At 31.0% G+C, this 72,089-nt stretch overlaps 6 protein-coding genes across 7 annotated transcripts; 5 read left to right on the top strand and 1 right to left on the bottom strand.

Annotated features, from left to right (window-relative positions):
- The first annotated feature begins 9,074 nt into the window (after positions 1 to 9,074).
- LOC109796637 (NAD(P)-binding Rossmann-fold superfamily protein) lies at positions 9,075 to 17,595 on the top strand. Its single transcript, XM_020356357.3, has 10 exons — positions 9,075 to 9,287; positions 9,592 to 9,709; positions 9,817 to 9,905; positions 10,135 to 10,190; positions 10,284 to 10,339; positions 10,920 to 11,013; positions 12,813 to 12,892; positions 13,741 to 13,783; positions 14,103 to 14,194; positions 17,210 to 17,595. The coding sequence occupies exons 1-10, from the start codon at positions 9,232 to 9,234 to the stop codon at positions 17,384 to 17,386; spliced, it is 861 nt and encodes a 286-aa protein (XP_020211946.1). The 5' UTR covers positions 9,075 to 9,231; the 3' UTR covers positions 17,387 to 17,595.
- A 1,453-nt stretch (positions 17,596 to 19,048) lies between these two features.
- On the top strand, positions 19,049 to 21,774 carry LOC109795922 (ankyrin repeat-containing protein BDA1). The gene is made up of 2 exons (XM_029270734.2): positions 19,049 to 19,866; positions 20,293 to 21,774. The coding sequence occupies exons 1-2, from the start codon at positions 19,270 to 19,272 to the stop codon at positions 21,067 to 21,069; spliced, it is 1,374 nt and encodes a 457-aa protein (XP_029126567.1). The 5' UTR covers positions 19,049 to 19,269; the 3' UTR covers positions 21,070 to 21,774.
- Positions 21,775 to 22,926: 1,152 nt separating this feature from the next.
- LOC109795765 (histidine kinase 5) lies at positions 22,927 to 29,324 on the bottom strand. Of its 2 annotated transcripts, none has more exons than XM_083077479.1 (13): positions 29,153 to 29,324; positions 28,069 to 28,868; positions 27,655 to 27,711; positions 27,216 to 27,443; positions 27,029 to 27,122; positions 26,724 to 26,930; positions 26,409 to 26,539; positions 25,955 to 26,004; positions 25,388 to 25,752; positions 25,106 to 25,206; positions 24,063 to 24,860; positions 23,756 to 23,923; positions 22,927 to 23,250 (listed from the first exon to the last, which is right to left on the bottom strand). In XM_083077479.1, the coding sequence occupies exons 2-13, from the start codon at positions 28,777 to 28,779 to the stop codon at positions 23,131 to 23,133; spliced, it is 3,030 nt and encodes a 1,009-aa protein (XP_082933605.1). In that variant the 5' UTR covers positions 28,780 to 28,868; positions 29,153 to 29,324; the 3' UTR covers positions 22,927 to 23,130. The 2 variants fall into 2 exon arrangements, with proteins under 2 accessions (XP_082933605.1, XP_029126754.1); XM_029270921.2 differs by having other exon boundaries at positions 25,106 to 25,209; positions 29,153 to 29,323.
- An 11,887-nt stretch (positions 29,325 to 41,211) lies between these two features.
- On the top strand, positions 41,212 to 47,805 carry LOC109796822 (ubiquitin carboxyl-terminal hydrolase 18). The gene is made up of 11 exons (XM_020356636.3): positions 41,212 to 41,642; positions 41,839 to 42,049; positions 42,489 to 42,577; positions 42,665 to 42,750; positions 42,832 to 42,994; positions 43,141 to 43,264; positions 44,555 to 44,712; positions 45,329 to 45,413; positions 45,682 to 45,894; positions 46,001 to 46,062; positions 46,845 to 47,805. The coding sequence occupies exons 1-11, from the start codon at positions 41,404 to 41,406 to the stop codon at positions 47,581 to 47,583; spliced, it is 2,169 nt and encodes a 722-aa protein (XP_020212225.1). The 5' UTR covers positions 41,212 to 41,403; the 3' UTR covers positions 47,584 to 47,805.
- A 2,339-nt stretch (positions 47,806 to 50,144) lies between these two features.
- On the top strand, positions 50,145 to 52,474 carry LOC109796891 (F-box only protein 13). Its single transcript, XM_020356737.3, has 2 exons — positions 50,145 to 50,430; positions 50,987 to 52,474. Exon 2 carries the CDS (start codon positions 50,998 to 51,000, stop codon positions 52,252 to 52,254), a length of 1,257 nt encoding a protein of 418 aa, XP_020212326.1. The 5' UTR covers positions 50,145 to 50,430; positions 50,987 to 50,997; the 3' UTR covers positions 52,255 to 52,474.
- Positions 52,475 to 66,204: 13,730 nt separating this feature from the next.
- Positions 66,205 to 69,718, top strand: LOC109795665 (hydroxyproline-rich glycoprotein family protein). Its single transcript, XM_020355154.3, has 2 exons — positions 66,205 to 68,164; positions 69,357 to 69,718. The coding sequence occupies exons 1-2, from the start codon at positions 67,053 to 67,055 to the stop codon at positions 69,403 to 69,405; spliced, it is 1,161 nt and encodes a 386-aa protein (XP_020210743.1). The 5' UTR covers positions 66,205 to 67,052; the 3' UTR covers positions 69,406 to 69,718.
- The last annotated feature ends 2,371 nt before the right edge of the window (positions 69,719 to 72,089 follow it).

Raw genomic sequence — 72,089 nt, 5'->3', positions numbered from 1 at the left:
TCCTTGCATGGTAAGTTTGATTCTTTGCCAACATGATTGCACTTTGACTATCACAATGCACCTTCACATGCTTTTGTAGAATTCCTAATTCACCAAGCAACCCTTGAAGCCAAATTGCTTCCTTCACAGCCTCTGTCAAAGCCATATACTCTGCCTCTGTTGTAGACAAAGCTACAGTTGACTGTAAAGTAGACCTCCAACATACCGGTGCTTTTGCCAAAGTAAAAACATAGCCAGTAGTTGATCGACGATTATCCAGATCTCCAGCATAGTTGGAATCACAATATCCAACCACATTTTGACCATCTTGTTCCTGCTGAAATACCAAACCAACATCTACAGTGTTCAGAATGTACCGTAGAATCCATTTCACAGCTTGCCAATGCTCTTTTCCTGGATTATGCATGTACCTGCTCACAACCCCTACTGCATAAGAAATGTCAGGCCTTGTACACACCATAGCATACATTAAGCTTCCAACAGCGCTAGCATATGGAACTTTAGACATGTAGGCTTTCTCTGCTGCATCTCTTGGAGATAAATTTGCACTGAGTTTAAAATGAGAAGCAAGTGGTGTACTAACAGGTTTGGATTCATCAGATATGCCAAAACGTTTTAGTACCCTTTTCAAATACTCTTTCTGAGTTAAACAAAGTCTTCCCAATTTTCTGTCTCTACTTATCTCCATGCCAAGAATCTTCTTTGCTTCACCAAGATCCTTCATTTCAAATTCACCATTTAATTGAGTTTTTAACTTCTCAATTTCCTCTTTGTTCTTGGAAGCAATCAACATATCATCAACATAAAGAAGAAGATATATAAAAGATCCATCATGCAGCTTGCGCAAATACACACAGTGATCGTACTTGCTCCTTGTGTACTTTTGCCTCAACATAAACTTGTCAAATCGTTTGTACCATTGTCTTGGTGATTGCTTCAATCCGTACAACGATTTTTCAAGTTTACAAAACATATTTTCTTTTCCAGCAACCTTGAACCCTTCAGGCTGAGTCATATAGATTTCCTCCTCCAAGTCTCCATGTAAAAATGCCGTCTTTACATCCATTTGAACCAGTTCCATATCCAATTGTGCCACCAAAGCCAACAGAACACGGATGGAAGAGTGTTTTACAACTGGAGAAAACACCTCATTGTAGTCAATTCCTTCCTTCTGAGCATAACCTTTGGCTACTAACCTTGCTTTGTAGCGCACTTCTGACTTGTCAGGAAATCCATCTTTCTTTGCATATACCCATTTGCACCCAATTGCTTTCTTTCCCTTTGGAAGATTTGCTAACTTCCAAGTCTGGTTCCTTCTAAGGGACTCCATTTCTTCGAACATGGCACTTCTCCACTTATCTTCTTCTGAACCTTTGACTGCTTCAATATAAGTGGTAGGAATATCATCACTTGCAACTGGAGATGCATAGGACACCATATCAACATAACGAGCAGGCATTATGGTTGTCCTCTTTGGCTTTCTTAATGCAATTGATTCAAGTTGCTGTGGAGGTTCTTGGATATGAACCTCTTCTTCATCTGACTCCTCATCTACCATAGGAGTTTTTTCTTCATCATTTGCTGGAAAAACAATCTTCCTTTCAAACTCCACCTGTTTTGGAGTACCATTCTTCTTTTGTTCTGTTGTCACCTTTCCCAACATGGTAGATTCATCAAAGGTGACATCCCTGCTAATGATTGTCTTCTTGGTCTCTAGGCACCAAAGACGATATCCTTTTACACCAGATGCAATCCCCATGAAAATTGCTTTCTTTGCACGAGGATCCAATTTTGACTCCTTAACATGATAATAAGCAGTGCAGCCAAATACATGTAAGGAATCATAATCTGTAGCAGGTTTTCCGAACCATTTCTCTAGTGGTGTTTTGCCACCAATTGCACTTGATGGTAGGCGATTGATAAGATGACTCGCATATACAACAGCTTCAGCCCAAAACTGTTTGCCCAATCCAGCATTGGACAACATACACCGAACTTTCTCCAGCAATGTTCGATTCATGCGTTCTGCCACTCCATTTTGTTGTGGTGTGTGCTTGACTGTGAAGTGTCTGACAATGCCGCTTTCTTCGCAAGCCTTCTTAAATGGATCACTCGTGTACTCCCCACCATTGTCTGTTCGAAAATGCTTGATCTTTCGCCCAGTTTGGGTTTCCATCCTCTTTTTCCATTTAAGGAAAATTCCAAGCACCTCATCCTTAGTCTTTATTGCATACACCCAAATTCTCCGGGAAAAATCATCAACAAAGGTGACATAGTAGTGGTTTCCTGCCAATGATGCTGTTTTTGAAGGTCCCCACACATCAGAATGAACATAATCCAAAATACCTTTAGTATCATGGATAGCTGTTCCAAATTTCACCCTTGTCTTCTTCCCTTTGACACAATGCTCACAAAAGTCCAATTTGCAAGCCTGAATATTTTTCAACAATCCTTGTTTCATGAGTAAATTCAAGGATCTTTCACCAGCGTGTCCCAGCCGCATATGCCATAACTTGGCCGACTCCAACTCCTTCTCGTCACTGGATGCCACTGCTGCAGTTCCAATAATAGTAGTACCTTGGTAATAGTACAACCTATTATTTTTCCGAACTCCTTTCATTACCACCAGAGCTCCAGAGATTATCTTCATTACTCCACCTTCTGCGTGCACCATGAAACCCTTCTCTTCTAAGGCTCCCACAGAAATGAGATTTCTTGATAAACTCGGGACAAAACGAACATCCTTCAAAGTTCTGATTGCTCCATCACGATTCTTCAATCGAATAGAACCAATCCCATGTGTGGTAAGAGGAACATCATTTGCTGTATAAACAACTCCTTCTTCTAGTTCTCTGAAATCATAGAACCATTCTCGATTAGGACACATATGATTGCTGCATCCCGAATCAAGAATCCAAGCACTAGAAGAGCTGGTTGAACCAGAAACAACAAGTGAATAATCTGAGTCATCAACATACTCAGCTACATTTGAATCTGCAACAGTCTTAGATTGACCTTTGTTTTTTAGTTTAGGACAATCTTTCTTCCAATGCCCCTTTTCTCGACAAAAGGCACACTCATCTTTCCCAACTTTAGCCTTCGACTTCGATCGCTTCTTCTTTCCTTTCGCCTGGATCACCGGACGTCCTCTTGCAACCAAAGCTTCATTAGCCTTCTCTGAGCTATCTTTTTTGTCTTTTCTCCTCAGTTCATAGCTGTATAGGGCTCCACAAACTTCATTTAGAGACACAGCAACCTTCCCATGGAGTAGAGTTGTTTCCAGAAACTCAAACTCTTCAGGAAGTGATCCCAACAACATTAGGGCAAGATCCTCATCTTCAAAAGTCACGTCCAGGTTTAACAAATCAGCAACAAGCTGATTAAAACTAGTGATGTGATCATTCATTGTGGCACCAGGAATGTAAGTGAACCGAAACAGCCTTTTCTTCATGTGAAGTTTATTCTGACTGCTTTTCTTCAAGAACTTTTCCTCCAACTCCGTCATCAACTTACTAGCAGAGGTCTCTTTGCAGAATGCATACTTCTGCTCTTTTGATAAGCATGACCTTATTGTACCACATGCCAATCGATTGAGGGTCTTCGAATCTTCCTCTCCCATACTTTCTGGTTTCTTTCCTTCAATTGTAATGTCTAGACCTTGCTGAAAAAGAGCATCTAGAACCTCACTTTGCCACATGCCGAAATGACCGCTGCCATCGAAAATCTCTACCATCAACCTTGGATTCCCACCAACAGCTCTTTGCAAAATGCTTGAAGAAGCATTCAAAGTTGATGATGTAATTCTAAGTGGATTTTCTTCGTTTGCCATCTCAGCTCAATTTGAACAGAGGTTTAAAATTTGCTAAATGTCAAATAATAAAAAATCCAGGATTAAGGAAAAATTTTCTGATGTGCCGACTATAGAATACCTACAGCGCACAGAGCATAGTGTTTTTTCCTTAAAATAACCTGGCTCTTGATACCAATTGTTGCGGAAACGTCTAGCAAATTTTAAACCAAAAGCAAAACAAGAAAGAAAGAACACCAAGAATTTAACGAGGTTCAGCCAATTATGCCTACTTCCTCGGACACTACCAAATATATTTCACTAAGAAATATTACAATAGAGAGAGAAGAGAAAACTACAAGCCTTAGAAGTTACAAATGAACTTGTAGTTGGGATAATTTCAAAGTGAAGGGAAGGGTTTCTATATATAGAACCTAAGGCACTACACATTCCCAAACCTATCCAATGTGGGACTAATTTGGCCACATCAAAAAAAACTTATTCGATGTGGGACTAAATTTGCCACACATAAATTTGCCACACCATATTCAACAATGCCCACCTTGATGCTTCATTTTTTCCTGATTTATTACATCAAAATATATTCTTACTCATTTCATAAAAGCCCCACCCCAAGAGTTAATGCTCTCTAACTTTGATTCTTTAATTTCTTAGGGTCACTTTTATAATTATTCGTACTCATTCATCGGTCACACTGATAAGTGATAAACCATCAGTTTATATATGTACCCAACCATATTCTTATGGGCTAATCCATTTCAAATCTTTGTTTTTCTTTTTAGCTATTTTATTGGATTATGCTCTTAATCAACCATTAACCATAAGTCCACGTAATTAGAAAGAGACATTATCACCTTTGCCACTAGAAAAGAAAACCCCCGAATTATATAGCCAAAAGGAAAAAGGGGAAATCCACTAAGCAAGCTGAAAACTAGTGGTAGAACCACTAGTACTACATCAATAGCTAGCCAAATTGAACGTGATCAGATGAAAAAAGGTTCTAGATATTTCCAAATACTCTGTGAAGATATTTGAATTCGTACAATACATGGTAATAGGAGAATATATAAATTAAGCATTAATTTCTCACGATACTGAGTGTGTGTTTGAATTTATGGTGAGTTAAACGGACAATGATTTCTAAAAACAATAAGTAATTGTTTTTTGCAGTGATCTCGTCATAATTTTGTACTCATTATAGTTTTTTACCACTAAATCAAACACATTATAAATGTATTTAAGCAAATGACATTTCCTATATAATTCATCTGTTTTTTTTTTTTTTGTAATTTTAGTTTATAGAAACATAATTTTTATTGTGACCATTAAAATATGGTTATCAGTCCCCTATTATTAACAAATAATATGACGACCATTTAAAGAGATTCATAGACTCTAGCCCTATAAATAGTCGACAACCAACAATAATTTTGAAAATGGTCCTTTTGTTGCAGTTGAAGCAAAAACTGTTGTTTTATCTATAGTGGCACAAACGTCACTATGTTCAATTCGTTTCTATTCACAACCTCAATCATTAACAGATCGTGCTTAGTAGTAATCTAATATTTGGAGCATAAAACAATAGCTCGTGACCTCATTTAATAATGTGTATACTGTTCTTATCATAACTAAATAACTAATTATGCTTAGATATTTAGAACTTTGTATTTTTAGTACCGGATCAAAAGTGGATATGATGAGACTTGTTATGTTTTAATCCGGAGTTAGCGTCAAAAGCAATCTAAATATAATTACTCATATATGGTATTGGAATTTTTTGTTAATTGCAACGCTGGAAAAGTAAGTACGACTACGAGTCCGATCCCCAACTTAATTGGGTGGATTTGTGACGTAAATGTTCACTAATATATCCCATATCCATTAATTTGTTATACATGCGTTTTGCTATAGTAAAACATATACTAGCTTTTATTTGGATAAGGAAACTGCCACTTCAAGTTCAGATTCTTCCATGTATATATATTATGAACAACTATTAATTAATGCCGTCTGAACCAAATCTTTAGTAACTGAGATATGGAGAACTCTATTCATAGACTATTAATTACTCACCCTACCCAATCCATCAATTCTAATATCATTTGTTAACAAATTTTATAAATAAGTTTACATTGTATTGCGTGAGAATATTTGTAGACTTTTCAATGGAAGATTTGAAGATTTTTTTTTAATTCTTATCTGATTTATTTATTTATTTATTATAATTATTTATAAATTAAATATTAATATTTTAAAATAAATTGCCAATATATAAAAAAACTTTTACTACAATATAAATTATTTATTATAAATTTAAAATATAATTTATATATTTAAAAATATTTATTAGATCATATTTTTTTTATTTAAATACATTTTTTTTCATTCATAATATTCAAACTCAAAACCATATTTATTGGACCATGTGTAATAATAACTAATTATTGAGAAAAACCCAAGTCTGACTAGAGATTAGACAATTAAATTATATATAAGTAGAAAGTAATCATCACCTTACAAACCGGTTTTATAGGATTGAGTTAAGCTTAAATTTACTACTTTAAGATGGTATCAGAGCTATCAAGATCTACTTTAAATTGGTCACCTACCATTGATACATGTACCATACATGAGAGGGTGTATTGAGAAAAAAAACTCTAGTCCTGCCAATCGTAGATTAGGGTCATCCTACCGTTCATCCACATACTAGAAAAAAAAACTCAAGTCCCACCAATCATAGATTATTAAAAAGGGTCACCCACCATTCATCCACGTACCAAGTCCAATAGTACTGGATGTGAGGAGGTGGATTAGGAAAAATCCAGGTATCACATCGACTAGAAATTAGACAATATTAAATAGTATATAAGTAGAAAATAATTTTTACCTTACAAATTGATTTTGTAGAGTTGAATTAAGTTTAAATTGACTACTCTAAAACTAGTTATCATTATGTTTTTTCAAAAACTTGATTAAACATCATCTGTATATCTGGTGAATGTTTATAAATCCCCATTAGTGTATGCAGATGCAAATGTTAAAAGATACACTCCATGGTAGTTGTTTTCAGTTTTCACGTACATATATTTGTCCACCATCGGGCACACCTGAAGGATCCAATATATTCTGCTTGTCTCCCTCTTTGACACAATGCACGCTGAGCTATTGCAATCATGAGTCAGCACTAAGCTTTCTCAAAATCTGTGCAGCATCTATTTTTTAGCTACGTACGTACACAGTCCTGTTCTTCAATCATGTGCGTTTTCCAGCTTGTAAGAGCTTCAATGTGTCATCTCATATGGTCGATTCCAGCGCAATATTATTATGTCACTTGTATTAATCTCTAAATTCCACCTCGTATCGAATATAATGTATATATCAATAGGAATTTCTTCAGGCGTATGCACTTACTGTAAGCAACAATGTCAAGTAAGAATACCTAGTTGTGAAAATCTGCAAGTCATAAGAGTGATTTTTTCTCCTGACATCGTCTGGCCATAAACAATGCTGCGTGTAATAAGGATCTATGTATGAATCTCTTGGAACCTTCTTGTAAATTTTAAACCATAAACTAGACTTATGAACACGATAGATTGGTACGTAGCGTTTTGATGAGCAGGGACAGCATAATTCTTTTAAGCTTTATCTGTGGCCTCGTGAATATTCTAATTCTACATATGTAATCTATTTATCATCAATAGAGAAATTAGAAACCATTCTTCACAGCTTTGTGTGTGAATGGACATATATATAACAAATTTATTTATAAATAAGGGTCGAGTCATTCATAATTATTTGAAAATTAGTATTTTTTATAATAACAAGAAAATTAATTATTTTCAACAGAGACAAATTTACTGTGGTTATTGTTGTAGTTCTGAAAATTTCATTAAGTATTAGATATATGGTACAATGAACATTGAATTGTGACATGTAATTATTTAGGAAAAAACTATATCAAGTTGCTTATACCTTTACCATTATTGAAGGATTTGGAACAACATTTTAAGAGTCTTGATTTGTTTATATAAATTGGAGTACACTTATCCAAGTAGTGATTTACAATTTTAAAGAAATAAAGAGACTATTGGACATAAAATTGACATGGCAATTTTTATAGATTGGTCACAAATTTATTAATCCAAACTGTTCTTATACTGGCACTACTTCAAATGAGCATGTAACACATATAATACCTTATATATTAGGTTAAATTGTCATTCCATCTCTACAAATTTACCAATAAAAGAATATCATTTAATCTTTAATTATTATTTTAAATTATTTAATTTTAGTTTATTAATTTTATAAAATTTATAATTTTAGTCTCACTACTAAATATTTATTTATTGACTGTTAAAATTGCAAAATTAATTATTAACTTTACATCAAGTAGATGATAGGATAATTAATATTTATATTAAAATACACTTTTAGTCTTTGTTTTCCAATTTCTTACAATTTTTATGAAATAAAAATGAAAAATAAAACTTAAATATTATTATATTAATTTTTATAATATCTATTTAATATCAAGTCATAATCATTGGTGTAATTTTATCGATCAAAAAATGAAAATCTAATGGTGAGATCAAAATTTCACATTTTATTAAGCTATGAGACTAAAATTGTGAAATTGAAAATTAAAAAACTTAAATTGTGGTTTAGATATTATAGGAAAATAAAAAAAAATAATTTAATTTTTAAATTATGATTTCACTTATTTGGCTTTATAGCAGCATATGCATTAATAACACTTCTTAATAAAAGTAATTTTATTAAAGGAAATTGATGGATAGTATGAAGCAATTTTTTGATTTTGAATACCAGAATAGAATAGTTTCCTGTTGATGGGCTTGTGAAATGCTAAATGCTTATCCAACCCCAAGCATAGGCTTTTTTAACGGCCCATAGCCCACAAGTAGACGTAGAATAGATCAAGTTGCCAATAAACAAAAACACCAATCTAAGATGGATCGGTATAAGTTTCGGACAACAAAAAAGGCCTTAAGATGGTTAACAAAAAAACAAAATCGTGTTTAGGAAATACAAATTAACCGCAAAACTGAGAGTAAAAATGTATATATATATATAAATAAATAAAAAGGTAAAATAAAAAAGTATTTTTTATAGATTAAAATTAAATTGAGTAAAAATAAATAAATAAATTTATAATCTTATGATTTAAAATAGTTTGAAAAAAGTTATTATTAGCGGTGAGAAAGGTTGAGGTTGAAATAGAGCCACATAGGGTGAAGAGGTGTCAGCAAGCAGCGGTGCCACGTGTATGCTTTTGCTTCTGCTTCTCGCCCTCTGCAGTCTGCACTTTCCAGTTTGAGACTTGACTCTCTCTCATACCTGCTTTCGCCGTTCCTAACACTACAATCTTGTTTTCGGAAACCAAAACTCAATTCAGTTATCAAATGAGGACAGTGCTTTCGCGCTTGATCCATTCCACGCCTTCCATTTCAAGGCTCAAGTCAGTTTTCACTTTTCTTCCTTTTTTTTATATTCTCTTTTGCCGTTATCCTGTCGTTTTTCCTTGTGTTCTACTCAATTCGATGTGTGGTTGTTGCTAATGTTTTTAATTTTTGTTAACTATCTGGTTCAAATGAAACTGTGCTCTGTAAGTTTGAAATGCAATTGTGTTGAATCCTTGATTATTTATTTGTGTAATTCAGAGCGTCAAGTTCAGTACTAATGTGGTTTCAATTTTATGTCGGTTCTGTTCATGATTTGTGAATCACCCATTGCGTCGTGTTTTCCCTTTTCTTACGTTGCAGTGCCACGGCAATTTCAATCAGCGGGAGAAATCTCTGCACGGATTCTAACAAAGTTGATGAGCCCTTCAAAGTTGAAGAAGCAGAGACTGTTAATGTGCCCCCACCCCCAGCAGAAAAGGTATTCGATTCTACTACGATAATATCGTTTGTGAAACATTTATTTTTCTACTTCTATTTGTGTGTATGCCTTTTCTAACCTAAAACTTGTGTTGAATGTTATTGAAGTTGCTTGTGTTGGGAGGCAATGGATTTGTTGGATCACACGTTTGTAGAGAAGCCTTAGATCGCGGCTTGTCTGTTGCGAGTCTTAGCAGGTTTGATATTTTTTTCTTCTTCAGTATTTGTATAATTATTTGTCTGTCATGCTTTCTGTATTGGAACTCTTAATCGTTTTCTTGTGGGATATTTGTGGGTAATGAGATAGTTATGAGAAATTTAATCATTAGCCTATCGTATTAAATTACGTTTTGTATTTTATTATTCAACATTTTTCTTCTTGTAATGTATCTGCATTGCCATTCACTGTTTTTTTTATATTCCCAGGTCTGGTAGGTCGTCACTGCACGATTCCTGGGCTACCAATGTTTCTTGGTATAAAGGTCTGCTGTATATATTTGCCATTTCATTGTAAACAAAATCTTTGTAGGATGCTATAATATTCTAATATATCTAAATTGTCTTCTAATAATTAGGGAATCTCCTTTCAAATGATTCATTGAAAGAAGCTTTGAATGGCGTCACTGCTGTTGTAAGTTCCCCTTATCTTGTTATAATTCCTGGACAATTTACTTGCAATTGCAAGTTTCCCTTTAGTTTGTAATAATGCCCAGTGAATATTTAACATCTAAGAGGAAACCTGAAGCAAGTTGGATGGTCCTCCATCAGTTGGCTTTACTTTATTTTCTGTTTTCTTTGCGATTACAAGATGTTGCTTTAGATTTTCACCAATTTGTTGTTGAAGGCCCATGCCTTGATTAGTTGTCTGACAATATCTCTCATTTTTGTCTCATCTTCGGGTCAGCTTGGTAAAGGTGATTAAAGCCTAGCCTCTTTCACTGGTGAATCTAGATAATGTTGATGAGAATGATTGTGCAGTTTGGTTGATAATTGTGATGCTAATGGATTGAAAGGGTAAAAAAGAAGCGAGTGTTTTTGATTGACGACTGCAAGATAATTTGGGTCTAAAGAATTATCATAAGCATGCTTCATGCATGGCACCGACTGACCTAATGTGTCTGAATTTTGTTGCTTAGGATACAGAATTATACTTAAATATTTGTCCCCTTGTGATGATAGGTCTGTTTGCTAACTTGAGTTTCTTTTCTAAGATTTCTTGCGTCGGTGGTTTTGGCTCCAACTCATACATGTACAAAATTAATGGAACTGCTAACATCAATGCAATTAGAGCAGCTTCAGATCAAGGTAATTGAGGAATTCACACATTTATTATTTATTATCTGCCTTCTCAATTCTTACCTTATTTTTTGGTTCTACTTAGAGTAGCAGGGACAATTTAAGCTTACAACAACAAATGAGCCTTATTGTCCTAGGTGGGATTTGTTGAATAGATCAAATGACATGACTGGGCTTAAAAAGAATTGGAAAAATATGTTATACAATTAATGACAAGAATTTTTACTTAAAATTGGATTCCTTTTTAAAGATTAAAAAAATAGAAATTTGCATGGTAATGTTAAGCTTGTGGAGATCAGAATATTTCCATACTCGTGGTGCTGCAATTCACATGTTCTTCCCTATACAAGTTAGGAGACCATTACATGCAGCATTAATATAATTACTTAGTCTTCCACATAAATATAGGATTTAATTGTTTAATCCACTTAATTGCGATCAAAGTTGCAGATTTGTACAGGTGTTTATGATAAAACATTTTCTTACAAAAACATTCTATACTCCCAAAATTTTGCAAAAACACAACATGGTTTTGCCTTATTACAAATGAACGTGCCTAAATTGTAAATCATACTGAAACTTGTTAAATTTTTGGGATTACTATTTACCAGAGTCAATATATCAGCTCAATATCTCCTTTCCTATGTCAAAATTGCAGTGTAAGAGCTAGCAGCAGCCGCAACAAGTCTATCTTACCCCTGATATATTTCTAACTACCCCTCTCCAGATACAGTCATGAGGTAGTTACAGCCATAGAAGTACAAATGTGGAACATATCTTCTATTTGGATAATTTTGAGAAACCCGAAAAAATCTACTGAAAGAACTCTATGCTTTATGTCCCTGAACTAAAACGTATCTCCTGCCATGTAATAATTGACACAGGACAATTAATCTATTAAAAGTTACAAATTATAAGAAATAAACTAACAGTGGCTAAGAGGAGAATGGGAAAAGGATGGATGGTACTGTTAATTAGGGGAAAGAAAATTTCTTAGGTGGCTGTCACACTTGTCTGCCTCATTAAAAGAAAGTTATTGTAGCAATGCAGACCACAACTTCAGTTTTTTTAGTTATTATATATAGTACGGCCATAATACTCAATACAGGAATTGCTATACTTGATTTAACTGGTCAAATGAGGAGGGCACACATTTGTCAAACCATACAAGGCATAGAAATAGGATAATGCATGTTAGACTCTGTTGTACCATTAGGATAAAATATGTTAGTTACGGAACAATTATAAGCCTTCTGTTCTTTGAAGTCTCTAGCACAATCATGTGTGTGAGTTTTCAGATATAAATCTGTCTCTCTGAAAAAGAAATAGTAAAATAGTTGGATAATATTTTATGCTTTTTTACGTAGTTTTCCAACTTGGGCCATGATGGGTGTATAGAATGTTGCTTCATTTCATGTAATTGTTGACCAAATTGAGCAGTTGTCTCTGTTAAGCTTTTCCTTTGCCAATATGTCTATATAGTTCTTTGTTATGTGTAGTATGGAACGAGTTTAATGTCAGACTGGTGTTTACTTAAATGAATTCAAACATGAATTTGTTTTGTCTCCTCATCTAAATTATTGGGTGATATTTAGCCAAGGAGTTTATTTTTTGGGCTTAAATTTTTGGAAACTCTTTGCTGCTTGTCAGTTTAACTCATAAAAAAATAAAATAAAAATAAAAATAAAAAAGAAGCTGGAACTGATTTGGTTGTCCAAATTCCAAAAATGTATTAGTTATTGTTTCTTCCCGTAGAGTTCTTTGGCACTTTGTACTTACTGTTGGATGATTTGCCCTTGGTCTTACAGGTGTTAAAAGATTTGTCTATATCTCCGCTGCTGACTTTGGTGTAGTAAATTACTTACTACAGGGGTATTATGATGGAAAGGTAATATGTTCAACTCTTTATTGTGAGGATATTTTGAGGAATGAATCATTAGTTAACGAACTTTACCGGGAAATATGTGATGGAGAAGAGTCAACAATTTTTAACATTTTGTGGGTACATTAAAAAAATGCAATTAGCTATCTTACTGATACTGTAAAGGAATTCCCTCTTCAACAGACTGGTGCTGTAAAGGAAATAAATAAGATACCTTGGAGAGCATCCTGTGCTGTATAATACTTTCCTCCAGCTAATTTGCTAGAAACTGGAAGAAACAGTTATAACACCCCAAATCCATAAACTTTCCTATTTAATGACTACCTTCCTAACCACCCTTTGTACACGAGTCCCCCCTTTCTTGTTCCCTCTAGCAGAATTCTTATGCCCATTGAGCCTCCCTGATTCCAGAAGATTCACCTCTTGATGGTTCTTCCATTGTTTCCTCTAGCAGAATTCTTATGCCAATGAGCCTCCCAATTCCAGAAGATTCACCTCTTGATGGTTCTTTTAAAGTTTTACTGATTAATCTCCTGCAATACTGTATCTTCTCTTTCTTTCTTTGAGTGAACCAGCCACTGACATAGTCTTATTAATTAAGTAGAGTTGGGTCCAAGTCATTGTATCTAACAGATCATTTAAAGAGATACATACTTATTTAAATGGTTGGCCAGTTTTCTTTTTGTCAGTGCTAATAATTTTACTTCTTCAGTCATCAGTTTGTGATATTCTTATTCTCTTTCTTTCGGCTGCAATCCTTATCATGTGTACATGATTCTATTTTTATAAATTTGATGCCAAGATTTACTATTTTAGTCTTGTTAAATTTTCATATAGTGTCTTAATTGATGCAGAAAGCTGCTGAAACAGAGATCCAGGCCAAATTTCCGTATGGAGGTAAGTATTCAGTCTCTTAACATTGCTCCTGAGGAGGTCTGAATTAAACCCGGGCTAGACTTTAGAAGTCAGTAAATTTTATCTTTTCGCTTGTAATGTGTTTGCTATCCTAGTTGATAATAGGAGACAATATGTTCATTTTCACCCATTTTTTTCTCTTTTACAAACTATTGCAAAGATGTTTCCCTAGTACAAGAGATGAAGAAAGTAAAATTTTCCATTTAACATTTAACAATGACAAAAATGTGAAGCTACTCGTGTTTCTTGGTATGGAGTATTATGCTCGTACATGATTGGACTATTACATGCCTTTTTGCAGGAGTAATTCTGAGGCCAGGATTTATTTATGGGACTCGAAGTGTTGGGAGTTTGAAGATACCCCTTGGTGTAATTGGATCTCCACTGGAAATGGTAATAATTTCATGTGCTTCTCTAACATGAAGCAGACATTACTTTTTCCGTTCAGATATGCAAATAACTTTGCTCCTTTGATGATTTGACATTAGTTTTTGGGTCTGTTTCCCATAAGCACTTATAAGAAAATAGGAAAGAAAATGAAATAAATTTTTCCGTAAATTAAAATTAGCTTGTTAACAAGTTTCTTGAGAAACTAATGTAAAAGAGCCTTTACTAATTAGTTTAAAGTTTACGTATAAGTTAATATTTGTTTATGGAAAAATTTATTTCATTTTTCCTTTCTATTTTTTTTCTTATAAGTGTTTAATGGAGAAATTTATCAGACAGGTCCTCTGTATACAACTTGACTAAGCCAATATCTTTAAGGTTTTTTCCATCTTTGCATTCTTGATATTAATTACTATTATTAGTTTATAGAGGGATTTGGGCTTTGGGGTTTGCCTGTTCAATTATAGTTTGTTGGAAATATTTTGTGAAAAATATAGAAAAATTGGATCTTGCAGACAAAATAAAATTAAAATTGAAGATAAAAAATTATTATTAAAATTACCATTGAAATTCATAGAAGAGGATGCCTATGTATAGGCTTACAATCAATTTAAAATTCCTAACAAATCTCATCTACTAACAACTCTACTTGTTGAGATTATATTGAATAACTGAAAATAAAATATAAAACTAAAATTGTAACAATAACAAATATCTTATCTAAAATTTATTCAAAATTCAAAATTTAAATAAAGAAAAATCTCATAAATCTAACACTCTTCCTTGGGATTTGACATGAACATCACAAATTTTAGTTTCATGAACTCCAAAAATTGAGTTTTGAAATGCCATGTCATCGAGTTGTTGCTCATCAATTTCTTGACCCAAATCATTGTCTTCATAGTCATTCAATCTAACTCCTCCTCCTGTCTTTGAATACCATTTGCTGAAATTTGTCGTATCAAATACATTTTGCATAAAAGTGTGACCAAATCTTCCATGCCAAACATTACTTTCATCAATTTTAGCAATAAAATCATGATCTTCAACCAAATCAAATTTCAAATAAAAACAGTTTTTGGTCATCTCAATCTTTGCAATCTCTAAACCATGTTTATCTATGATAAAACAATAATTCTCTTTAAAAGAGACTCCATAACCATTCCTTAGCATTTGTGGAACACTAAGAAGATTTTGATCTAATTTTGGAATGTAGAGAACATCTTTAACAATTTATCATACCTTTTTTGGTTGCAATAGAAATTGTTCATTTTCCATTTGCTTGTACAATTTCACCATTTCCCATCTTGACTTTTGACTTAATCAATGGAGGTAAAAAATAATAAATATTTAGTCATGTGACTAGTGCAACCACTATCAATGAGCCAAGTATTCAATTCATGTGAATTGAATTCTTGAGATGTCATAAATAAATACTCATCTTCATCATCACTTTTTCTTCAATCACATTTGCCTGTTTTTCTAGTTGTTGTTCAGCCTGATTCTACTTTAATTTGCAATACTTTTCACTATGACCATTTTTATTGCAAAAATTATAGTGAAAAAGTGGTTTATCTTTAAACCAACAATCTTCTTTAGAATGGTTGGTTCTTTGGCAATGTAAACAAGGCAAAAAATTTCCTTTTTTCGAAAAACCTTCATCTTTTCCTTTGTTCTTATTGAAAGTTCGTGACTTTCCAAAATTTCTTCCATTGTGCTTTGCTCGAAAGGCACCTTCAACAGTTTCATCACTTTTAATGGAGACTCTTTGCTCTTGTGTGTGAAGTTTGCTGGTCAATTCAGTAATTGTGAGAGTTTGCAAATCACAAGACTCTTCAATTACAGAAATCTTGGCTTCAAATCTTTCAGGCACCGTAATTTTCTCGACAACCTTTTGATATGTAAATGATGTTTCACCAAGAAGTCGTATTTGATTCACAACATCCATTAATCTGGTAGAATAATCTTTGACAGATTCATTATCCTTCATCTTTATCAATTCAAATTCTCTCTTCAATGTGAGAAGCCTAACAGATTTGACTCTGTTACAGCCTTCAAATTCATCTTGAATCTTGTCTTACACCTGGTTAGGTGTTTCCAAGCCCATGATTTTAGTAAAAATATGATTTGCAAGTCCTGCATGTAGGCAAGTGATGACTTTATCTTTCTTCAGCTTCTTCTCCTCATAAGCTTTGATTTGTGCAATAGTTGGATTTTCTCTCAATGGTGGTGGATCAGCTTCAGAAATTACAACATTCCATAAACCTTGAGATCTTAAAACAAATTTCATCTTGACGGCCCAAATATGATAATTTTTACCATTAAACATTGGAATTGCATGTGAATTGGTAGAAGTAGACATCCTTGCACCAAAAATTGTTTGAACAATAAATCACTCAATTTAGTGTTTGCACTCAACCTCAATGTGTTTAGCGCTCAATAAATTTTTTCCTCACAGCCAGTAAGAAGCAAGCTTTGATACCACTGTTGGAAATATTTTGTGAAAAATATAGAAAAATTGGATCTTGCAGACAAAATAAAATTAAAATTGAAGATGGAAAATTATTATTAAAATTACCATTGAAATTCATAGGAGAGGATGCTTATGTATAGGCTTACAATCAATTTAAAAATCCTAACAAATTTCATCTACTAACAACTCTACTTGTTGAGATTATATTGAATAACTGAAAATAAAATATAAAACTAAAATTGTAACAATAACAAATATCTTATCTAAAATTTATTCAAAATTTAAAATTTAAATAAAGGAAAATCTCATAAATTGTCTAAACTGTTTACTGGTTGATTAATTGAAGTTTAAATTCCTCTTTCCCGCAGTAAAAGTTCTGACTTTTCTTGAAGTATGCATGCACACTTGCAGTATACATTCATGGCATAACATTTTACTTTTTTTGGTTTTGATTGAATGTCTAATTCTTAAAATTGCTTTAGTTTTATCCTCAATATCAACTTAAACTTTCTTCATTTTTTTAACCGTACTTCACTTGAGTGCTGTAGGCTCTCGAAATTGCTAAGCCGTTGAAGCAGATCCCACTTGTTGGGCCTCTATTGACACCTCCTGTCAATGTTACTGCGGTGGCAAAAGTTGCTGTTAGAGCTGCTACTGATGCTGTTTTCCCCCCGGGGATCGTAGATGTTCATGGAATACAACGTTACAGTCAGCAACATAAATGAAACTAGAATTACCTTTATTTTGTTTTCTGTATAAATATAATATGGGGCGATTTGCTTCTGAACAGAATATCCCTGTTTACTATTGTTTAACTGAGAATATTTCTCCATACCATTTCCTTTACAGAATAATATCTGAAAGTGCGTGCATGTGACCATAGAACTTTCTTTCCAATTTTTTAATTCAATACGTCAGAAACTTTTTTGTTGAATTCTTTCATCTAATGTAATTTACCAATTACCACTTAGGTGATTTGAATGTTCGGGATTTCTTTTGGTAGACGGTCGTGAACAAAGGTTTTGAATTGGGTGATTTTCAAAGGAAATAAAAATATTCCCGTTGTGTAAGTTGTCGTAATTTTATGCCTAGCTTGATCCATTAATTCAACGAGTTCATCGAGTCAAGTATACTAGTTCATTGATCGGTAATGAAATAATTGATTGGTAAATTGATCCCACGTTTCCTAATTCATAAAACTTGACTGGAAGAGAATGGACATAGATGCTGAGTCCCCAAAACAAATAATAAACTAAAAAAGTGGGCCAATTCCAAATAGAACACTCCTGTTTAACGATTCAACAAATCTTAAGCCTAACTCAACGTTCTACTAATATACTATTCAATTGTCTAATTTTTAATTGACGTGAGACTTGAGTTTTTCTTAATATACCTCCTCACGGCCCTTTGACTTTGAGTTTTATTTTTATTTTTTCAATACACCCTCTCATGTCTATGAGGCATGTATCAATGGTGGGTGGCTTTTTTTTAAGAATTTATGATAGCTTTAATACTATCTTAGAATAGTGGATTAAGCTTAATTCAACCTTACAAAATCGGCTTATAAAGTGAGAGTTGCTTAGCAACCACTTATATATTATTCAATTGCTTAATCTCTAATCGGACCTGAATTTTTTTGGATATCAATAATCAGTAAGACTAGAATTGGGTAGGTACAAACAGGAACATAAACCATAAGAGAAAGATGGGGGAGGATCAGGCCTTATTCTGCTCCCAACTTTACAAGGGCATAGTTAATTGGATCCGAATGTCTTAAAGTGTGATTATTTTAAAAGAGAATAAGTATTTTGATTTTTATTTAATTTAGAAAATATTATAATTTTAATCAACTGAAATTCAATGATTCCTAGATAATACCATGATGAAACTCAAATGTTTAAAAAATATTGCATGTCTAGCAGTTTTTTCACAGTTAATAATGACTTTTTTTTCCTCTCCAAAAAAATAATGACTTATTTATTTATTATTATTACATATATTTTTTACGAAATTCTGTTTAAATAGAATAGAATAGAATAGAATAGGAGTAGTACACACCGGGAAAAAATAATTTTTCTTTTTTGAGTATAGCCTTTGGAAGACCAGTATTATGACAGTGCACATTACTGGACCAAAAGTAAACTGTAGAAAATAATAAATACAGTAATTGACTAGTTGATATTGACTTTGATTAATAAGAAAATTGAACAATACAACATTCTTTGGTTCATATTGACTTCCACACTAAGCAAAAAGGTCATTTAGACAGCCCATTAATTTCCTTGTAGATCATCGGAAGCGAGGAAGAAGAAGGGTTCCACGGCTGACCAAGGGAAGATGATAAGAAATTTAAGTGAAAGTGAAACAGCGAAGAATGTAACCTTGAATGTAGAAAAAAACTTGAGAAACACGCTCATAGAACAAGTACTTTATATATATATATATATATATATATATAAAGCAAGACACAGCTATCATGTTGTTGAGACATTGACCTAACAGTGGCCTCAAATTGCTATAACACGATCATTATTGAAACACTAAGTTTACGGTTTTTGGTAGTACCAACCAACCCCTCTTCCTTCTTTTACTTCAATTCCCCAGCATCATGAATGACCCTTTGGTTGCAGCTGCGCAAGCTGGGGACATAGACTTGCTCTATAAACTGATTCAGATGAAACCATATCTCTTGGAGGGCACTGATTTGGTTCCATTTGTTGACACACCTCTGCATTTTGCTGCTGCTGCTGGACATGCCAGTTTCGCCACTGAGATCATCAGACTCAAACCCTCATTTGCTTGGAAGCTCAATCAGCGTGGACTCAGCCCCATGCACCTTGCTTTGCAAAACAAGCACTACAGAATGGTGTGTCGCTTCGTGGACATCAACAAAGACCTTGTCAGAGTGAAAGGGAGAGAGGGTTTCACTCCTTTGCATATTGCAACTCAAACTGGGAAAACTGATCTTGTGGCTAAATTCTTGTCGGCTTGTCCTGGTTCTATTGAAGATGTGACTATTCGAAGTGAGACAGCGTTGCATGTTGCTGTGAAATATAATCAGTTGCAGGCTTTGGAGGTTTTGGTTGGATGGCTTCAGAGAAACTGCCAAAGGCATGCTCACGACCGGGAAAAAGAGATTCTGAACTGGGAGGATGAGGCAGGCAACACCATTCTGCACCTTTCAGTTCTCAATGGCTCTTCACAGGCATGAACCATATCCTTCAACTCTTTTTGCTTTAAAGCAAAGACGTGTTTAAAGATGAAAAAAACTTAGTGTTATTCTCCTATCAGGGTTGAAGTTTTATCTCAATAATAATATGCATTAGCGGAAAAATCTTTAACATATCATGCATGTTGTTATTGAGAGGAAACTACAATTCGAAGAATAATATTAACACTTGATGGGAGAATAACACCAACGCCCATTATATTACATGTAAAAGAGCTTATTTGAGAGCTTTTTGGGCCTATAAAACTAGTTTTTAACCCTTTAATTTCATTGGAAGTAAGACTAATTTCACTCGCGGTGCGATAATAAAAGCTGTCTCAAAGCGGATTGAGTTAATTAATTAAAAGAAGCTCTTTTTGTCTTAATCATCAGTTAATTTCAATGTTGTGTTCTTTTGTACAGGCAGTAAGATTGTTGATAGGCAGCAAGATAAACATAAACGCGAAGAATTTAGAGAACTCAACAGCATTGGACATAGTGGAGATTAATCCGACTCAGGCTCACAGTGCAGAGATGAGAGACATGCTACTTAGAGGAGGAGCTTTACGTGGCTTTTCACTTTCTACCGCTCCACTCCTGGAAGAAGAGCTAAGAGCCAAAATCACATTCAACGAGAGAATAGCAATCTTCGTGACACGCCTCAGAAAGAGAATATCACACGACACACGCAACGCTTTGTTGGTAGTTGCTATTCTCTTCGCAACAAGCACGTACGAAGCAGCACTTAGCCCTCCTGGTGGAGTTTACCAAGGCGAGGGTAGTATTAAACCAGCACCACCCTTTAGGAAAAATAGCGTATCCGGGGAACACATTGGTGATGCAACAGAAGAATATGTTGGGAAAGTGGTGATGAAATCGAAGACCTTCTTTTGGTTCTGGTCCTTCAACACATTTTCCTTTTACCTATCAATTTTGATGATATGTTTGCTAATGCCTCGAGGGCGCATCAGCGTTATAGTGACTTTTCCACTTTCTATCTTTTCTGGTTGCTACGTGTTTTCCATGTTGGTTATATCTCCCAGCCTCAAGTTAAACGCTGCCACTGTGATTCTGCCATGTTTGTTTACAGTGTTGTACTGTTGGGGAAGTTCGATATACATTAGATTAGCTACAAAACTTAAAATGTATGGTCATAAACAGAAAGACACGTTCAAGTTTGCAGGAGGAAACAGATGGTAATGATATAATATAATGTTGGTGCACTTCTAACACGTTCATGTTCAGGGATGCTATCGGCTATTGAATATTGATGATGTTCAGAATAATATATATGCGCAGACTAGATTAATTATTAGGTTAGGCTCACGTTCATTTTGTCTTTCGTATAGAATTGTTGATCTCATATTGACTTTTAGTACTTGGTTAATCATAATGTCATGTGTCGGTGGCTGTCCTACTTATCCTTAAATAACAAATAAAAGAAGACATTTTTTTATTATTAATTGAAATTTAATAAAACTAAAATATTGTGTAGACCTAGTTCTTAACTTAATGAGGAATATGGTGTAAAAAAAAACTTAATGAGGAGTAAATTATACTAACAACACTTAAAATTTCGTAAAATGGAATGTATACTTTATTTGTTCTTTAATTTCTATCTCTATACAGTTACAATAACTCTCTTAATCAATGGTTTAAAAAATATTACATTAACAATCTTTTATACTTTGTAGAAATCTCTTTTAATTGTTTAAAAAAACATACACATGCCTTGCTCCTATCCAAAAAGGTTATTGTAAACATTAAAAAAAATATATAAAAAGAGAGAGAGAGAGTTGTGTGCAATGTCACAGAAGGATGGAGTGTCATTGCAATTCATAAGTTATAACTTAAACGATATTGTAACTTCAATGCAAAAAAAAAAATCTTATACTTTATTTGTTATGATTAAAATTTAGGGCTAGATTGTCTTAAATCTACAATATATATATATATATATATATATATATATATATTAAATGTGATGAAAACGTATAAATATTTTTTAATATATCAAAATATAGTTGCAATGGAGTCAAAAAAATACTATATTGAAAATATGAAGAGTAACATTTATAAGGATTTTTTGTGATAAAAATATTTTTCATAATATATTAAATAATCATAATGATTTTTATGTATTTAAAACAAAAGAGTATCTAAATATGATTATCATTAAATGAGGTAAATTTAATTTATTAACTATAAAAATTTAAACGAGTCTTTTTTATGATTTATAAATTATAACACGTTTATATTAGTTTATCTAATATTATTTTTAATCAAATATTTAAAAAATAATAATTATTGATTGAAATGTGTATTAAATATTAGCTAACTAATTTTAAAAAAAATTATAAATATTAAATTAAAATTTTCGTACAATGATGAATGGGCAACTAAACTAGTGGTATGTTTGACGTGCTCTATATATCAACAACGACAAGGGACTTGCTGGGAAAGCACGTGCTCATCACTCATCACTTCTTGTATTTGGATCCATGTTAGAAAATTTAGGGGCCTATTACATATGAGATTTTTTTAATTTCTTATTTTCATTTTTAATTACGAAAATATCACAATTTTTATTTTTAAATATTTGTATATATGAAATAATAAAAGGGTTTAATGGTTATCTAATTAAAAATCACAATTTGTATAGTTAAAGTTGATCTTATTTTTTGTACAAAAATCTAAAGTGGTAAACAAAATAAAATAAATAAATAAATAATTTCTTAAGTGACACTAACCCTAAATTTTGACTCTTTAACCTTTTTGCATATGAAATATTTTAAAGACTACTAAAATGTTATGGATTGGCCTAACTGGGACCTATTCGGGCGTTCGGTGTTGACCTATTTTCTTCATGGGACGCCGCCATGGCCCTCACACATATTCTCATCATCAACACCTAACTATGTCTCTTTAAGAAAAAAACAAAACCATAAAATATTTAAGGGATAATCTAAAAGTAGATAAATTTCTACATTTATAACTTAATTAACATATATAGTGGTTGTATGATGTATCACTAATTTCAGTCAAAGAGAATCTCACTTTTCTGAATTTCCTCAATAGTAGTGATTCCTGCACTCCATTCAGAACTACCAAAATAATTTGGGAAAATGAAAAAGAACATTGTAGATCTATACAGCTTGAGGTAGACACTAAGGTTGAGAAAATGATGCATTCATTACAAAAATTTCCTAGACTTTTTATACATTCTTTTTTACACTAGCTGGAATTTACAAGGATATCACATTACAGGTATTGTTCAATACACTCTTTCAGTTTTTGGAAAGTCACAGGTTTTGACACAAACGAGTCCATACCATTTGCAAAACATTCTTCAGCACTCTCTGACAAAGCATTTGCTGTCATCTGCATTAATATGAGATATCAAGACAGTTAATGATCATTTACTTCTCAAAATTTGCTTTGGTGTAAGAGAAAAACTATTCCAATATCGAATTGAAATCAATCAAAAGATTGTTTAGCATTAGTTTTGAGCAGAAACAGCTGTTTTTTATTACTGGCAGAATTTGAATTAGCCAAAAGGAACTCATTTGCATGAATGCACAAGCAGGAAAATCATGGCTTCTGCCGGAACTATTAAGGATGGAAATATTTTTGTAATAGGCTAATAGTTGTTTAATTAATTGAATATACAACTTACGGATACTAGTTATTTAGTGACATATTTATAGAAGTTAACATGTTCAACGTTCTAGTCCAGATAAAGAGACTAGAAATTTGTCTGGATATAAGTTTAGAAAAGCTTTTGAGTGCTTTTCTATTAAAAAATAAAAGTTTTTTTTTAATAGAGAGATTCTCAAAAACTCTTTTAAGTTTGTATCAAATAGACTCTAAGAGACTAATTACTCACGGCAACAATGGGGATCCGCTTTGTAGATAGTACAGAACATTCATAATCTGAATCTGGTAGACATTGCTCGATTCCAGCATTTCTTGCAGCATCCCAAGTGCCTGTTTCCTCAAAAGACCGAATCAGTTTTGTTGCTTGAAGACCATTCATAATTGGCATGCAAACATCCTGTGAAGTGCAAATACCAAATGATTAGTAGAAATCATATCAAGTTACGATAATTTAGTTTTAGTTTTAGAACATGAACAAGCAAATGTTTATATGGCGAAATTGCCACAAGATACCATTCTAAGATCCCAGAAATTACCATCAGAACCAGGTCATAAGTGCATCGTTGAACTGCACGTACAGCTTCCACTCCATTATTCACAACATCTATGCTATGACCTAATTGCTTCATCATGGATTGTGTCACCATGACATTAATCTTGTTATCTTCAACTAGTAGGATCTTAGGCTTCAATGTGGATTTGGTTACTTCTGATGTGCTGCTGCTTGTAACACATTTGGTAGTTGTGTTTGCCTTTCCTTGACCCTGACATGTTTGTTGGTGTTCACTAGACTTCGTTGCTACAACCATTTCTCTATTGGCCACAGTAGCTTCAGAGGAATCTGCATAACCATTCAGGGACCAAACATGAGCCTTATCTTGATGCTGTTTATCTCTTCTAACTAAATTTTTGTTCTTTGCTTCTGGACTGTGACCACAAGAACTAGCTGATTCAGACATCTCCAGAGTATCAACCACTGAAGATGCATCATCAAGGGAACATATCCCTTTTGACATGATATCATTGGAGGGGAATAAGCTCTCAGAAAATCCGAGTTTATGTGAGCTGGTGTAGCCAATTTTCTGTGGTAGCAACTTCTGTGTCCTGCTAGATCCATTAGAAGAGAATAGAGAGCCCAAAGTGCGTGGTTGGAATTGGAAGAAACTCTCTATTGTATCATCAGATGCAGCATCATTATTCTCCACATCAGAAAGCTCATCCGGATCATCAGATTGATCACAAGCAATTGAAACCTTGTATGGGAGTATGAAAGTGAAGGTAGAACCATGGTGTTCTTTGCTAGACACTGTTAGTTGACCCCCCATCAACTCAACCTATTCCAAGGGCAAAGAAACTTCAGCAATTTAACAAGTTAAGAAAACAAATGAAGGGTAAAATCCTCAAAATATCTCAAATTTTGGTTTTATTGCCTATAACAGAAACACAAAAGTATGCGTTTTTCTATTAAATGTAGGGGCTAAAAATATATTAAATTTTTATAGAGACTAAAATTGAATTTCAAGATATATAGATAGATAAAAACATTTTACCCACAAATGAAATATAATTTTCAACTTACCAGTTGTTTGCATATTGCTAGTCCTAGCCCTGTGCCACCATATTTTCGAGCGTGGTCTGCACTGACTTGCATGTACCTTTTAAACAAAGTTGGTATAGCATCTTCTGTCGCATTACACAACATGGAAAAAATAGTCATCTGATGAGTAATTTTTTCTGTAATAAAAATCAAACTTCTAAGTACAAAATAGAATTCTAAATATAAAAAATAATAATAATAATAATAAAAAGAGATCAGGGTTGTGTAATGAATAAAAGGCAAGGTTCACAAATATATGCACACCTGGTATTCCTATGCCTGTGTCATATACATCACAACGTATCCACACTGTTGTTTCAGCTGAATGAGGTTGCTCCTCTGTGTCTCCGTTCATTGAGCATTCGCTTTTAACTGGAGATCTACATTCTTCATTGAATGCATGATTTTGGCTGAGGCGATCGCCATGTTTCTGACAACCATCAAGAAGATTTCGATCACAGCCACTTTGTGGTGTTGAGAGATACTTATCTTCTTTCACACCATTCATTGAAATAGTTGACTGGTTTGGAGTCATCTTTTGGATGCATTCTGCTTTTGCAAATGTAGGCTCTGGCACAACGTAAAGGTTTATCCCAACTTTGCCTTCATGAGTAAACTTGATGGCGTTGCTGCAAAATATTAGTAAAAATGAATGTAGAACAACAGAACTACTTTCATTATAATTTTTTTCTTTTACTATTATATATTATGTGCAGCCAAGTACAGAAGAGGGCACTACTCCACCAAAAGAATAAATGGAAATGAAAAATTGGATCATTCACGTAACAAACTAATTGGAAATAAGACTACCAATCACATGAAGCTCAGTACCTAATTAAATTTGTGAGAATTTGCCGCATCCTCAATACATCACCAATAACCTGCAATTTTGCATGAAGAAGTGCAAATAATTAATGAGATGAAATAATGTGTAACATGATACAGTACAATGTTAAATGTTCTTTGGAAATACTATTGTGCATTTATCATGATTTAGTAACTAATTTTCGTGAAAGATTAGAAGTAAATAAGGTGAGTATTCTCTCCGGCATGGTCTATTTTATATTTAAAGTTAGCATTTGAATCTTGGACAACTTAATTAAGGGACACATACCACTATTATTTGTATCAACTAGTATTGGTTGAACATTTATCAAATGATTACATTGATAACACCCCAAAACTTAATTATTATTAGCAAAGGTGCATAATTGAAATAGTCCAACATTTAAGGACAATAACAATGCTAAATATATAACAGCAAAGGATGTAACTAAGTCCCCACCTCAATAGGTACATCATCTGCCACCTGTCCTTCTAAAGTTAACATTTTTTGCAATGAAGCCGCAGCGGTCTGGAGTACATGCTTGACTACCTCTCTTGGCCGGAATTTAGTAGCTTCCAATTTCATCACTCCTAAACAGGAAGATGATTTTGGAGGAGGTGTAGAAACTTAAAATATCAGCACCTAAAATAAAAAATCTAAAGCACTTTTTTGTCTTAACAATAAGCAACTTCCAAGTTGCTCTCCGAACGATTAAAATTAGTCTTTATATAATTCATAAGTTCATATATCAATTGTAAGAAATGGATTTCCTACCTGACTCAACCTTGGAAAGATCAAGTATGTCATTTATAAGTTGAAGAACCAAATCTCCAGAAGATAGCATGACATCCAAGAGTTGTCTTTGCTCCCAATCAAGTTTTGTGTTAGAAAGAATTTCAGCCATGCTAACAACCCCAGACAATGGAGATCTTATCTCATGAGACATTGTTGCCAGCATTTGTTTTGCTCGCATAGTTTCCTCTATTAAAGGAGGGGGCAACATAATAAGCTTTCTTGCTAAAAGAACAAGTTGAAGTAATTTTGATAAATGAGATTTGAATTTGACTGAGTGATTGAACCTGTAATGTGAATGGTTCTATTCAGTTCTGTTTCCTTGGCTTTCTGAACAGCAATCTCTTCTCGAATCTTTGCCATTCTTTCTCTTTTTCGCACCTGATTTTTTTTGAAGAAATATAAATAAACAAGCACAAGAATGAAAGTACAACTTCATTAAAAAAAATAAAATACAACAACAACAACATTTACCTGATCGGTTACATCCATTCCCATGTAGTTTATTCCAATTGTCTCCCCTGCCTTGCTAAAGACAGGTTCTACATATATCAAAAATGTCTTGGACCCAAATAGTTCTGTCTCAAAAGTGATTTCCCTTTTCGCAGGTAACCCTTTTTCCAAAACTTCTCTCTTAAAATCTTGAGATTCCTTAACACCAGCTCCCGTGAATATTTCGACATCAGTTTTTCCTATGATGTCCTAAAAAAGACGAGTAAGTTGAAGAGCTAAGATATCTCAATATGCTTAAAAATCCTTTGTAAAAGAACTAAAAGAGAAGAAACAAGTTGTTTCTTATTTCTTACTTTCTTAGTTTTCAGCATCTTTTGATAGAAAACTATATAGAACAAAACAAATTAATGCAACATTAATCATATAACCTTGCAACAAGAGCTTCAACAGCAATCATTACCTCCTCTTGTAAACTTGGAAAATGATTATAGATAAAGCAGTAGCGCAGCTCTTTGTCCTGCAAGAAAAATATCAAGCAGATTAAAGGAGCCCTCGTTATGGCAAGCAGTACCTTCTTGCTGGTTACTATTTAAAGAGTACTCAAAATCTCGATCAATTTCAAGTCATATAATATGCTAAGATTATTCTACAAGTCATCTCATACAGAAAAATAAAAAAATAAAAAAATAAAAAACCAACGAGCACATAGATTTTGAATTCAAATTTTGAGATATAATTGCATTAAATATTCAGAAGAAGAGTTTTACCATCTATAATGATCTTAGCCTGCTTCTATAGGATTGTCTCCTATGAAAGATACCTATGATATATATCAAAAGAAGAAGAAAAAAAATCAATATACTTAGTGACATACCTGATGGCCAATAACAACAGGAGCATTTTGGAGTATAAAATGCAAGAAATTATCTGCTCTCTTGAGAATTTGGGAGAGTTCTTCCACAGGTGAGGACTGCCTTTCAATATTTGCTATACTCTCTAGCAACTTATCTTCAAGTATTTGTTCTCTTTGGATACTTGCCTCAAGCTGCTTTTCCAAATGCAAAGCTCGCTGTTTCCAGTACATGACAGTGTCATACTCAGCATCAATCTCACTCCTCTTGCTTTGAACCACAACATCACTCTTCCTGCATGGTATATCATGCCATATACCATCATAAACATCATCCAATATAGAAACCGGGCGTTTATCACCCCCATAACGTTCTTCCTCGAACCGGTGCTCTTCCAAAATCTCCAACTTCCTGAGCTCAACATCTTGCCTTTGTTTGCTTAGGTTGTCAAGTTCTTCCCTCAGAAGGCGCACAACATTGGCCTGCTTGTACTCCCATTGTTTCATTAGGTATGCCAACTGAGAAGACCCTTTTTCTGTAAAATTTGTCAGCTCCATTAGACGTTTGAAATCAACTATAGTTGGGTCCTCTATGATTGTAACCTCCTCTAACATGTCTTGGTCCCTTCCAGGCTTTTCTATATTGAACTGCTTTCCAACCTCGGTTCCAATATCTTCAGGCCACATTGAAGGAACGGCCTCAATGTCCATGTCCTCTATACAATCATTCTCCATCTCGCACAAGACCAAGAATAAGTACTAATCCAAGTTTAATAACTCTTTGGCCTTTTGCATTATGAGGAAAGCCAAAGCACTGGACCTTGCTGCAATGTGTTAGGAAAAAATCAGTCTCCCAAAAATTTGGAACAAAGAGTATACAAGCGTAAAAGAGTTTTTTTACCGGAAATAAAGAACTTTTTTTATAGAGAATTTTTTCTAAAGTACTTTTGGTTTATATCCAAACATGCTATTGAATTGAGACACAAATGGAATAATATAACTAAGTGTTCAAGAAATTAAAGATGAAGTAAATTGAAATGAAAGGGATAAAAAATAACTAACTATAAGCTGAAAAGATCATTTGCATGGTTGTATCCAACAAAATCACCTGTATCAGAAAGAAACACAGCTGATCACTAGAGAGGAGAGAGAATTAGCTTATAGAGAGACAGGACAGCATGTGTTTATAAATATGCGAGGTAGAAACTAGGAAGTAACAAAGGAACAAACTTTAGTAATTTTTTTTTTATTAAAAAGGAATCCCAGGTATCAGGGGGTCCAAAATGATGGAGAAATATTTGGCTTTCTTAATTGTGGTTGTGTTTCTTTCATGTGTCTTGTGAGGCAACAATGCTATGTTATTACCTTTTCAGAGTCGAGAATTTTCTATCCTCTGCAAAAGCAAAGCCTCAGGTGTTAATTAAACAATCATTTAGCATATCTTATGATGTTGTTGTTCTTTTTCTCTCTCCAGAAGATGGACTCAACCAATCATGCTATAGCGTCTTATATGTTGTTTCTTCCTTTCATTTTCTTCCGGTTTGATTCTCTACAATCATTGACTAAAAATTGGTGGATAGAGATAGAGTGGTTAAGCACACGAATTGCTTGGGTGGTGTGGGATCCAAGAACGTTGACAGTATATGCAAAGGATTTGTATACGTGAGACATAATTGTTTTGGTACATATCTTTATTATATCAACGTCACGACTGAGCATTAGTTAATATTTAATTAAACATTAAGTCTAAAATGTTAATCATTGCTTAATTAGATAAATAGTTATAGCTTAAACCAGAATTAAAGAAATAGTTATTATACGTGTTGTCTCATTCAAATAATATTCCTGAAGCAGGGTCATCTCTATGGACAACATCCTTGATAACCGGATTATTTTAAAATGTCTTTTTGGTTACAATGTGACACATACATTACAATCCCTTTCAGCTTCCACTTGGGTGTTTTATTAAGACTGTCTTAGGCTGTTCTTTGCAACTTACATATTCAATCGAATTAATCTTCTATACCCAAAATAAAATATTGAATTCATCTTTAAAAACTATTCAAAAACTATTTTTCTGGTTTCTTAAATTGTATACAATATTATTTAGTTTTTTAATGTTATTAAAACATTGTCGTAATAATTCTTAAGAATTATAATAATAAATATTAATAATTTTAGTCTCTCAAATATTATAGTCATGAAATTTTAGTCTTTTTTAATTCATTGTAGTAATTGGAATTTTCAAATTATTTTTCATTTACAATCAAGCCCTTCCATCTTGATTTCATCTAATATTTTGGTTATTAATTTACTTAGAATAGAAAGACATTCCTTCTATAGTTCATTATTATCATAAAAAGAATAATTTACATACAAACATAATTAACACCACAATTGAATCAACAAAATCACAGCATTTAATATCTCAATTAGTTCAAATATTTTATGTTTTTAACTAGTACATGGCATTACTCATACACATCCAAACTAAATATACAATGTGCATGTTTGTTTTTCGTTATTTCTAATTAAACGTCAATCCAACATCCATTTTTCTTTTACATTCTTGTCTTAAAAAGTTGGGAAAGTCTGCTAATCGTTGTTCAAACGGAAAAATGAACATACCTATTATATATAATTTAAGGTTGAGTAAGAGATGAGTTTGTCCCTTATTGTCATTTTTGCTCTTAAAATATATATAATGAAATGATATTTTTATTCAATTATATTTTACTTTCAATGTCATGCATTAATTTATTATTATTAAATATAACCTAGGACTAGAATTGAAATCTATGAACCGAATGGGGCAGGTGTTTGGTAAACCGTGAAAAATAAAGTATTTCTTTAGCCATCTTCATTTCCAAGCAAGAAAAAAAGGTGGAGGCTGCATTTTCTTAATTTTGCCATCAAGAATTGAGTTTAATTTGTTAAAATCATATAATTTAGAATTGTTAATTTTAAACAATTGGGTTGACATGGCAGAATTTGTTTTGTAAAACGTAGCCATTGGGTGTTAGAATGTCACAAATGATGAAATGAAGGGCCAAAGCCAAAGAAGTGAGCAGGCACAAATCCATAAATCCCGGAAACAAAATCTACATCATGGTGTAAACTTTGGAAGCATTTTTAGCTAAAACAACTATATAAACAAGATCAAATATGTATATACCTTTGCTTTGGCCTCATATTCTAAATTAGTACAATTTTCTCTCTAAAGTAATATTCATAACTATACTGCTTGCTTACATCACTTTATGTAGTAATAAAGTTGAATCCACCAAATTGGGATCAACGTCAATTTACTACGTTAAAAAATATAAATTAATCACTTCACTTTAATTTGAATTAATTGTCACCGGTAAATATAGTTATTTTGACAACAACTTTTTTATTTTTAAAATAAAAAATTGTTTAATAAGAATATTTTTTAAAATTATTTTTAAAAAATAATATGTTCATTTCAGTTTTAATTTAAAAACATAATTAACTATTTTTTAAAAAGTAATTTATTGCTGTAAATAAACATCTTTTACATCATAATTGGTTTTATTTTAATATGTAATAAACTGGCCTTAATGGATATAGTGGAAAACACCACTCCGGTTTTTGATGCATAAACAAACAATGTGCCCGAAAATGCATATAATTGAGCACACTCATTTATATCTATCATTATGAAAATGCCAATGTCATTTTCAGTTAATTTTATTTTTCCCATGCTCTAAAAGACACAATATAAACAATACACGTATAGCACCAACTTGGGGCTAAAGATTGCCCATATACATTACAATACTTAACCATACTTTGAGTTTAATAATAACCCAATTAACTTTCGTTTTGGGAATCATGTGCAGTTGCTGCACGAAGGAAAATATTTTCACCCGGAGCTTAATTCTTCTTGTACAATGATGATAATTGTACTACCAAGTGTGTATTTTAATTAATAGAAATTATTCTAACTTAATTAATAATTTTGAGTTTTACTCATAAAAATATAATTAAATTAAATTAAATACGAATTTACAACTCATTATCGTTAATAATTTTATATGATTTGAACACAGGTTATTAGTAAACATCTAAAGATGTTTAGATATTGAGTGGGTCGAAAAAGAAAAAGTGATGATAATTATGACATAAAAAAAAAAGTGATGATAATTAAATAAATACTCAATTTATATCCTTAAAAGATGGTAGAAATAGTTGATAAGTTCTTATTAATCTAACACTTTAATTACTGATTATTCAAGAAATTAATAGAGTTAGTAACTAAGTATAACAAAATAAATAACTTGCATAATGAAATTAAATTTAGAAACTTAAATGTCAAAAAAATTCTATCTCTCACTTGTACCAAATTTTTAGGATCAAATTAAATATTTAATCAATAATAATTATAATATAATCATATGAGAAAGTAAGGTATATAATCGTATTGTCATTCAATTATAAAATTTATTGATTTTATAATAAATAATTACAAAAATATATCAACAAATAATAATTGATTGATAATCTTAAAGTACTTTGTTGGGCATAACCATAAAACTCAAATAATATTACTAACCACTTAATACAATTAACAAATAACTAGATTCTCAAAGTATATTGTTAGGGATTTAATTTCTTGTGTATGAAAAAAAACTTTTGTAGACAAAAAATTTGTTGAGAGATATCTTAATGTGAAAAAAAAAAAACTCATATACTGATGTAATTTACTTGATTCATATTAGGTAATTAACAACACAAAATGATAATTTTGTGTATATATATATATATATATATACACGATAGTATTAATATTATTATCACAGCAAAATTAGTATTTGCGGAACACAATATGAGTGCCTGGTCCGAAGGTAGTGGGGAAGTTTTTTTTTTTTTGTTATAAATGGATCAATTTGGATAAAAAAAAGTTATTGATAAAAAATTTTAATAACTGATAATAAAATTAAAATTTAAGATTTTGTACAATATTACTTAAATATTCCACTATTTTTTATAAATATTTATAAGAGAAACTAAGAAGATAAAATAATATATTACTCTTTTTTTTCTTTTTTACTTTTGGTTTCTTTATCCTTAAAAGAAAAGTTTATTTTTTAGTAAAGTTGAATCCGAACTATGTTACTATAGTTGGATGCTCCTCCAACTGAGTTGCATTATCGACTCTTAGATGATGTGAGTGTGGTGGCTTTTTTAAGACTGTAAGTTTTTGTCTGTGTGTTAAAGTATTATCTTTACATCACTAAAAAAAAAAACAAACTGAATTAAATACATTTTAAAATAGGGGGGAGAAAATTTTAAAGAAGCTAATGAACCTAATTTTTATAAAAGAGTGGAGAAAAATAGTTATAAAAAAAACTAATTGAAGTAGTTTTAAAAATAAGTTGCATGCCCTAACCTCTCTTATCTTAAACTAATCCATGTGAAATGTTGAAACAAAACTCTCCACTTAAAAAGAGCTTTAGGGATAATCAAAAAAGTTATTAGTATGAATTGTTTAACATTTATGTTTCTCAACCAAAAATCTATATTCAATCTTGAACTTAGAGATAAAATCTCAACAAAAAAATATCTCTTTATTCTGTAGTGTTTAACCTAATAAGAATGCATTATACCTTTTATTAAAAAAAAAACTTTTAAGGTAAAGCAATTTTTACTTTCTACTTTATTTTTAGAGTTTTGATTCAAATTTTATCTTTAAAGTAATTTTTAAATATCAAAGGAAAGTTGACCCAATCATAGTTAAAATATATAAATCAAACTTCTCTCATAAATTAAAATTAATTTATAATTTTTTTAAAGCTATATACCTTAACACAAAAGAAAATAAATAATAAAAGTATAAAAAAAAATAGTGTATAATTAATTTTAAGCTTGTAAAAAGTTTGATTAATTTTCTTTTTAATTAGTTTTATAAATATTTAGTTAATAAGTTTCTCCAAGCTCTATTGCTGTAATTCATATGAAACAACACTCACCAAATCAAATATATTATTAATATGCATATAATTAATCTAGTTGAGATAAGATGAACCAGAACCTATTGAATAATTGAATCACTTTAGTTAGAAAAAAATAAAAAATAAAAAGTTTATCACCCTCTCCCATGGTGATTGTGCTTGTTGATATCTGGAAACAAATTGGATCCACTTAATGGTCCCTAATCCCATTTTTGTACGATATATAGTAGAATAATTCAAAGGTGGTGAAGTATTATATGTAGTCCACTGTCTACCACAAGTAATAGCCTTTAGATTAATCTAAAGTCTACATTGTTATTGTACACCCTCTGCATTTTAACACTACTGTCTCCTTCCCAACAATTCCCTCTCGGTCACTCTGCAACGCTCTTAGAGTATTTAGAGATGCTTATAAGTAACTCCCAACCATTTTAAATGGGTCACACTATATAAACAACTCATACTACATTTTTACATTTTTTGCTCAATAGAAATTGCTTATAAACACTCTTACCCTTTTACAACTCATACTACATTTTTTTGACACCTCACACTACACTTTATGATAAACTTTTATAAAATTAATTATTATGAATAATATATAAATATGAATAACTAATAATTAAAACAAATTACATAATTAAAAAATTTCAATAAATTACATAATAAAAAATATCAAAAATTACAATAATAAAAATAAATTTATTAATAAAAAGAAATACCAAAAATTATAATAAAAAAATTTACATAATAATTACTCAATCGCGCGCTGGGGGTTTCTTTTGTTTCTGGTGTTGCTGGTGTTGGTGCGCGCTGGGTTGAACTCGATCGCGCGGTGCAGTGCAGGCGGTGGTTTAGCCAGGAGACGGCGTAGCAGGCGGCGGTTGTTGCTGGCAGGGACGGGGCGGAAGCGGCGCGAGCCTGGGCGCGTCCGGATCCGGAGACAGTGGAGAAGGTGGCGATGTTGGTTTCTTTTGTTTGCAAAACCATTGTGCACTTTCCAACAAAGATCCGCACGAACCAATGAAAGCTCTCCATTTCAAATTTTACAGTGCTAGGCAACGTTGCTTGCTAAAGCTCCGGTTCTAAAAAAATTAAAACATTTCTTGTCACGTAGGATCACTGCAATAGTAAATGCTTCTAAGCTCCGGTGCTTATTTTTAAGACACAACACAAGCACCATTATTTTCTGCAAGAAAGTACGACGCAAATTTTTAGTTGAAATGTATAATGACCCCTTTTTGGTCCATAAGTACAATTAATTGTTTTTTGGGCCATAAGTACAATTTTCCTTTTTGGGGTCCTTAAGTAAAAAAACACTTTTAAACCTTTCTGCTTATGACAAAACATCCGGGCCATGAAGCCCAATAATCAGGTGTTGCCCCACATATTATCCCGCTAAAGATAAACACACCTCTATTTTTATATAAACACACTCCTTTTTTTTTATAAAATATATTAAATCTCTATATTATTTTTAATATTTTTTTAGAACTTATAATTTTGTAGATTTGCACCTCTCTTGTTCTTTTTTTTCCTCGTACCTCTCTTCTTCTTTCTTTTCTAGGCAAATTCCTTCTTCTTCTTTTCCACCTCTTTTTTCTTCTCTTTTTTGTCACTTTTTTCTTCCACATCTCTATCTCTTATTCTACCCTTTTCAATTTTTGCAATATCTTCTTCCTTTTTTATTTTGTTCCGGAAAGTACTTTCTGGAATAGTAAAGTTTTTGTTCCGAAAAATACTTTCCAGAATAATAAAATTTTTGTTATAGAAAATACTTTTCATAATAGTAAATTTTTATTCCGGAAAGTATTTTTCAGAAATATTTTATTACATAATACTAAAATTACTGTTCCGGAAAGTTCTTTCCAGAATTATATAAGAAACACACTTCCAAAAAATGTTTTCCGAGACAATAATTTTACTATTTCATAAAGTACTTTCTGGAATGCTAAAATTAACATTTTGAATATTATTTTTCGGAAATATGACAAATTTAACTTACGTGTTTCTTTATCTTCATTGTCCACCACTGTTATCTACGATCGAAATAAGTTAATTATATATTTCTGTTATCCATAAGTAATGTTAAATAAGTTAAAAAAATTATAAATATAGAATATAATTTAATATATTAATTTAGACCTTGTATTGAATGTAGAGAATAATAAAGATTGAATGAAAAATTAGGATTTAAGAAAGAATAGGGTAGAAAGTGAAAAATATAATTTAAAAGATAAAATTATAAAATATGATTATGTTGGTTGTAAAAGAAGAAAATCAAGAATGAACAACGAAAAAGAATAAAATCATCAAAAAAATGTCTAGAATGATGAAAAAGGAGAATGAAAAAAAAAATAATGAAAGAAGGGGTAAATAAAAAACAAGTTTAAAAATAAAACTTAAAAAGAAAATTAATTAGAAAAATATTTTAAAAATTTTATTTAAAAAAAAATTAAAAGTGTATTTATACAAGATAAGAGGTATATATATCATCGGCGTTATCCGACTATTACTTTGAATTATCCTGGATGGGCTACATTGTAAAATTAGCCCGCAAATACTAATATCATATTTGAATAAAATTTCTCTTAAATATTACAAAATTAAATTTCTTTTATAAGTTAAATAATTTAAGTTCCGTAATTTTTACAAAGTTAAATAAAAAAATTTATAAAAATTTAAATACATAAATTAATTAAAGTTAAAAAAATATTTTATTTTATTTTATAAATACTTAAAAAAATTTATCCAGGAATTTGTTCTGTCGTTTATCCACGTGCCCACTAATTAGTTGTATCTCTTAACGCTGTCAATATCTAAATTCTAAAATCCTAACCTGGTACTAACTAAGACATAATTCAAGTCTATATTTATAATTCATAATACCTTATGCATGAAAATTTTCATTTAATAGAATAATATTCATTTTTGGAAAGTCGTTAGTTCAATTTTTTTTATGCAGAACAATACTTATTAATTATTGCTTTATTCATTTGCAGAACATAACAAAATTAAAAGAAAACAAAACCTCATTACCTCCTTTCTCATTCATTTTTTCCTCCTTCTTTATTCTTTTTTTATTTACTTATATGGATAGATTATTTCAAACGCTATTAACATACAATTTAAATATGAAGAAAAAAATTAACAAAGTCTGATTTTATTTACAAAAATATCGATGGTTCAAATCAGTTTGATTTTTGTTCTAATGAGAGAGGAGTGTGAATCTAAAAAATTAATCAAAAGAAACTTTATGACCGGATAAAAAAAAACTAGGGTTTGCCTCATAAACAGTCATTACTCATAGACAATGAATTATTTCTTCTGACAATAAATAAGTTGATATTATCACATCTAATCCGATCGGATATTTAGGTGGTAATTATAGCTAAGTAGTTGGAAGGTAAGGTTTGTTTGGGTACATTATTAATTATTTTCATTTCTGTCCACTCAGAGGATAATAACTTCTGCAAATTTCAAAATCAAACCTCCCATTTGAATCTTAGATAATCTTTATGACATCCTCACCATCCACCTTATTATTACGGGGTTGAAAATATCACCAAAATACTACTATTTTTAAATGCTTGATATTTTTTTTTTTTAACAAACTCACTTAAGTAAATAGTGTTTGAAAATTAGTAAAACATACTTAAATATTATTTTAAAAAAATTCGTTTTTTTGCTAAAATTAAAATATATTGCTTCTATATAAATCTTATACATATCTTGTTATACTTTTTAATGTAAATTAAATATAAAATCGCATCTTTTATGTTGTGTTTATAAGTGTTGTTTTTAAATATATCAACTCATTTGATAAAAGGATGACATTGAGATAATAGTCTTATATAGTAAAGATTTAAAGAAAGATTAATTTTTAACCAAATTAAGATATTATTATCAATATTATGATAAAAAAAATATCAATTGATTTTATTGGATGTCATATGTGCGACACTTAACAAATAGAAAAAAGGTGATGATGATATGGAGGAGTCATAGTATTAGTATCACATCTATTGACATTGGTTCAGTTCAAATAACTTTTTTCCATATAATAAAATAATTCATAAATTAAAATTAGTTTGTGTATTAATTAAAATTAATTTTAAAAAATTAAATTAAATATTTTTTATCAAATAATTTATATGTACTAGTTATAAATTTAATTTATGAAAGAAAATTATTTTTTTCTCTATAAATACTTATTGAGAAGTTAACCAAATAGAAGTTTAATAAATGTTGTTCCTATCAAAATATGTGGTACCTACACTTGCACAATATATTTATGGATGAATATTAAAAACATGAAATAGTCCCTTTTGACTTTTGAGCTTGAAATCCAATAAGGTATAGGAGTGTACAAGGTTGAATTTTCAACTTAACATAACGACTCATTTTAACTTATTCTAATTTAATTCATAAATTATTTTTTTTTTAGATTCAATATTGATTTAAGATCTAAAAAGTTGGCTGATTAAAATTTAGGAATAAGTTAGAATCAAATATGACTCAATAATAATAATAATAATAATAATAATAATAATAATAATAATAATTATTATTATTATTATTATTATTATTATTAATATTATTATTATTATTATTGTTGTTGTTGTTATTATAATATAAGAAAATATAATTTATTTTTATTGGACATCTATAAGAGTCGCATTTCATGATCAAGTTAAGAGATCAAATTTTTATTTTAATTAAAAAATACAAATGTAACTAACAACTTTTAATAAACATCACTCAAACAAACTTCACTATTTGTTTATCTTTTAACTTTTCTAGTCATTGTTATATTTTTGAAGTAACTTTTTTCTTTTTATCAAATATATCTAGTCTATTAGTTTTTTTTTTCCTTTGTATTTTTCATACTAATGTCAAAATAAGTGGTGTATTTATTTTTCACATAAACTAAGTGTTCTCACCTAAATAACTCCACAAATAGAGTTGTTAAAGTCGGTAATTTTATCAAATCCACCATGGTTGAACAATAGGTGGGTCAATCTAACATAACTCACCTTTTAGTGAGTTTAAAAGAACTAGTCATAGTCAATTCATCGTAGATTGTTTCACTTAAATTTAAAAAAAAATAATAAATATTGCATTTATAAAAAAAATAACATAATATAATCTTATATTTTAAAATTACAACTATGTTAACATTAGGACAAATATATATATATATATATATATATATATATATATATATATATATATATATATATAGGGAGCATATAAAGTGAGAATGAATTTATTATGAGAGATGAGAGGGTTAAAATATAGCTCTTAGAATAATTTTCTCTCACTTAATTAAATTCCAAATTTTTTCTCACTTGATTAATCTAAGGATTATATTTTAACTTTTTCATCTCTCATGATAAATTCTCTCTCACTTAATATGCTTCCTTTATATATATATATATATATATATATTTAAACCATCAAAATAAAACAAAAATAACATTTTCATGTTCTTTGGATAATTTTTTTATTACAAATAAATATCATATTTTATCATTTTATTATATCTAACCACTAATCTTAAATTTATTATATTAATTAGGAGAAAAGACACATTTCCTGTCACTTTTTTTGCTAGATAAATAAAAAGATAAAGCATAGTTATTTAAAGAGGACAAGGTGATTTAAGAGGATAACACATAAAATTGAAAATAAAAACAAATAAAAAGAAAATACACTAAGAGAGAAAATATGGTTTAATTTTTTAGTAAAATAAAAAAGTGTAAAAATATTCATATAAAAAATTTTAAATTATATAATGATATATACTAGTACTAAATATCTTTTAACCTCAAAATTGTGAGATAAATTAATTTTTATCATTCAAATTTAAAATTCATATCACTACTAATTTATTTTTAATTTCTATAATTTTAAAAAATAAACTCTTATACATTAAACACAAATAACTATCTTAGACTAGAACATTTTTATGATTTTTTTATTAAGGGGTTTTTTAAAGAATATTTTTAACTCATTCTTTAATTCAGTTTTATCATAATTATATATGAATTAAAGTTTAATATTTTTAAAATATTTTATTAATAATTAAAAATAATCTTATATTATAGTTTGAATTATTTATTATAAATTTATAATATAATTTGTATATTAATTTTTTTTATTTATACAAATTATAGATATAATTTATATATTTAAATATAAAATTCCAAGTGTGTGGTTCAGTAGTAAAAGTTGATTCACCCTTAAACAAGGTCAGGGATTCGAATCTTATCTTGTGTATGCAGCCGTGTTAAATTAACAAAATATATATATATATATATATATATATATATATATATAATATTTATTTATATATAATTATAAATCTTATTATATTGCACGTTATTTTAGTATTCCAAATCATTAGGCGCATCATCAACATATACAAGTTCATTGGTGGCAAAAAAAAAATGAAGAAAAAACCATATACAAGTTGATTCAACTATGCTGTAACAGTTAAATTTAATGTTCAGTGCGATGTTTTTCATTGACAAAACAGTTTTCTGACAAATTTATTAATAATTAAGACTAAATTATATTTATATTTTTTATTTTATTTTTAAAATTTATTTTGATCATCTATCTTTTAAAATATTTATTTATTAAATTTAATTATTTTAAAATAATAATAATATTTTAGTTTTTAAATATAATTATAATTTTTTTTATTGATTCGAGATTTCAACGTCCACTTATATGAAAACTATTGAAAATATAACTTAAATTTAAACTAAAAATATCATATAAAAATCACATAAAATAAATCTAAAAAATAATATTTTAAAAAAAATATAATTTTATATTATTTTATAATTATTTATGAGATATATTTATAAATAATTTTTATTATTATTATAAATAAATAAAATAATATCTTTTATTATATATTATAGATAGATAAAATAATCTCTGTTATAGATAAATAAATTTAATATTATAAATGTCATGTATTGAATTATTAAAAATTGATTAAAAATTATGTAATAAAATAAAAAATAATAACTATTTTAAAATATCAAATCAATTTAAATATAAAGATAAAAGATAAAAGATAAAAAAAAAAATATACCTTTTAACAAATTAAAATGAATCCGAAAAAAAAAAATATATATATATATATATATATATATGGGAAGGCGAAGGTGGAAGGAATAATGGGTGTGTGAAAGGGGAGAGAAAAGAGAAAAGCGCGGAGGACGGCAGAAGAAGATAAAAAGGGCAAGAGAACAAGTTCCGATTACTTACTTCTCACTTCTCTTCTCTTTCACTTTCACTTTCACAAACCCAAACTAAAAGCCCTAATCGCAACGGAATGAGTGCAGCCACGGACGGATAATCGTAGATGCTTGTCTCCGAACCTTCCTCATCCTGGGATCTCAAATGCCTTCTGCAATTCGTCTTCTCCGCGTTCCTCTTCGCGATTGGATTGCTCCTGTTGCTCAAGAACACCGCCTCCAAGTACTTCGAGGTTGACGCCACTTTCCCCGCCATGCCTGGTCTCCCCATCCACGACTCCCTCTGCGCCCTTTGCCGCAACGCCGCCACCAAGAAGTGTTCTCGATGCAAATCCGTTCGATACTGGTTCGTGTCATATGATACCACTCTTTGATTTTTTTTTTCTTGTCGCTTTTTTTAGTTGTATATTGTTGTGCTGCGAATTCAAGGTTGACCCACCGGGTTGACCGCTTTATATATATACTTTTTTATTTGATGGTGTTGTCTATTGTGTTTGCTTTTGTTAGCTGAATGAAACTGAAGGCTTGGGTTGATTTTGCAGTTCACAAGCATGCCAACAAGCGCACTGGAAATCCGAGCATAAGATGAGATGCAAGGAGATTCAGAGTAGTAGTGCCGTGAATTTGGCTCAAACTGGACTAACTAATAGAGGCTCTAATGCTTCTGCGGCAGTGAATAAAAGTACTTCTTCAATTGCCCTCATTCCTGAATGTGGTCGCGGAACTTCAAGGCCTATCAAGCAGCCTAAAAGTGTAAGGCCATTTTTTATGTTTGATTCACTTCTTCACTTTTTTTTTTTTTTTTTTTTTTTTTGTGAACTGTTTTAGAAATCTTATACAACTCAACAATTATCAAGCAGTCTCAAAATTGTTTCCAAGACAAGTATTTTGAAAACCAAAGCACGAAAACAGTTGAGATTTTTCTTATTATTTTTTGTTTTGTTCAAGTGATATGTTCAAGTACTTGGTAGCATTTTCCATGAACCAACTCTTGTTGGTATAATTTTAGAAAGTGAAAAGCTGTTTTTCAAAACAGTAAACATTCAAGGCACAAGTTTTTTCTCTCTTTTTCCCCCCTTCAAATCATATGAATATATTGGTAAGATTACATGATACATTCCTTACCAAGTTGAATCTTTTTTTGTTTTTTTTCTGCCCTTTGTGCCCATATATTTCGTTTTTGGTTTTCCAGGTTCTTTTTCCTTATGAAGACTTCGTCAAATTGTTTAACTGGGACAAGCCAGGATTTCCTCCTTGTGGACTCTTAAATTGTGGAAACAGGTTTGCTTTTATTACATGCTACCATCGATAGATTGCAAAGAGAGGATTCAGGTGGAATTTAATGTGCATTATTGCAAATTTGCGCAGCTGCTTTGCAAATGTGGTTCTCCAATGTCTCTCATTCACAAAACCGCTTATTGCCTACTTGTTGGAGAATGGCCACCGCAAAGAATGTAATGTCTCAAGAGATCTTTTAGTTCTTGCTAGATCTGGGTTATTACTCATACTTACGTCTGTTTGACGTGGCTTTTCAGGCTGTCATAATGATTGGTGCTTTCTTTGTGAATTTGAAACCCATGTTGAAAAGGCAAGGCTAAGTTCTCAGGCGTTCTCTCCGATGAATATTCTCTCTCGATTGCCTAATATTGGTGGTACACTGGGTTATGGAAGACAAGAGGATGCCCATGAGTTCATGAGGTTTTTTTTGTTGTTGAAGCAATGTTATTTGACTTTCCATTGTGATATTGTGCATTGACTATTTGGAAGGGTGTCTATCTTACATTTAATTTGGTATGGCACTACTAAGGGTTTCTTTTCCCCCCAATATTTTAATGATGTTGTAGGTTTGCAATTGATGCGATGCAATCTGTTTGCCTCGAAGAGTTTGGTGGAGAAAAAGCTGTTGCTCCTAAGCTTCAGGAAACAACCCTTATCCAACACATTTTTGGTGGCCACCTTCAATCCGAGGTTAGACGTCCAATAAGACTAAAATCAAAGTTCTCTGGTTTGAACATGGACACCTTTTTATAATGTGTCATTTTGTGCATAATAATGAAAGAGAAATACTAGTGGCACTCTCTTTAACATCCTATTTAACACTCAATTTTATTGATTGAAATTTATTGGAAATCATAGATTTTGTGGTTCTTGCATCTCATTTAATAGGTTTTTATTTTGATTCAGTGGTAGGACCTACCAAATTTTGTAATTTTCAACTAATAGTAAAGAGAGTATTAACAAGAGTGTTAGAGAAGGTGTCTATAGCATTTCTTAAAATGATAAATGATATTCTTGGCAACTTAGCATGAAATGATTAGATGATGCTTGTCTGTTTACTCTTCCAATCTCATGAACTGAGAAGTTAGTCCATCCTAAGAGGCCCTAAGAATAATGGTTTAGAACTCTATTTCTTTAGTCAAGATGGAAAATAACAGTCTCTGAAAATTAAATCTTACTGTGCTCTTCCCATGAAGATGGACTCTTTTTTTTTTTTTTTTTTTTAAATCTTTGTAAAGTCCATCTTATATATTGGCCTTGAGTTTCAGTTTTTCTCATCCTTTATCAATTTTAAAATATAATTTTTAGCTAGTTGTTCAATTGGCAATTGTTATAGCAACACAGTGATACTTGCCACACACCCACATGATTATTGTTTTTTAAAATTTTTTCCCTTTGAAATAAATGATGATGATGATCATCATAAAGACTGAGAAAGATGCATGGCCTTTTTTTTTTTTTTTTTTTTATTTTAAGAAAAGGCACTTTTAAATTAAATATTTTAAAAAAACTCTTTTTTTTGTCAACAAAAGCATAAACTTAAATATGTTTTAGCTGCTTTTGACAAAAGCTAAAATAAGAGCTTCTAAAAAATGCTCTGGAAAAATGTTGTAACTTGTATCATAGAATCACTTATTTTAAGCTTAAACAAACAGACCATTGTTTCACTAAAGTTCTTAGTTTAATTGTGTATTGAAAAAGTCAGTCAAGTATGAAGGGATACACCCATTTTATTATGACACAATTCATAAAGGACTTATAAGGTGCTCAATTTAACTTGTAACCAGTAATTGGTCAATTGTGGTGGGTGGAAAAAGCTGTCATGTGATTTTCCTCGTTAATTCAAGTTATAATTTCCTCAGGGACTAGTCTTATGCATATTGAATATTTTGAAACTTTTTGCCTTCATTTTTCTTTGGGTGATTATCAATGCTGCTGACACAGCCAATTTGTTGTTCTTTTTCTTCAAAAAAAAAACAGGTGATTTGCACTGAATGTGAGAAGAATTCAAATCAATATGAAAATATGATGGACTTAACAGTTGAAATTCACGGAGATGCTGCTTCCTTGGAGGAATGTCTAGATCAGTTTACTGCCAAGGAGTGGCTTCATGGGGATAATATGTATAAATGTGATGGGTAAGGTTGCTTGGAAAAATATGTTTATATTTGTAAATTAATTATTATATATATATGGAAATGCTGCTTCAGAATTGATCTTTGTTACAATAATAACATCAACATTAGAATACCGACATTAATGTTAGACTATAAAGTCAACCATTCATATTTGTCTTCTTTGGATTAGAATGATCAATTCCTGACTATTAGGCTAGAGAATAGTTTTTGGTCTGCTAAGATTACGCTCTAATTGATTGTAAATCGATCAGTAAATACCAGAACAAATGTGTAGCCTGACTCACAATTCTCACTAATTTGTTCTTTTGATAACCATAATGTTTTTTAATTGAAAAAATTTCTTGAATTAATTTAACAGCTGTTTTTGTCCTGATTATATCAGTATTCTTGGTCGGTTTATTTCCTATTTAAATGTGTCTTTTATTTATTTATCTATTTCTATTTTGGTGTGTGTATTCTGACGACCGTGGCACTAAATTTGGAATACAAATAGGGAACTTGTATGGTAAAAAGTTGACTATGCCTTGAAATGTAGAATTTAAATGATTGTTTTTGATAATGTGCTTTTGCTGTTTGGCAGTTCCTGTCTTAACCAAGTTTTGTTTGCTGTTTGCAGATGCAAGGGTTATGTCAAGGCATGGAAACGTCTAACAGTGAAACGAGCTCCAAATATTCTTACAATTGCCTTGAAAAGATTTCAGGTCTGAGGAATTTGATCTAGATGGTCTTTCTGAGTTGTTGACAGATGCTTTAAGTAATATAACTATCATTTCTTATGATTTGTTGTAATTTTGCCCCTCAAAATGTGCTTCATGGGGTGTAAACTGAATGGATGTTAGTTTAATATGACTATGCACCATACTTTGTGAATTCGTTATTTCTTTTTCCTACCAGTATATAAAGACTTGAATGTGTCTTTAAGTTGTCAGTTTATCTCCTTTACTTATTCCGGGTGTTGTGAACATGCAGAGTGGGAGGTTTGGAAAACTTAACAAGAGAGTAACTTTCCCTGAGACCTTAGATCTTAGTCCTTACACGAGTGAAGCTGGATATGGATATGATATTTATAAGCTATATGCTGTTGTAGTTCATATTGATATGCTGAATGCTTCATTTTTTGGTCATTACATCTGCTACATCAAGGATTTCCGTGGAAACTGGTATAGAATTGATGATTGGAAGGTAAATTTCATTGTCTCTAGGAAACTTTGAACATTTTCCTTTTTCTTTACTGAGCACTATTTGGGTGTGTTTTAAGTTTATTTATGAGTTGCATTATATTTCCCAGGTCATGAAAGTGGAATTGGAAGAGGTGCTTTCTCAGGCCGCATATATGCTGTTGTATAGCAGGTATGCTTGTGACCATGAGTTAAAGAGGCCGACTGTTCTCTTACTCAGACAATATTATTCCAAAGTATATGTGTGCTCTCCCACCTTTCATGGGGTGCTTAAATGATGAGATACCCTTTGAACTTGGGCTAACATTTTAGGTTTATTCTTTATGTTCATTGACATTATTTCGGGCTAGAAAATTTTTTAGCCTAATGCTAATTGTTTGGCCAAATAGCTGGTTCTGTCATCATGATCACATGTTTGAAGTATTGTTAGTTGGTCTTGATCATTTACAAGGCCTGAACTGGGGCAATCTGATCTCTTGGATGGGCCAGGCTAACTACTAGAACATTGGCCAACCTTTTCGTATGCATGATCAAAAGAAAATTAAGTTATATTTTTGTTAGTGTTTGGCATAATTTTTCAGTGCAATCTGTCTTTCTTATTGTTCGTTTTATATTTCTCACGGGAAACCTGTGCCCTATGCTTTGGGCGATGTATTCTGTTTGAACTAGTTTGCTTATATGATTTGAGATTGTGTTTAGTTTTGCATTCCCGTATGGAGTGTATTTTCTTTTCTTTCTGCGTGAGATCTTAAATCTTGGAAGCTTATTTAAATTAGTTCCATAGTCCTGTTTCTTGTGAGATTATTTATACCATCTTTGTCCAAGGTTTGATAAAGAATGATTCCAATGTCAAAAGCAAGGGAAAATACACTTTGCTTTTGTTCACAATAGTTTGTGCCAAATACTCTCTCTAATGGAGATAACGCGCATGTTACTTGATTTGCTCCTGGACAGGGTTAATGCTCGACCATCAGGACTTCAAAGTATTGAATCGCCAGAGATAGCTGAAGTGCAAACAGTTGAACCGGAGGTGCAATCTGGCCCAACTGAACAAGCTGAATGCCTCTCGGATATGAAAACTGAGACTTACAGTGGAGGATGTGAGGCTATTCCATTTGACAATAGTCCAGTGTCGAAGTTTTCAGGCGGTGAAAATGTGTGTTTGTCCAGAATGGACACTGGAATTAAGACAGAGCATTCTAAGGATGTTGCTAATGAGTCTTTTGGTAACGGTGTTGAATCTGTCAATGTGCATGATTCTGAAGCTGTCAAAGATTTGGGGGATGTAGATATGGTCGGATCAAATACATGCTCGTCTGTTTTGGAAGAGATTTCGGACTGCATGGAAGAGCAAGATGATAGTGATATAACTAAGTCCACTTCTCCATGTTTACCTAATGGCTTTTCTCGCTTTGACAAGCATTCTTCTGTTTCAGTGGATTCTCAAAACACAAGGGAAGATTCAGATGCAGAACATGTAAATGTGATTAAATGCAAGGTAACAGCAAATGGCTTTGCAAATTATAGCAATGGGTATGCCAGTGCAAACAAATGTGATGGTACTCTTTCCACTGAAAAACCCTCAGCTGAAATGCATCAATTGAAGCGGAGATTGGCTTCTGATAATTCTGAAGCTGACAAAGGAAATGGAGATAAGAAAGTGGAAATATCAGGGAATAAGTTAATACTTTAGGGGCAGCTATTGTTCTTAATTGTTCATATCAATTTGAGTATCCCATCATCGGAAAGAGGCGATGAGTTGGGAAATTTTTGTCTGGGGTTTCATTATTTGCTGGAACCTTGGATCTTATTGTAACAGTTCTACGTGGATTCTCTAATTTTATCATAGTGAGCATATGACTCCTTACTCCTGAACTCAGTCACAGAACATAAATAAAGAATTTTTTTTTTGTAATGTGCCTCTTAGCCTCTATCTGCAATTTGTGCCCCGAATCTAATTCTTAACACGTGCCCTCACAAAATAAATAAATAAATATGCCGATTATTAATAGTTGCCGGAGAAAAGCCTTTAAGCATCTATCAGAATAATAGAGAAGAAATCAGCTTAGAATCTCATAAGTAATAGTTTACATTTTTTCACTTATTATATAATGTCTAGGTTAACTTAAGATTTTATTTTCTAAATTATATATCACTTTTGATTATTTATTATCTATATCAAAGTTTGTCAGAATTAAATAATCGTTACAGTGTAATCACATAGTTCTTATTTAAATGTTTTTGCATCAATTTTATGTATACTGAGATACTAAATAATTTTACATTAATATAAATTTTTGCAAATATAATTTATATAACAAAATTTTAATCTAATGATTTTTGAAATAAAATTATGTAATCAAAATATATTAAATAATATAATAGTTGATGTAATTTGTATATGAATAAATTGACTTCTTTTAATTTTATAACATATACTGGTGGGGTTGAAGTGATTTATGCTTCTATTTATTTTTTATAAAAGAAAATAAGAGCTTTAAAAATAATTGTGTAATGATTATAATATGCATTTGAAGTCTACCAGATATAATAATTAAATATTTTACATTTATTTGGATTACCATTTACCAGCCCTTTCAATTGAAAATGACGAATACCTGGTTTTTTAAAAAAATAAAGTTGATCTTTTTTGTTACATGAAAAAGATAATTTGCAAAACAAAAACGTAAGATAAAGACACTGCACTGATATTTCAGTTTACTTCGAAAAAGACAAGTAACATAAATTCTGCCAGATACTGAAAGAGACTAGTAACTGAAATATGTTTCTGATTCAGAGAAGGCTTTTATCTTTCAATTTATTGCCTTCTGAAGCTAAAGCTTATTACCATAACCATCTCTTTGATGATGATAACAATCTTACTTTTGGCACAGCAGCAATATTTTACAACCATATATAAAAGAACCGAAAGAAACGGCAAATCGGCAATTAACCCCACCGATTTAAAAGCGACAATTTATAAAAATGTAATGTCAACTAGATTAATCTGTGTAATGTAATGTTAGTCTAGACTCATGAAAAGTGTTTCTATTGTAATGTTTATTGGGGGTGAATAAAGAAAGGGGAAACATTGTTAGACAAATGAGGTTGCATGATGTGAGGAATCGAGACAAGTGCATGGTTGGCTTTGCACACGAGGAGAGGAGGAGCAAAAGAAAAAGAAAAAAGATCTTAATTAACGGCTTTAATATTTCAATATTTGCTCTCCACTAATGCAATTTAATGTAATATAATCGAAACTAGTTAGCTTTTTTAATATAAAAAAAATAATGGTTGGGCTGTGAATGGGGCATTGGACAATGAGCATTGACTTGTAGTTGTAGTAGCGTAGTCCGATGAGAGGCAAAAGAAGACAAAGATTCGCTTAACGAGGAGCGGAAATAGAGGGTTAGGGTTAGGGTTAGGGTTAGGGTTAGGGTTAGGGTTGCCACTTGCTTTATGCTTTGCTTTGGGAGCCAATGAGAGAGAAAACAAAACCCTTTGACATTTTTCACTGTCCTTTCTCTTTCTTTTAGGCACTGCCTCTCTGTCTCTCTGTTTGTGGTGGCGACGATTAAAGTGTTACATGTGCCATCAGTTCTTTTTTTGTTTTTTTTTTTCTTGTCTCGCCCGTGTCATCTCATGTGTGCACTCTTTCCGTTTTCCAACCCCGAATCCAAGGCCTAATTTGATTCCTTGGAGAGTAACGAGTAGAGTCAACTACTTCCCTTCTCAAATGCCACATAATTATTATACCAAAGGAAACAATTTAGAAATGGGTTGGTTTGGTGTTGTTTGTGCTGTTTTTAATATAGTAAAATTCTAATTCTAATGGAAAAGAATTGTATATATGTTTGGAAGGAAAGGAATACATAAGATTATAGTACGTTTTTATAGTAATACAGTGTAATTTGTTGTCTAAATATGTCATCAAATTATGTTTTTTTTTTTTTTTTTTTGAGGGGAATCAAATTATGTTTCTTAATCCGTATATATTTTAACTTTTTTAACCAGTGTTTAAGATTTTCAAATGAAACATCTTAAATGACCATTACTTCTATTTTTGAACTATTTTAATGAATAATACAGAAAATGTTAAAATAAAAAGTGTTTTAAGGAAGGGTTGCTAATATTTATATTAAATGTGAGTACAAGCTTTTGTGAAGAAATATAAAATTCTAATTAGAAAATAATTTGGGAAATTGTGGATAGATTTTGTCAATGATTTTATATATATACACGAAGGTACACACAACACATTTGACATTAAGGACACCCGTGTGTGTGTGTGTGTGTGGTGTGGTGTGTGTCATCCACATCTGAGGGTGTTCAAGTGTCAACCATCCAACTCCAACGAATGAAGCTTCCTACCATACTTCCTACTGTTTCAGCTTTTCAACCCCATCACCAATATTAATTCAAAGCACTCTCCAATCCAACCCCATCTCTATCTCACTCTTGTCTTCTATTCTCTAACACTCTCACTCTGTTGTTTTCCTTCCCACAGTGCTCTACAAAGGATCACTTTCAGTTCTACAAGGTACCCTTTATTTCTTGCTTGCTTGCTTATGTTCACTGAATTGGACCCTTTTAACATGTGTGTGTCTTAGTGACTGTGATTTACCTTTAGTCCTGCTTGAAAATTGTCCTTTTTTTGCCCTTTTTTTTGTTTCAAGTCCAAAGAATGAACAGTGTGAAGGAGGGTATACTAAATTGAAGGGGGTGTTTTCAAACTTAAAGGTTTTTGATCAATAAATTTATGCAACGAGGGTCTTTTAAATGTTTCCTAACTCGGCAGTGTTGCAATTTTTGGTAGTAAAGCTGAAGAATCGTTATGTTGAAAATATATCACTATAGTAGGGGGGTTGGGGGAGCAAAGGGTCGTTATATTCTTGATTTTTGGCCTCGCGGATCTCTTTTAGATTGTTAGCTAATTCGATGGCACTTTTTATTTTTTTTTATATGGTTCAATTTGGAAATTTTCATTCACCTCTATTGGGTTCTTAGATTAGTATAGTTGTAGTATATACAGGCTTTGAAAATGCAAAGGATGTGTTTGCTTAGTAACATCTTATTTCTTTGGTGTTTCTCCACAGATTTTTTGACAATGGAAAGTAATGATCAGTGTGGCCAGAGTGTTGTAAGCTTGAAGAGAAAATCACCAGAAATTGGAGACCATTTACTCTTCAATAACATCATTTCTCTGGATGACCTTAATGAAGATCTCTTTGAAAGGATACTTTCATGGCTTCCAACTTCCACATTCTTTCGCCTGAATTCTGTGTGCAAGAGATGGAAATCAGTTGCATCTTCTGCCAGTTTCAAACTTGCATGCTCTCACATTCCCTCAAGGGATCCTTGGTTTTTGATGGTTGCTCCCAACCTTAACCAATCTGTTATCTTTGACTCTGCTGAGAGTACATGGAAAAGACTAAACCATCCACCTCTTCTCCAAGAAGAATCCAACCAAAATTGCATGCCGGTTGCAGCCTCTGGTGGCTTGATTTGCTACCGTAAGTTATGCGGAAACTTCATTGTAAGCAACCCTGTGTCAGGATCTTGTAGAGAACTCCCTCCACTGCAGCTTGCACCACAACACCAACCTCTCAATGCCATTGTGATGAGCACAACTTCCAAAGACCAACTCTCCTTCAAAATTGTGTTAGTCTTTGGTGAACTTCCAAATCTCTTGTTTAAGGTCTACAATTCAAACTCTGAATGTTGGGAGGATGAGACTGCATTAAGGAGAAAAGTTGAAGAGAATTCCATGGAATACGATTATGATTCCCCTGATGAGAATGTTGTGTACTTCCTAAGCAAAGCTGGAATTCTTGTGGCTAGCAACATGCAGAGAAGTCCCTCCAAGCAATATTCGTCGGTTATCACTAACAATGATGGCGAAGAGATTGTGTATTTTCTTAGCTCCTCAGGGAATGTAGTAGCTTGCAATTTGACATGCAAGTGCTTCTTTGAGTACCCCAGGTTGTTGCCTGTTTTTAGTGAGTATTCCATTGATGTTGTGGAGTGCCAAGGGGAGATGCTAGTTGTTTTGTTATCAGAGTTTTTGGAAACTGCTACTCTCAGGGTGTGGAAATATGATGAGGCTAATAGAGGGTGGCATCAGGTTGCAGCAATGCCTGCAGCAAATTCTCATGAGTGGTATGGAAAGAAGGCTGATATTAACTGTGTTGGTGCTGGTAACCAAATCTTTATATGCTTGAGCTCCACTGAGTTATGCACTTATATTTTGTGTGATTTGGAGACCAACAAATGGGTTGAATTGCCAAAATGTTGCATAAATGGAGAAGACATAGACTTTATGTCTGCCTTTTCATTTGAGCCTCGGATAGAGGCTTCTGTGTGACAGCAAAATGGCCTTGACTTTGATTACCATCTCTTGTTACAACTTTTCTTATCTTGTACTTGAATTGTTAAAAGGGAAATTGGTAGCCAGTGGAAGAGATGGAAACTAACCAAGTGAGTGATTGCTAACTAAGATAATTTTTGTTTTCATTGGTTATTTAGGTAGATATTGTTTTCAGTGATGTTACTTTCACGAATGACCTTCTTGATGATTCTTTTCATTTTTCTTGGCTTTACTTCTGAAGTGAAACATATGTTGGTGAATGAAGTTGACGGGTACCTGCTTCACATGGGAAAACAATTAGTTCTTTGAGCATGCTTGTTTCTCTTTCATATGTTGTGGCTCTTTAAGATAGAAAAACTATAGTTGCAACCAGACAGAACCAAACTACATACGTTGACCAAAATATGTAGGAAAAAATATTTAATTATTTAATTGGTCCCTACATTTGTCCATGCATTGGATTTCGGTCTCTTTCAAAAAATTAATTATATTTAAATACTAAAATACATGAAATAATATTCATATAAAGATTAAAACGTAGAATATTATAGCGCACTTGTAACAAATCTTTTCCACTGTTTCTGGTAATTATAGTTAAATGGAATCCAATATTTCAGTGTTGGGGTTAATTTGAGATAATTGAGAGCAACTTTACAGTACAATCATTGTCACTGACCTGCTAAAGTTGATTGTTTAATGCTTATAATTTTTGTTATGAATCCTATTGTGATCAAATACTTTTAATTTTATTCTCCTATCACGGTCGAAAGAAGGCACTGCAACCATTGCGTCGAGACATAAGATAAAAAATTCTTGTAATCTAATAAAAAAAAGTTGATCATAACTTCATAAGCATTGCCGGATAGTCTCAATGCATGTCATAGTTGCGCTTAATTCTTAACTAAAATTGCATCTTTGGAAATAATGAGAACTTTATTTTTCTGTGGCTAATGGGCCTACGTTACCACGACACCCTAATTTAAGTGGGCCTGAAGCTATCTGAGCAGCCAGGCCCGGTTCCTCAAACCGACGATATGCAAGAAGTAGATGAGGATCAATCAAAGTAACCAGAAACAAGAGGGTAAGGCATAATGGCTAAGGCTTTCTTGATAAGTTCTGCTTAGGATTGTATCAATCTATTTGAAAAAGATTCATTACATTTGAGATTTTCCAAACCATGACAATAAGCATGTAGTGTCACGTTCTGGAAACTTAGTACATTTCCCTGTGATATCAACAACATTCTTGTCCAAGGTACCATCATTAGTGATAATAATACGAAAGGTATGTTTAGCCTGAGAAGAAGGAACGAAACCTTCTGGGTCTTCCTTTACTTGCAGTGATTGATCAAACATCGCACTAAGTTTGCTAACAGAAGGTTTCATCCTAATATGGAAGAAAAGAAAATGAAAATGTTGGTTATCCAAGAGAAGAGAATGTGGTAGTGGTAGTGTAAAGGTCGTGCATGTCATCCACATACATATAGTCACTTTTCAAAAAAATAAATAAAATAGTCACTTACGCTGTTACGCATGATGCATGAACTTTGTAGTAATTTCTAACTGCATTAATTATTATTATTATTATTATTTCCAATAATTTTAAGTATCTAGAAGTAATAACTTTTTATTAGAAAAACACATATTACATTATATAGTCTAAAATTGAATGAAAATTGGCATTAAAAATTGGTACCATTTTTATCTCTGTAGGTACCATTTTGTTGATTCAATAGAAAGGGGTTATACCTTCTTATATAACCAAAAACATATTTTTAATGTAAATCCAATTTGTACTTGTCTAAGGGTCAATGATGGATTATTTTATATTTATATTTTGTAAAGATAATTTTTATTAGAAGAGCATAATTTAATTTTATTCACAAGGTCTCTATTTAAAGAGAAAAATTATCATATAAAATCAAATACTGATATTATCTTATTCTAAAAACAAGAAAACACATCCTAAAATAATCAAAACAAATTAATTCTAAATATTTGAAACATAAATATAAAATTCTTATAAAAAATTAATTTATTCTCTTAAAGATATTTAGGCATATTCCCAACACCTTGGTAATTTTCTCCTTCATAATCTTCACTTTTATAATCCAACTAATAAGTATTCATTCATCGAATTATCTGAGTAGTGAAATACCTGCAAAAAATAATTTAACGTTTAAGTAAGATCTCGACTCACAATAACAAAATATATGATAAATGCAAGTAACAACAACTTTTTACTTCAACTTAAGATCATTATTTATACTAATTATAATGAGTTTGGGTTCTTAAGATGTGATTTCCTTATTATTTATTAGGTAATACAATACTTATTTCATTAAGAATTAAGATTGTGCTTAACTCGAGAACATGTCTTGATCTTTTAGCCTTTGAGCCTATGCCTCAAATTTTAGACCTCGATCTCAGTCTTGACTATTAAGATAAATCTTAGCCTTAGCTATTATGTCAATATTAATAACCTCGTGTTTCCATTATTTTGATACCTATTTGGTATATAACTTATTATATATATATATATATATATATATATATATATATATATATATATGAAGAGAGATCCGTTTACTCCAAGAATAAGTCTTCCGTTCAATAACTTATGTTCTACATCAAATTTTAACGATCAAATCGTTGAATTTAAAGTTCTTAATATATAGATCAAGTCTACAAATTTTTAGAAAATTTAAAAATCATTTGATATTTCATTTTATTAATTCAAATTGACAAATAATTATAAAATTATTTTATACATTGATTTGAATTATTGAAGCAAAGTATGAAATGATTTTCAAATTTTTTTAAATTTTGCATATTCGATCTATGCATTAAGAACTTTAAATTCAACGATTGGATCGTTGAAATTTGATGTAGAACATGAGTTATTAAATGGAGTAAGTCTAGGTAAATTTACTCTTAAAGTAAACGGATCATTCCCCTTACTCTCTCTCTCTCTATATATATATATATGTATGTAAGTATGTATATTATCGAGTAATTGGATGTAATAATTATATAACAATTAAGAGTACTTATTTTAACATTTTTTTAAAAATTGTTCCAGTCACAAATTGGTGGTCTTGTCACTGGAGTATCAATATACAAATTACTCTCTTCTATTACGTACCGTTTTCTTGAATCAATGGCAGCTTAGGGTTTTCACCTACCTATTTAACCTTATTTTCTCATGGTTATCTTTGATATCCTTTTTCCCCAGTATTTATAGCATATCTTTTAGAATCTTATCAATGTGTGCCTTGTATGCTTAATATCTCGTGTTTTATTTTTATCCCTTTATCCAAGATAATTCTTTCAATTGTGACCCAAGTGTATCTATGTAAATCTCGGTCTTGAGATGAGCTTCTACGACGAATAGGTTAAAATGGGAGTTCGATTTTGAATCGTTACAAGCTTGGTCGAGAACTTCTTAACACCTCTTGGAAGTGTTAAAACTCGTATCAAAACCTTAATTTTTTCAGAAGAGATATTCAAAATTCTTGTAGTCTATTAAGTTAGTATGAGGCACGATAAAAAAACAAAAGTAAACTTTAAATGAAAAACGACAACAACTCAAAACATTTGTTATAATGGTAGAATCACATTTTCTAAAAGATTGAAACATCCACCGAAGTTGTATTTCAATTCAAAATTAATCATTGATTTTCTAATGACTCCAAATATTTTATTTTGTGGTAATTATTATATGATTCTGTTTTAAAAAAACTATTATATGATAAAAACAAATTTTCGAACCAATAAAAAATGTTGAAAGCTAGCTTAAAATACATGTCAAATTAATTATCATGTTAATTGTATCATAATTGGACTCCATAAAATAGTTTTTTTTTCTCTTCTCCTTTTCCCATTATTTTGGTGTTAAATACGTGAAAGTATAGGAGTAGTATTCTTTTTTCTTATCATGTTATGCAAAGTATCTACCATCGTTTTGATAATTAACCTTTGTTAGTAGAACCTTACCGCATTTATTTGAGTTTTCCTTCTTAATTACAATATTTTCATCCATAAAACTGTTTGAACTCTAATCAACAAAAACGTTGGTGTTCTGTATTTACTTTGTAAACACTTCTGTTATTTGAACAAAAATAATTCACACTGTAAGTTATGTTGTATATATAACTATTTTTTCAAAATCTTTTATACACACATCGTAGAACTACACTCGAAATTAAAGAGACTATTTTGTACGTTGTTCACTTTTTTTTTTTTTTTTAATGCTTCCTTTGACAATGATCCACCTTTTTGCCTCCACAATTAATGTTTTTTCTTTTAGATAATTAATGTTTTTTCTTTTAGATCATTTGTTGGTACATAGAACCATAACACAGAATACATATGGCGAAAAAAAAGGTCGGCTAGCTGCATATATGTTGTAGTTATCATATCCTTATGTGTAGAGGGTGGGGTATCAATTATCAAATCAAAACAATATATAGCTATATATATCTACAAGACAAAAGTCCCTTTAATGCTTATATTTCACATAAAGAAATATCTTTCAAAGTTTGATCGGTTGCAAGTTGCCATTTCAAAACCATTGTCGAAGTAATAATATGAGAGAGTCTTTCAACTTGGTACATACCTCATGCCTCTATCAATGCCAATGAACCTTATTCATACACTCACCTTTTTTTTTCATTATGCATTTCTCAGAGAAAATTTTGTTTGCATTGGATAAGACTAATTGCTTGACAACTATTTATTTACATCGGATAAGGTTAAATTTTAGTTTTTTTAAATATGTCAAATTTTATCTTTATTAATAACTTTATTAATCAGTTTTAATAATAATGCATCACTGTTTTTTGACCTTTAAATTAACATACATATATGACATATCTAGTGATTAAAAGTCATCATTAAATCGAATTAATAAAATTTATGACAGATAAAAAAATTGAAAAATTTAAAAGATAGAAGAAATTAATATTTAAAAATTAAAGTAATTAACTCTGTTATTATTATTTTATGATGAAAGCAAATGGCATTGGAAGGCATGCAGGAGGATACTGGTGAAGAAGGAAAGGTGGTTGGTGGCAGATTATGGTCCCACACCGCCATGCCTACTTAAAGGTGAAAGTGACCCAACAATTTGGGTGCATAATTCAGGGTGCCAAATGGTGTGAGGCTCTGCATTCAAATTTATAAATGACTATTCAATCTTGCTATATCACACAACCATTAATAATAATCGGGCCTATTTACTCCAAGTGGAGACCACATTATTGATGGGAGTTTTATTTTTTTGGCTTCTTCTTATTATTTTCTTGTCTTCATCCCTAGCATTAGATATGTATAAAGAGTTTGTTTGGTTAAAAAATAAAAAATAAAGAGGGGAGTTTAAAATATTATTTGGTTGAAAGAATTAGAGAGGAGATAGTTTTTTTTTTTATATTTGATTCACAATTTTTTTAGAAAGTGAGTTTGAATTTTACTTAATTTTATAAAATTAAGTTATAACATAAGAGTTATCTTTAATTATATATTATTTGTTTGTTTTATTTATAGTCGATGTGAGAGTTAGATTTTTTTTAATATATTTTATCGCATTCAATACTATTGAATTTGATGTATAGATAAATGGAAAATGATCATTCTAATGATCTAAAATAGAGAAGACTTAGATTTTTTTAATAGATTCTCTTACATTTAACATTATTGAGTTTGATGTGTGTATAAATGATGAACAATTTTTTTAATGATTCTATGATAATTTTGATATTATCTTAGAAAGTAAATTTAGCTCTAACTAAATCCAAAAATAAGGATTCTCTCTCACTTATATTTATTTGTCTTAATCTTAGTTTGTAAAGTTTGATTTTTTTTTCTATACACAATAGAAGACCTTAAAAATCAATTTACTCTTATACTTTTATAATCCTGAATTTAAAAAATATGTAAAAATATTTTAAACATAATACTAAAATATTTTAAAACTCTTTCTCTCCCAAATCTTCAAATATTAGAGTTAGAAGAGAACTAAAATTAGACGATAAGATATTTTGCTTTCCTCCATGCGGATGATATTCTTCTCATATTCTTTTATAAATTAAACAAAACAAAAAAATTAATAAAAACACATTTCCTTCTATATTCATTCAACCAAATATTAAGTGAAGATTTTTTTTTTAAAATACATCATTTTTATTGATTAAAATTTAATAAAATTATAAAATTTTATAGATCTCATATCTTATTTAATAAATTTATCTTTTTAATTTTATAAATTTTAATAAATTATAAACTATAAAAGAAAGTGAGCGTTGAAAAGGAAACTTTTCTATCACTCTTGCGATAAATTCAGGTTAAGAACAGTGATATTAAACTTTTGAGTTGTACAGTTTATTTTTTTCTGTCTTCATTTTTCGTGATTTTTTTTAATATTTTTATATTTTCAATATTTCTTGTGCTATGTAACCTGTGTTGTGCATATTTCTTCTGCTGCTATTTGCACTTGCAATTGTTGTGACTTCTTATTTTTGTTTTTATTCTTCAAAAATAATAAAATTCTTTTCATGAACCAATTTTTATTACTCCTTTACTTTACACGACCAATAAGTTTACAGAGTTTGAGAGTTTAATTTTTATTTAAAAGAAAACATTGGCGTAAGTAAACTGTATGTTCCTATAATATAAGGTTAATTCGTATTGAATTTTGATTCTATATATATATATATATATATATATATATAATTTTGATTCCTATAATTTTTTGTTTTAGTTTCTATAACTTTATTTAATTTTAGTCTTTGTACTTGTTTGTTGAGAAAAAAAAACAAATATATCTTAACAAATCCGACATTATTGATTATAGCATTTTTTTAAGGTAGCATTTGTCGTATAAAAAAAAGTATACATTAAATAATTTTTTTTATGTATATAGTAAAACTAAATTACAAAATAATTAAAAACTTATAAGTTATTAGTTTTGAGTATATAGTAAAACTAAATTACAAAATAATTAACAAATTATAAGTTAATAGTTTTGAGTTGAAAATTAAAGACTTAATTGAGAATACTTGATAAGATAAATAAATAAATATAAAATGACATAAAATAATTTTTATAATGAAAGAGCAATTGCTAAATTAAAAATGATCAAAAATCAAATAAGTTATTAAGAATAAAAATAAAGAAAACAATTAATTATAAAAATTTGTAAAGTATAAACTAAATTATAAGCTCTTAAATTACAAACAAATTTATAATCTAGTAAAAGAAAATTGCATTATCAACTAATAAAAAAACTTTTAACATTATTTTTAATATAACTATTATAAACTATCAACAAAATTATTATATATATATATATATATATTTTTTTTTTATTTATTATTTTTCCTTGGAGTATCGACCCGTTAATAACATTGACTAATCTCGGGATAGCTGGTCTCAAAATTTAATGGGACTGCATACACAAGACAAGATTCGAATACTTGATCTTACTTAAGCGTGGATCAACTCCTACCGCTGAACCAGATGCTTAGGGTTAAATTATTAAATATATATATATATATAATAATTTATAATTAAATACTAATATAAAATTATTTTTAAAAAATGTGCGTGAGTAGAAATGACAGATGGAATATTAGTGCATCAACCTACACGAGACTTTAAATATGGTCTCTGATATTGGTTTCTGACGGCTGTTGAATCCATGGAGGCTCTGAATTTGAATTGTCACATCATTTCCGTCACCACCGGCATTTCCTCGCCCTCTCTCTTTTTCTCCAAAATAATCATCCAAATGTTAAACTATTTCAGAAAACTACTCAAAATAATTTTTATTTTTAATTTTATTCAATTCCACTTTAAATTTCTATATAATTTTTTTGATGAGGGAAAATAACAAATAAAGGATGTCACTTTTAACACTAACGAACACAAAGATAATAACATATTAAAAATCTTCGTGTTAAACTAAAATCGTCAAATCAAAAATTGTGAATTTGAATCTTGTATTAAATATTATAAAAAAATTAAAAGTGCTATGTGATATTTACATTGATTTCTGAAACAAATATTTTTTTTTAAATAGATACATGATATGTGTGATAGAGAGATACAATCTACCAATTAAATAATGATAATATATGTTTAAATATCAAATGATACTAAGAAGTTAAAGTTATATATACTGGGGGAGGTTCAAGATCGGAAAAAGAATTATACTGGAATACTATGGGTCATAGAAAGACTCAATACATGTTTTAACAAAATAGATAAAGATTTCATAGAAAAGTTATTTAACAAATGAAATCTTATATCTTAAGAATGGGTAAAAAAAGTTACGTGATCTTCCTAAAATCAATATATATATTGATGTTCCTATTGTCTCTGCGTAAATTAAACTAAAGATTAGTAGGGATGCAATCTTCCCACACCATGAGTGAGAAATTGAATAATAATTTTAGAATCAAACTCAACAATAACCCTTATTATCCTTTTACTCCAAGCGACATGAAGAATACAAGTTATACCCCATAATTCATCTATAATAACATTAATAGATCCTAAATTTCTTAAAAAACCATATCACCAATTGCCATTCTTATCCTTCTACAACCCAACATAAGAAGCACATTCTCCATCTTATCTAACCAAGCCATCACAATTAGCTTTAAACCATCCAGGTTGAGGAGGCAACCACTTCACATTTTGGTAGACATATTTATCAAGTAGTATCACTGGAATTAAAAACATTCTTCGCTTCCGGAGCTTATAGGGACTTTTCTATGACCATGCGACCCATTTGCTGAGAACTAAATTTTGTAGAACTAAAAACAAGGCCATTCCTTGCTTTGCAAATGTTGGTGAACATAATTGGAAAAGGCAAATTCCATGGCACACCATTGACTTTTAAACATGAGTCATGGATATTCGAATCAAACCACTGGAATAATTCTTGCTGAAAAATGAGTATGACAAATTCACAGAAATAGCCATCCACACTTGATTAGTAATAAGGGACATAACTCACAATCTTTCATGCACCTCTCATATCTAAATGAATTAGTAATAAAACCACCATGAACACATTTCCATAAGAACATTTTTTCTCTAGGATGTGAGGATGAGTGCAAAATTGTATTCCAAATAGAGTGTTTGAAAATATCATTCGTACCTTTCAAAAAAATCGTATGCAAATTTGGTAGAAACACATACCATCATTAGTGAATCTCCAAATAACTTTGTCTTCTCCTAAATCTTAGTGAGGTGGAAGAATACTAATGATCTCCATAAACAACTAGTTGGTGATCAAATTCTGAAAATTTGCATCTGCCAAAGGGAAAGAAAGACTTTTTGAGTAAGTCCCACGTAATTTTTTTCTTTCTTTCTCTTGTGTCATATAATGTTTCAAAGAAAAGAAGGATAACTTGTCTTCTATTTTTTATTTCAACCGAGTTACGTTCTTATAAATTTTATCTCAAACAAACAATGAAATATAGAAGTATGCATTTACTATAATGTTAAATCATGATCACCATTAAAATTTTAATGATCATCAGATGGAAATTTGATAAAGGGACCAAAATTATTTTATAGAACTAGAGACTAAAATTATAAATTTAAAAATTAAGGACCATAATTACAAATTAAATATTATTGAAGACTAAAAATATAATTTAACCTATTTTAATCACTTATGTTTTAATTTGTAAATACAAAAGATTAAATAATTAAAATTTATATTAAATAAATTATTTTAAATATATAAATTAGGTTTAACAAATTAGTATTTTTTTTATTTAACTAGGAAATTTAGTTAAAGAGTACTACATGTGTCAAATTCCTTGAAAAAAATGAATTTTGGTTTAGCAAATTAGAATATGAGTCAAAATAAATTGTAATGAGTCATTGAGCTTCTACTACTTTTATAATTTGAGTCCTTGAAATTAATATCCGATGACTCGATACAGTTAAAAAAAAAAAGGTTAATTATCTATATATTATTATTATAAATTTTTTTTATATTAATAATTAATTATATTTTTTAATTGTGCTGTTAAAATAAATAATGTAGTAAGAAATGTAAATTTAGAAAGGTAAAAGAGAGTGGGGATGGTAAGGGTGTTGGTGGGTGAAATTAAATGTGAAAGGAATCAAGAGAGAAGGACGGAAAGTGATTCGTGAAAAAGCTTTTTATCTGCGCCTGTGCTGTGCTGTGCTGGGATTGGCTGAACTTGTCGTTTTGGGTTTATCTCTCCTAAGGAAGAACGCATCATCCACAGCACAGGCCCGTTACTCTTCCCTTATCCCCCTCTCTCTCTCTATCTCTTTTCCATTTTTTAATACCTATTTATTCATTATTATTTTTATTTTATGTGCACAATGGTTAGAGTGAGTGTTAGGATTGGGGATTTTTGTGTGTACGCTATTTTAGCCAAACAACAATTTCTTAGATCAGCTACTGATTATTATTATTGTTTGTATATAGGAAGAATATATGTATGGCGCCGTTGAACTCGAACTCGTTGCAACTTGTATCCTTGTCTTTATATTTCAGAACTTGCATTATTACCGCTCTCTGCACAATCATGCTTTTATCTTTTAACTGTTAATCTCCGACTCTGCTCTAACATAGTTGGTACTGGGATAAAACTCTTCAAAAATCTGGTATCCCAATTTAATAACACCATCTCTGTTTAGCTGCACGTTGTTTTACAATAAAATACTATTTTAGTGCATTATATATGATTTTGGATTTCTTGAAATTAAAGAGTTGCTTAATATTTGTGTGTATACATAGGAGAAAGAATATCAAATGTTGAAGAGAGAGTAGGGATATTTGAGAGTTAAACAACTTGTTGATAAGAAAAATTGAGATGACATGTATAGACCAATTTAAAGAAATAAAACACGTCGCTTATTTGAAGAGTATTGGAGATGCTCTAAATGTATTCAGGTGCAAGGAAAAATAAATATTAAAGTAAGTATTATTTTAATTTTTTAATATAATATTAATTATTATTATTTATTTATATTCTTAAAATATTTTTTAAAGCATTATTATGTTAGATGGTTTCTAGTTAAAGAAAATAATAAGATTATTATTTTATAATAAAGAGCAAATACACTGAAAAATGTAGAAGCCACTTGTCGGTCATTTCTAGGTAAAACAATGAAACTGGAAATTGTTACTAGGAATAGCATCCGTTAGCTGGAAGAAAACACATAGAAACAATTGAAAGGAGGGTTGAGGAGAGGGAAATGGGGATGGAGTGTTTTTGTCTTTAATAAACTATGCGTTTGTCCAAGTGCTCTGTTCCATCAAGAAACAGATGATATTCAACTTGTTTAAACAGAAAATTTGGAGTTTCTCTGCTTCTGTGATGCAATATGTAGAAAATATATGACAATGTTATAGCAGTAATGAAGATTCTTCACTTGTTCTGCTTAGTCTCTTGCTGACGTTTTAGAAGCTTGCTCCCATAATACTTGCAGTTGCAGACAAGCTACCGTAATGCCAATAATTGTTCATCGCCATAAGTACCCCTCTGCCTTTGCCTATCCTCTTCTATTTCAACTTTATGAAAAACGGTAGCTTTAAGACAGTAACCGCATACGTCGAACATGACCCAATAATTTGTTTCCTCCTAATGTATTTTATAATTTTTTTATATTAATATAAGATGAGAATGTCAAAATAATTAGATTGATGATAAAATTTTATCATGTTTATAATGATTCATACAAAAGTTAAAACAAGGATTTTCTCATTTGATTTGAAATTTGTGTTTTTATGTTAGTTTCGTGAAAGTTTTGTATATTGTATTATGGTCACGTGTTTTATAAGTTTTAAAATTTACCATATATTCTGTATTTGTCTGTTATCATGTCATATGTATGTTGCATGTCCTATGATCATATCCATATTTAACAGTTGCAAACTATCTCCTTTCATATTTGTTTCATTAGAGTACTCCGTTAATTAAGTTAGTAATAAAAAAATTATAGGATTTTTTTTATAGGATTATCTCTTATTATGTGAGTAGATATTTTATTGGAGTTCGAGTAATGAAGTTTCATATTGGATTAAAATGAAGTCAAGTAATGCTTAAGTGAGAAAGACTTACAGACCTAATATAATATACCTTTAGGTTTTAGATTGATTGTGATGTAAATTTTACTTGTGTTATTTTGTTATTTTCTTGTGGCCTATTAATGGAAATCTCTCTTGTATTTATGAAATTTTTCTTCGAGGGAGACCATATCATATGGAAGAAATTCTCACGTAGTGGATTGTTGAAGTAGCAAGTGTGAGGGGAGAAATAACACATAGGGTAAAAGTAGGCAACTTATAAGTGAGAAGGACATACAAGCCTCATATCATAATGTTTTCGGTTAGTTATGACATCAAGTTCACTTGTGGTTGGTTGATGAAGATTTCTCTTATGTTAAGAGTTTAATGGTCATTTACTGTTGGTGTAAAATTTTTTTTACATTATTGACTAATCAAAAATCACTATTGATATGATTTTTAAAATAAATGTGTAAAAGTCAACAAGCTTAGCATAAATGTTTGTCTATGATTGGATGATTGTGTAAAACTGTTTTACATTGTCAATGTATAGCCTTTTTTCTCCATGTTTAATTGTTTATGAATTTTCCCTTTAGAGGAAGCATACCATGTGGAGATATCCCAATTTAAGGGGTAGATTGTTGGAGTGACAAGTTTGAGTGAAGAAGTCTCATAAGGTTACAAATTGATGAGAATAACTCACATACCTATTGTCTTAAGATTTTGTGCTAGATATAGTATCAAATTCACTAATGTAGTTTGATTATTATCTTTTACTCCCTTGTATTCAGTTACATTATTTTTAGGGTGCATTATAGAAATATTCATGCATGTAACTATTGCAAGAAGAATTCACAAATCCAACTTGTTCTATGTTAGTTCATGTCTTGACTATTCGTTTTTGCTTAGATATTATATTTATAATTCATGCACCAAATACTACATGTCTGATATAAATCATAGTTATTCATTATTCTTCACCTAACCATTTGACCTTTTAAAAGGGTTGATCTTTAATATGATATTAGAGTCTTTATGATCAAGCAGTCAAGAGGGTTGATCATTGTCGTACAAGCGTGTAATATTTGATGCTGTAAATGATGTATTGGCCGCACGGTTATGCAGCTTGCATCTCTCCACATGAATTTGTCCTTTTGGCAGTAGTAAAAATATGCAGAATTATGTCCAATAAAGCAGAATTACAGGGAAGCTGCATTTGGTATGCTAAGGTGCATGTTACGAAATTTGTTGTCAATAAATCGTTTACCATACTGAATATTGCATATTTTAAGTAGGAGATCTAAACTCTCCCATTCATATTATTTTAAAAAAAGGTTAAATTTTAGAACAAAGTGAAATGTGCTTGAAAAGAATTATACCCACTAACATAAGCATTTAAAAGAATTATAGTAGAAGTATCTATTTTGTACATAAAAAGTTTGAGCTTTCTTAAAAGTTGCGCTTTCTTCATGAATCGAAAGATAGGGACTAAAACAAATCAAACCTTCTCCATATAGGACAATATAGTGTTATTTTTTCAGTTTCATACATCTTCTCCAAATTGAGAGATGGTCTTTCTTGAAATTCTATCTGAAAATTTGAAGCTACCATTGTCAAAGCTTTTGTTTGGACAATGATGCTCCTTAAGATTACTAATTTACTATCATCAACATATTGTTGATTTGCAAATTTAACAATTATTGCTTCTAACTCGTGAATTGTGTATGGCTCATTCAAAAATATCTTAATTCTCTGATATTTTGGGGGTAAGTTTCTCGTTTACTATTTTTTTAGAATACCAATACCTTGTATAATTAGTAATTAATATTTAACGCGTCCGACTTATATATATATATATATATATATATATATATATATATATATATATATATATATATATATGTAATTTCAAAACAAAAGTTACGTAAGGAATCTTCTTTTTTACATTGTTTTTGTTTTATTTTAAGATTTTAGAAAAGACTGGCGTCTTTCCATTTTGAAAGTTTTTCGTGATATGATCAATAGCTTCTGAGAGAATAACAAAGCTAAAACTGTGGTAATATTAAGTTCATGTTATTATTCCTTATTGCACCTGGTTAAAAGGAAGGCTTGCATTTTTGAAGAGCCTTTTTTTGTCTTTATATATTGCTATATTCTGTGGTTGTGATTGTTGTTTCTCTGTTTATATCTTTCTCGTGCTGTAATTTTTCTTTGTACTTTTTCTAACATATCTTCTAATGTAATGTGAAAACCCAATTCGTTATGCTGATATGGTATAGAAAGCTACTAGAAATACCTTTTGGTATAGAAGAAATAAGCTATATAACTATTCATCGTAGTAAAGGAAGTTAGTATTATTGTTGAAGATATGACATTGTGAGACCACTCAGATGAATTCATTTAAAGCAGGTAATAAATCGGTAACAAACGTAGTTTGCCAAACAATGAAAAGTGCAATATTTTTTATAGACTAAAGTCCAAAATATTTTAAAGGCCCTAGGCTGTCCCCAACTATTTATAACGCTCATGAAGCTATCCAGGAGGACCAGGATTTCCTTCTGATCACTATCTGCTTCTGCATTGTGTACTTTGTTAGTCCCTCAGAATTGTAGGAGAAGACCCATAGATTCCACCAACTTATCACCTTTCTGAAATCTTTTTAGAGGAAAGTTGATACCTAGCTACACAGATATGAGAGGTGGATCCTCTTTAAAGTAAGAGGAGAAAAAAAAAGAATGGAATTTGATAGGCTCAGGAAGGTTGAAGAACCTCTCCCTGGTGCTTACATCCGTAGCCTGGTGAAACAACTAACCACCTCTAGAACGAAAGACTTCATGAACCCAAAAGAGCAAAATTGTGTTTCCCATGGTCAAAATTCAACAAAGCATGGCAAAGTTGCAGGTGCTCGTCGGGCACAGCTTTCCACACAACCACAACAACTTAAAAAACAAGTTAGGAGGAGACTCCACACCAGTAAGCCTTATCAAGAAAGGCTTTTGAATATGGCTGAGGCTCGGAGGGAGATTGTCACCGCCTTGAAATTTCACAGGGCAGCTATGAAAGAAGCAAGTGAACAGAAGCAGCAACAGCAACAAGCCCAAGAACAACAGCAGCCAAGGCCATCAGTATCCCTCCAGCCACCCCAGTATCCTAGTTTTGACCAAGATGGAAAGTTTAAATCTAGGAGAAACCCCAGAATTTATCCCGCATGCACAGCCAATTTTTCAAGTCACATGGATGATTTTTCATATTCAGGCTTATCCCAACCTTCACCGCTTCCAATTTCTTACACCTGGCCTGCTGCTTCCCCAATTACTCCACCACCCCTAGTGGCTGAAAACCCCAATTTTGTACTTCCAAATCAGACTTTGGGATTGAATCTCAATCTTCAAGATTTCAACTACTTAGATGCTACCCTTCACCTCAGTAACTCATCATTATCCTCTTACTCATCTGCAACCTCGTCTTCTCCTCCACAGGAACTTCCTTCTGTTGGAACATCACAGGGAGAAGGAGTTTCTTCATTGGTGGATTCTGTTGAATCCAATGCTGCAACCCGGGTTACTGGAGGCTTGCACACGGCCATGGATGATGAGGGTATGAAAGAGATCAGATCATTAGGAGAGCAACATCAAATGGAATGGAATGATACCATGAATTTGGTCAAATCAGCTTGTTGGTTCAAGTTCTTGAAAAACATGGAACATAGGACACCTGAAGCCAAGGCTGAAGATGATGCACGCCATAATTTTGACCAACTTCTGGAGTTTCCAGATTGGTTGAATGCAAACGAGAGCTGCTTAGAGCAGTGCTCGGAGGGTTATTTCCAAGATTCTTCCTTGCCTTGGTAAGTTGAACATAAGATTTTTAATTTTTAAAATTGAGTTTTGTTTATGAAGTACTTTTTGTTTGTACCTCTTATTTAGGAAAAGGAACAGGGCAGTTTTTAGTTTGTTGGGTTTTTTTTTATATTTTTTTATATATATATATATCTGTGGGGGAAATTTAATCAGTTTTCACACTTTTACACAGAAAAGATTCAATCTTTTCTCCACCTATAGAATTAGAAGATCTACGTTACTGTTATTTTAATTCTTGGTGGGATAATTTTGTATGTAAGTTCATTGTGCTCTTTCTTCTTTTGGAGGATCTTATGGAGTCGGTAAGTGTCCTAATTCCTAGTGATCTAGTCTGTTCAGGCTGAACTGTAGATCGAGTTCAAGTGTAATACTATTAAATAGTAATTATCCTGGTCGGTTTCAAGTTGAACTTACTAAAATTGGCTGTGGAGCACAAGTCAGGAGTCGAAATTCTCGTAGCTTTCTTATTTTTATTTTTGTTTATCTCCATATTCAGTGTTGTGTCTGATATTGATTCTCTTGAAATAGTTCTTTCTTCAAACGGTTTAGAATTGTACCCGTTGAAGACAATCCTCTGTTTGTGTTAGTGTGTGATTTGTTCTTGATCATGTAAACGTTATTAAGTTTATTGTATGTTTCCTTGGTGAAACCTTCAGATGGTTTAGAATTGTACTTGTAAATATTGTTAGTATTAAGTTTATTTTATAATTCCTTCTTTGTGGACTTCTAGTAGGCCTTGTGGAACAGTCAATTTGTAAGGCTTGGTCCAGTGAATTCTTGAGGCCGTGTTATATAGTATTGTTATTAGTTAATGTTATAAGTACTTTTGTTTTAATTACTTGTATTTATAAATTGGTTTTAGTGTTTATGACCACCAGGAGTATTATGTTATTAGACGAGTTATGGGCTTTCCTTGTAAACGCTGCATTAGTTTGACCAACTTAGAATAGCTTATTGGTTCTCTGGTTCTGCGTTTTTTTTTTTTTTTTTTTTGAAGTCTAAATATATATCTAATCTAAATTTTATTAATGTCAATTGTGGCGGAGTGCATCCAAATAGTGCATGCATTTTTGACTTTGGACTTTCCAATATAAACATGATGTATATACATATGCTTGATACTAATCGTTTTCCATTTTTTCTTGTTTCTTCTTTTGTTCTTGACAATTCTACTCACAGCATGGATATTGGAGATATTGAGAGTATGGATGACGATTGGTTAGCGTGACAACTACAACGATTGATTGTTTTCGTTAAGTCATTTCCTGCTGCTCCCATTTTTATATTTCTTTGGTAATTGGGGTATGGGCTCTATCATTATAGTCCCTCTCCCCATTTCACTGCTTTATTTTTGCATGATAAATAAGGCTTGCAAAAAATATCAGTAGAGGCAGGCACCGTCTATATGAGTGATGAACATTTTTGCTCCCATTGCTCCTATTATAATGATGTATGTTGCGATATTGAACAATATCAATACTTGTAATACACTTTCTATTGTTTAATATTCTAGTGATAAAAAAAGGTAAAAAAGAAAACAAGGGTGGACGGATGGATCTCCAGTATGCGTGGGTGAGTATTTGCAAATTGATTTTGAAGTGACTTGATTTATATTTGAATGTTTTTAAAAACAAGTTAGTACTAAAATTCTATACAATTTTTTATTAAACATAAAAGTTGTTTTAGTTTAAAATCAGTTTTAGATTTAGAGTTAATCTCAACATGAAGCTAAATATATGAACACATCTAAAATTATATTGGTTATTTCAACATGATTCTAAAAGATCTAACATGAATTTCTGCTCCATTTTCAAAAGCAAGTGAAAAGTAAAGAAACAGAAGTGTTTGATGTGTGCTAAAGGAAAGGTTTACAAGATTATTAGGGGAGAGAAAACACATCCTATTCTTAAATGGTTAAAATTTTCAGCTTTACAAGCTCTATACATCCACTTCATCATAAAACTGACACACAACAACTTATTCTTTAGTTTTTTTAAGCCAAGAGAATTTATTCTTAGCTTATCTCTAACTATGGCCCAAGAGGTGCCAAAGGTGAGACCAATAAGCTTGAGAAAATAACAGACAATAAAAATACAAAGCTAGCACCTACATGAGGAGAGTAACGCACAACCTTTGATTGTCTTGTCTATACATTTCATACTAAAACTACATAGGGCAATCCCTATATTTGGTGAATTTCAAATTTTGTCAAAAGTTAACCTCGGGATAATTGGTAGCTTTCACGAATTAGCATCACAGACCAAAGGGTATATTTCAGCCACATAATCCAATTTGATTGCTCCTTGCTTGGTTACGACGAACATTTCGTCCGCAATACCACCTGATCAACATTCCTCATAGGCCATAAATCACGCCACATAAAATCCAATCATACCAATTGCCAAAGTCATACATTAAACTTCCAAAGCCGAATACCATTGGGTTAAAAATCCTTGCATATAAAATATCACAACTTCTGTCTCACAAATGACTCTTCTTTAACCCATATATATTGTTACTCTGCCAGTTTTTTTATTATTTTAAATTAAGTATAGGTATCTGCCACTACCCCGGAATAACAACTCATTAGGAGAATCTATCTATACGAGTGTGGCCTGACATCCCTTAGACCAAATTATTTATATATATTATCAAGCTAGTTAGATATGCAAACCATGAAGTGTCTTTGGTAAGAGATTCGAAAAGTTTATAAATACCTTTAATAAGTTTACAAATCTAGTGTGAACAAAATTTATTTGATATAAAAGTTTGTTTTAGGAGTTTATACTGATAAACTAATTGAAGTAACTTATAGATCTTAATCTTAATATTTTTATTTTTTTTTATTTCTTTATATCTTCATTAATTTAGTTGATTTTTTTTTAATTTAATATTTTTTGACTACTTTGTCATTTATCTTACTTTTATTATAAAAATAACTTCATATCATTTTATGTTTATCAACTAGTTTATCATTTGATCTTATCAAACATTTTCGATTTAATCAATTAGTTTATAAATTTTGTTTTTTTTTATCTCTTAACTTATAAATTATGAGGTTTTTTTTAATCTCATAAACTTTTAGCTGAATCACTAGAACTAACCTAATAGTGAAGGGTTGATGTAGATAAAAAAATCTTAAGTTTAAATTTTGTTATTATCATTGTAATTATTATAGATAAAAAATGCTAACTTTATCAAACTCACCTTTAAACTAACATTAGTCACCGAGTGAAATTTAAACTTTAAAATCAATGTTGAATACCAACAAATTTAATAAACTTAATTATATTTAATAAAAAAATTAAAGTCCTCACATTAAAGATAACTAGACTTAACCAACATCAATAGTTGACCGAAACCTGAACTTTACCATAACCATTGGAGCTAATCAATTATAAGTTTTAATAGGCTAGACTTAATTATATTTAACTAAGAAAAAAATTGTTCACATTAATGTAAACTAGACTTGAGCTAACATCAACTGTTGATTGAAATAGAAACATTACAACAACTATTTTTATTTTTATTTTTTTGTACACAAGGAAAAGAATAGCTATTAGATTTGATCCAATTCGATGGATATAACTGTTTAACAAATAATTAAATTGCTCTCACCAATGTAAATTAGACTTGAACTAACACCAGTCGTTGTTTAATACCGAAAATTTACAATAATCGTTAGATTTAATTAAATTTAATAGACTTAATTATATTTAACAAGAAATAAAAATTCTCACACCAATGATATTTATTACGTAAATATTAATGTAAAATATAAGTTATTAATTATATAGTATTTCATCAAGATATATATAAAAATATGTTATTAAATAAAAATAATCATCATCGTATTTTTATCCTCTTTTATATAATCTTCTTCCGAGGTTCACAGTTAACTAGCATGGCTAT

Source organism: Cajanus cajan, chromosome 6, assembly GCF_000230855.2.
Source record: "Cajanus cajan strain Asha chromosome 6, NIPB_CcT2T_4, whole genome shotgun sequence".
Classification (NCBI taxonomy): domain Eukaryota; kingdom Viridiplantae; phylum Streptophyta; class Magnoliopsida; order Fabales; family Fabaceae; genus Cajanus; species Cajanus cajan.
The sequence above is the reverse complement of the archived record's forward strand: the minus strand, read 5'-3'. Positions and strand labels throughout refer to the sequence as shown.

Coding starts and splice junctions, on each gene's coding strand:
- LOC109796637 (XM_020356357.3), top strand. CDS start 9,232: ATGAGGACAGTGCTTTCGCGCTTGATCCATTCCACGCCTTCCATTTCA. Junction 10,191..10,283: donor CAATGTTTCTTGGTATAAAG/GTCTGCTGTATA, acceptor TCTAATAATTAG/GGAATCTCCTTTCAAATGAT. Junction 14,195..17,209: donor TTGGATCTCCACTGGAAATG/GTAATAATTTCA, acceptor TGAGTGCTGTAG/GCTCTCGAAATTGCTAAGCC.
- LOC109795922 (XM_029270734.2), top strand. CDS start 19,270: ATGAATGACCCTTTGGTTGCAGCTGCGCAAGCTGGGGACATAGACTTG. Junction 19,867..20,292: donor TTCTCAATGGCTCTTCACAG/GCATGAACCATA, acceptor TCTTTTGTACAG/GCAGTAAGATTGTTGATAGG.
- LOC109795765 (XM_029270921.2), bottom strand. CDS start 28,779: ATGGAGAATGATTGTATAGAGGACATGGACATTGAGGCCGTTCCTTCA. Junction 27,712..28,068: donor CTGTTGTTATTGGCCATCAG/GTATGTCACTAA, acceptor TTTTTCTTGCAG/GACAAAGAGCTGCGCTACTG. Junction 26,931..27,028: donor TAGAACCATTCACATTACAG/GTTCAATCACTC, acceptor CTCCTTTAATAG/AGGAAACTATGCGAGCAAAA.
- LOC109796822 (XM_020356636.3), top strand. CDS start 41,404: ATGCTTGTCTCCGAACCTTCCTCATCCTGGGATCTCAAATGCCTTCTG. Junction 41,643..41,838: donor TGCAAATCCGTTCGATACTG/GTTCGTGTCATA, acceptor TTGATTTTGCAG/TTCACAAGCATGCCAACAAG. Junction 42,995..43,140: donor GATGCCCATGAGTTCATGAG/GTTTTTTTTGTT, acceptor ATGATGTTGTAG/GTTTGCAATTGATGCGATGC.
- LOC109796891 (XM_020356737.3), top strand. CDS start 50,998: ATGGAAAGTAATGATCAGTGTGGCCAGAGTGTTGTAAGCTTGAAGAGA.
- LOC109795665 (XM_020355154.3), top strand. CDS start 67,053: ATGGAATTTGATAGGCTCAGGAAGGTTGAAGAACCTCTCCCTGGTGCT. Junction 68,165..69,356: donor CAAGATTCTTCCTTGCCTTG/GTAAGTTGAACA, acceptor TTCTACTCACAG/CATGGATATTGGAGATATTG.